Genomic DNA, 52,998 nt, shown 5'->3' on the forward strand with positions numbered 1-52,998 from the left:
GTAAAATGATTTAATCTGTCATCACCCCGAGAATACCGTAGGATCAATGTCACCTCGCTCCCTCTATTCCTATCTCTTTTTGTATTTTCACTCCTTTTCTCCCTCTGTCTGTATCAGCTCTCTCCCTGCAACTCCCAGTATTTTCACTCTCTGTCTGTATCCGCTCTCTCCCTGCTACTACCAGTCCTTGATCAGTTTTTTATGTCTTCATAGCTCAATAACGAGGCTGAAATATATTTCATTTCCAATAGTCAATAGTAAACGCTAGTGCAATAACAGAATAATCTGGTTCATTTCCCACTCCCAGAGTTATTACCAAATGATTCGATTTTTCTTTGCCCAGGGGCCAAAAGCAATTCAGAAAGGAGGCAGTTTTCTCTCTCACTGTAAACAGCCATAGTTCTGTGTGGGTAGATCTATATTGGATTAAAACACTTGGGGTAGAGTAATGTGATAAAACAGAACAATATAATGAAGAAATATAAATGAAAGGGAAATGTGTGGGAGGGGATCTCACGACCAATAAATGAAAGGGCAATGTGTGGAAGGGGATCTCACGACTAATAAATGAAAGGGCAATGTGTGGAAGGGGATCTCACGACTAATAAATGAAAGGGCAATGTGTGGAAGGGGATCTCACGACTAATAAATGAAAGGGCAATTTGTGGGAGGTGATCTCACGACTAATAAATGAAAGGGCAATGTGTGGGTGATCTTACAACTTGCCTTATTAAAACACTCCAAACAGTTGATTTCAAGTCCCCTCAGAGTTGAATTAGGATAGATTTCTTGCATTTGTAACTATTGTTGGCGTTCATTACAGAAATGGCTGAAAATACAGCATGCAGTATATGATGAGGTTATATAGTAGATTAATGATGTCAAAAGATTGTTGGCTTGTCATCAGCACTTCTTTCAGTCCAACAATCAGATACAAAACAGGAATTGTAGATACTGTATGTTGAGTCATGCTATGGTTGCATATAGTTTCCTTGTCATGCTTGAAAGTGCGTAGAGAACCTTTGGGCACCCAAGGGAAACAAAGGCAGTGGTTCTGATACTGAAGGTAACCCTGAACCAAGGAGGGATTTACTCAAAGCAATGGTGCCACCTACTGGTTATTCTGGAGAAGTGTATAGTATGTCTGCTCAAAAATATTGGCTTCATCAGCCACACTTAATAGGCTGACGGTTGTCTGGAACCGGACCCAGAACTTAGTTGGGGGTCTCAAAAAAAGAATGACAAATAATGTATGATAATTTATGCTTTGGCTGCGTAGAGTTTATTTGTCATGCTTAAAAGTACATAGATAACCTTAGGGGTTCCCAAGGGTTACAAACAATGATGAATATAAACCTGCCTCACCACAGCATCTCTGTTCTCCTCTCTCCCCCAGACCTGATACTGAAGGTAACCTTGAACCAAAGATGGATTTACTCATCCAATGTGAGTACATGTTGTTTGAGGTACAGTAGGTCAATACAGAAACAGTACTATAGCAGGTCTTTACATACACCTTAGCCAAATACATTTAGACTCAGTTTCACAATTCCTGACATTTAATCCTAGTAAGAATTCCCTGTCTTAAATCAGTTAGGATAACCACTTTATTTTAAGAATATGAAATGTCAGAATAATAGTAGAGAGAATGATTTATTTCAGCTTTTATTTCTTTCATCACATTCCCAGTGGGTCAGAAGTTTACATACACTCAATTAGTATTTGGTAGCATTGCCTTTAAATTGTTTAACTTGGGTCAAACGTTTCGGGTAGCCTTCTACAAGCTTCCAAATATAAGTTGGGTGAATTTTGGCCCATTCCTCCTGACAGAGCTGTGTAACGGAGTCAGGTTTGTAGGCCTCCTTGCTCGCACACGCTTTTTCAGTTCTGCCTATAAAATTTCTAGAAGATTGAGGTCAGGGCTTTGTGATGGCCACTCCAATACCTTGACTTTGTTGTCCTTAAGCCATTTTGCCACAACTTTGGAAGTATGCTTGGGGTCATTGTTCATTTGGAAGACTCATTTGCGACCAAGCTTTAACTTCCTGACTGATGTTTTGAGATGTTGCTTCAAATTATCCACATCATTTTCCTTTCTCATGATGCCATCTATTTTGTGAAGTGTACCAGTCCCTCCTGCAGCAATGCACCCCCACAACATGATGCTGCCACCCCCGTGCTTCACGTTGGGATGGTGTTCTTCGGCTTGTAAGCCTCCCCCTTTTTCCTCCAAACAAAACGATGGTCATTATGGCCAAACGGTTCTATTTTTGTTTCATCAGACCAGAGGACATTTCTCCAAAAAGTATGATCTTTGACCCCATGTGTAGTTGCAAACTGTAGTCTGGCTTTTTTATGGCGGTTTTGGAGCAGGTCCTTTGCTGTTGTTCTTGGATTGATTTGCACTTTTTGCACAAAGGAAGTTAATCTCTAGGAAACAGAACGCGTTTCCTTCCTGAGCGGTTTGACGGCTGCGTGGTCCCATGGTGTTTATACTTGCGTACTATTGTTTGTACAGATGAACTTGGTACCCTCAGGCATTTGGAAATTGCTCTCAAGGATGAACCAGACTTGTGGAGGTCTACAATTTTCTTTCTGAGGTCGTGGCTGATTTCTTTTGATTTTCCCATGATGTCAAGCAAAGAGGCACTGAGTTTGAAGGTAGGCCTTGAAATACATCCACAGGTACACCTCCAATTGACTCGAATGATGTCAATTAGCCTATCAGAAGTTTCTAAAGCCAAGACATAATTTTCTGGAATTTTCCAAGCTGTTTTCCAAGGCACAGTCAACTTAGTGTATGTAAACTTCTGACCCACTGGAATTGTGATACAGTGAATTATAAGTTAAATAATGTGTCTGTAAACAGTTGTTGGTAAAATGACTTGTGTCATGCACAAAGTAGATGTCCTAACTGACTTGCCAAAACTATAGTTTGTTAACAAGAAATTTGTGGAGTGGTTGAAAAATGAGTTTTAATGACTCCAACTTAAGTGTATGTAAACGTTCGACTTCAACTGTATATGTCAGAGCGGCATTGGACTAAGATATAGTGGCATAGTATAGAGTACAGTATATACATATGAGATGGGTAATGCAATATTTACAAACAATTAAAGTGACTAAGATACCGTAGACTAAGATACTAAGATACCGTAGTACAGTTTACACATACGAGATACGGAGACATTATTAAAATGGCTAATGTTTAATTTCCTTAAAGTGGCCAGTGATTCCTAATCTATGTCTATAGGCAATCGCCTCTGATGTGCTAGTGATGGCTGTTTAGCAGTCTGATGGCCTTGAGATAGAAGCTGTTTTTCAGTCTCTCGGTCCCAGCTTTGATGCACCTGTACTGACCTCGACTTCTAGATGATAACAGGGTGAACAGGCAGTGGCTCGGGTGGTTGATGTCCTTGATGATCTTTTTGGCCTTCCTATGGCAATGGGTGCTGTAGATGTCCAGGAGGGCAGGAAGTTTTCCCTTGGTAATGCGTTGGGCAGATCGCACCACCCTCTGGAGAGCTTTGCGGTTATGGGCGGTCCAGTTGCTGTACCAGGCGGAGATACAACCAGACAGGATGCTCTCAATTGTGCATCTGTAAAAGTTTGTGAGTGTTTTATTTGTCAAGCCAAATTTCTTCAGCCTCCTGAGGTTGAAGAGGCACTGTTGCACCTTCTTCACCACACTGTCTGTGTGGGTGGACCATTTTAGGGAAACGGAGTGATGTGTCAGTGATGTGAACGCTGAGGAACTTGAACCTTTCCACCTTCTCCACTGCGGTCCCATCGATGTGGATAGGGAGTGCTCCCTCTGCTGTTTCCTGAAGTCCACGATCATCTCCTTAGTTTTGTTGACGTTGAGTGAGAGGTTATTTCCCTGGCACCACACTCCCAGAGCCTTCACCTCCTTCCTGTAGGCTGTCTCACCGTTGTTGGTAATCAAGCCTACTACCGGAGAGAACATCTGGCTGCTGCTCTGTTGCCATGGAGAGGAAGGGAGGCCGGCACAACATCTGGCTACAGTCTCCCCAAGAGAGGTCAGGAAGAATTCATGTCTTTGTATCCCAACTCTACCAGATCATGTGGTCATTTAACAGATGTTTTTATCCAATCTGACTTACATAACTGTCAACATTGACAGTTAGTGATACATATGAGCTGATATAGTGCTGGAAAGGACAGGATCAATAATGTATCTGTCTAATTCAGTGGTTTTCCACCTGTGGTAAGAGGGACCACTGGTGGTCTGCGAGGTATTGCAGTTGGTCCACGATTATGAGACATTTTTGGAAAATATTAGGGAACATTTGGGACAATAATTATAAACAACGTTGCGTTACCTTTCACAATGCAAATTGTTTAACAAACATCCATCTGTAATAATAGGCCTTTCATTTGTGGCATTTACTCAGATTGTCTCTAAATTTGAACAGCAAATATATTCTATTTTAAAGGTCCAATGCAGCCATTTTCTAAAATCAATTAAGTACCTTACTGTGATTGTTTTCAATCAAAATGGTTAAAAAAAAATATATATATATATACTGTATATAAAAAATTGCTTCTTAGCAAAGAGCATTTTCTCAAGCAAGAATTTTGCTAGGACGGTCTGGGAGGGGTCTGAGTCGGGATTATTATTATTTTTTTGAGTGGCAAGAGTGTGGCGTCTTGGAGTGTAGTTTCCTCTCAGTTTCTAATGTTCCACGTCATCATCAGTTCCACGTCATCAGGTCGTTGGGTATGGACAAGAGTCTTTTCACGCGCCTTGAGAATCACAGTGAGGCTGTAGTCAAGCTGAACATCCAGTACAGGAAGAACAGGTGGGTTATTCTCCCTAAGAAAATCATGTCAACTATTTCATCAAATTTTTTTTTTTTTTTCAAATATCATATCTCCTTTTCTATGCACTCAAAAGTTGCTGTTTTCATCCATCAATGTTTTTAAACTAATTTCTTGGTGTCCCACCCTGTAAGATCATGTCCCTGAGAAACACTGATGTAAGGAGGCAGGCTTGAGTGTGGCTCATTGCGTAAGGCCGACTGCATGCTAACCTTGCCCTCCCAGGGCTCTATCCAGAGGCAGCTGGGGCTGATCCATCCGGTAGACCTGGCCTGGGTCCAGGCAGCTCTCTCTCTCTTTTCTCTCTCTCTCTCTCTCTCTTTCTCTTAGTAAACAGCATAGTGGGTCAATTTCCGGAACAACTAAGAGCGATTAGTTAGTGTAGTAATACCTCTACATGTATCAGTATTAATCACAAAACGGGGCACCACGGGGCATTTTGAATCAAAACTGTCGTGGAACACAAAGAAATGGATGTTGAACCAGTGACCAGATTACTGCATACTTTCTTCAAGACAGATATGCAGTTCTGATACACAGTACATACAATCTCTATCATTGCTGTGAATCTATGTAAATCAGACAAATTATTTTAAAATGAATTATTTTGTGTATTTCATTTGATTTTCATTGAAGCTCTCACCTTCAGTAGCAGGATGACTAAGCCGTGCATCAGATCAGCTTCCGTTTGGTTGCTGATTCCCACCTTGTCAACTGTCTCCAGGACAGGAACCGGACAGACAGCTGCAGCATGCAGACACAGGTCCAATAACATACTGTACATAGGTCCAACAACACAGTTACACAATACACAGGTCAAACAAGCCACACTTAAAGGTAGAGTCAGCGAATTGCCATTGCCACTAGCAGCACAGCAGATATTCAGATGAACGAGATATGTTACAGTGTGGTAGCCAGGATACCAAAACAGCAGAGAAGTTTAGCCTTATACCCTCCTGTTCTACTAGGCTGGTTGCAGGGCCAGTGACATTGGGGTCTTAGGCCTGCTAACTGCGCAAGCCTTCAGCACTGTGGAGGTCAACGCTGTGGAGAAGTACAACAGTGTCATCACCATTTCCCTCGTCAGTCACCCAGAAGGCAACGTGAGTGGACCTTAAACCAACCATGTCTCTTGAGATCTGAACCTTTACTTGGTCAAAGTGCATAACTTTTGGATGGATAGTTATAACAGACTTTGAGAAAATTTCAACATTAATTATTTGTATCTAAATTGGACATATTGTATGGGTCATGACCTTCGACCTGTGTGTGACCTGGTCTGAGCTGTTGAAAGACTAGAGGAGGCTGAATGTAGCCATCACAAAAGCTCCTCATGGTGGTCTCGGCCACCATCCTGCACTGCTACGCCCCTCTGGAGAAACTCCACAGCCACCTCAACCAGGAGAGCATGATATCTTTTACACTGCCCAGCATGGCCTTATCCGTATGGCCTTAACCTTGGATGAGAGAAATACAGTGACGAATGGATTGTGTAGTTTGCAGATAAGCTGGCTGATATATTGTAGAGGTGCTGTGATATGTCAATGTTGTATGGAGATCAGTATTTTACAGGTTTTAACAGTGCTTAAAGTTGTTGTATGATGATCAGTATTTTACAGGTTTTAACAGTGCTTAAAGTTGTTGTATGGAGATCAGTATTTTACAGGATTTAACAGTGCTTAAAGTTGTTGTATGATGATCAGTATTTTCCAGGTTTTAACAGTGCTTAAAGTTGTTGTATGATGATTGATAATAACTGTTCAATCCACTCAGGATTGTTTTTATTAATTGTCCCACGTTTTCCAGCTCCCCCCAGCAGCCCATGAGGTATGACTCCCCATGCAGCTGTAACAAGACATCTGAGGTATGAATCCCCATGCACCTGTAACAGGACATCTGAGGTATAACTCCCCATGCACCTGTAACAGGACATCTGAGGTATGACTCCCCATGCACCTGTAACAGGACATCTGAGGTATGACTCCCCATGCACCTGTAACAGGACATCTGAGGTATGACTCCCCATGCACCTGTAACAGGACATCTGAGGTATGACTCCCCATGCACCTGTAACAGGACATCTGAGGTATGACTCCCCATGCACCTGTAACAGGACATCTGAGGTATGACTCCCCATGCACCTGTAACAGGACATCTGAGGTATGACTCCCCATGCACCTGTAACAGGACATCTGAGGTATGACTCCCCATGCACCTGTAACAGGACATCTGAGGTATGACTCCCCATGCACCTGTAACAGGACATCTGAGGTATAACTCCCCATGCACCTGTAACAGGACATCTGAGGTATGACTCCCCATGCACCTGTAACAGGACATCTGAGGTATGACTCCCCATGCACCTGTAACAGGTCATCTGAGGTATGACTCCCCATGCACCTGTAACAGGACATCTGAGGTATGACTCCCCATGCACCTGTAACAGGACATCTGAGGTATGACTCCCCATGCACCTGTAACAGGACATCTGAGGTAGAACAGTGCCTTTCCTCTGCTCACCATCTGGAAATCAGCCTTCAGACAGATCAAGCAATGGATCCATCTCTAAATATTGATTACTTTAATTGCTCCTGGCCGCCTTAAAAAGTTGAAAGTATGCTACAGTATTTTTGGAGATGAGTGTTTTACAAAGCCATTGCATCTATGGGTTGGTATGTTTATTGTTTTAACTATGGGTTGGAATGTTTATTGTTTTAACTATGGGTTGGAATGTTTATTGTTTTAACTATGGGTTGGAATGTTTATTGTTTTAACTATGGGTTGGAATGTTTATTGTTTTAACTATGGTTGGAATGTTTATTGTTTTAACTATGGGTTGGAATGTTTATTGTTTTAACTATGGGTTGGTATGTTTATTGTTTTAACTATGGGTTGGAATGTTTATTGTTTTAACTATGGGTTGGAATGTTTATTGTTTTAACTATGGGTTGGAATGTTTATTGTTTTAACTATGGGTTGGAATGTTTATTGTTTTAACTATGGGTTGGAATGTTTATTGTTTTAACTATGGGTTGGTATGTTTATTGTTTTAACTATGGGTTGGAATGTTTTGCTATTGTTTTAAAGATTTCTATTACAACAGAATGTGACCATTCGAAAGCTGAAGTACAGGTACCATTAACACTGAATCTGCACAATCATTAGGGCTATGTAGCAATACTCTGCAGCAAAACAAATTCATGAATTACTCAAACTTTGCTCTGACCTTTCCTCACACAGACCTGTTAGATTAAGATTGGTAATTAGTCATGTTTTTGAGACAGTACTGATTGTCAAGCTTTTACTTTTTATATGTGAATAAATAATTTTTGGTATTATTGTACATGTTTATTTCCCTGTTAGTCAGTAAAAACTGTTGAAATACAGTCGTCACCATATGTATTTGAACAACGAAGCTAAAATTTGAATTCAAGTTTGGGGATACCTAAAGTGCTTTTATTTCTTAAAGGAGAAGTTCACTTTATTATTTGAGGCAAATATGTATTTTGGAATGTAAATGGCATGTTATAGAAGAATCCAGACACCTTGTTTTTTGCAATTTCACTTGGTTTTGAGCAACTTACCCCGACCAGTGATACACTTCCTCAGTCGTCGTTTTGAACAAATGCTCCAGAAACATAACTTTAGAAATGCAGGTGCAGGTCTTTAGATGTTGTACACATGAAACTGTCAATCCAAAATTTAACTGCAAAATTATATTCCACTTTGTACAACTTGAGTCATACTTTCTTTGTGTGTGCATAAGCAGGCTACACATAGATATCACAGCTGGAAAGGGGAAACAAAATGGAATATAACTTATAATATAAATATAATATAAAATTCAGAATGGCACAATTTCATGTGTACAACATCTAAAGACCTGCATCATTATACTGAGAGTGCTTCCGTTTCTTAAAAGATGTATTTGGGGGTGTGTTTTTATGTTGTTGCTTTTGTTCATGTTTTATCTAAACCCCTACCCTGCAGAATGAGCATGAGAAAGTATATTGCTGGCAGGGGAAGTTTCTCAAAACCAAGTGAAATTGCAACAAATAAAAATGTTTGGACCCTTCTATAACCAAAATACAGCTTTTGGTTTAAATAAAGTGAACTTCCTTAATGGTTAAACCGATATGTATGAAAATACCCCCAAATAAAAGGTGACATTCAGTAGTCACCTCATATTCAAAACTTGATCTCATTTCCAAAATGCTGGAGTATAGAGACATTTTAAAATGTTGCATCACTGTCCAAATAGTGAGGATTGTATGCTGAATGTTGACTAACAATTTGAAACAATAGAATAATCTCTCAAAACCCAAATAATCTGTAGACACAGTCAGAGTTTTTTAAAATTTAATTGCTACGCTCCTGTTGTACATTTAGCTAGGTCTGAGTAAACAGTATAGTCTCTACCCAGTGAGAATCCCCTGCAGGACGGTTACCGCCTGGCCAGCGATATTGAGCCTGCCATCATCCTGTAGCTCAAGCTCCAGCTCCCCACCACGGCTAGAGCACTGATAGGCTGTCGCACAGGGGGAAAATATAGTATGTTAGTGGCAGTTCTTCAAATTATTCCATTTACATAATTATTGATTGGATTTTACTGGACTCAAGATGTACCTGTCCACCAGTATCTGTAAATGTATTGTTCTGTGCAATGGAATTTGACCTCCATGTTGCAATACTGTTTAGATTACCCACCCAGCATCTTTTTCTTGCCAAGTTTCTCTGACCAGTAGCCTGCAAGGACAGTATGCGCAGAGCCTAAAAAAAATATTTAAAAATATATATATTTGAATTAAAGGTTCTAAAGGCCTACAGAATAAGACAGGCCAATGTCCTCTGTTCTTACCAGTCACAGGGTCCTCAGGAACCCCGAACCAGGGGAAGAAGTTTCTGGAGTAGAAGTCATAGCCAGACAGACAGCCAGGGTCTCCGATCATGGTGACAAGCAGACCCCTAACCCTCCCGCCAGTGTCTACACGGAGCAGAACTGCTGGGTCTGGCTGCAGGGACGTGAGCACTGACCTATAACCCAAGACTCACTGTTTCAATCCCTTTCAGGTTAAGTTGCCCTTCCATCCTCTCCGTTTTCCAACAGCTCAGGGATAATGAAATGAGTGCTTTTATTATATATTTTAAAGTTACCTGTCACAACTGTCAGGAAGGCGCACCATTAGCATTTTGGTGGTGGCACAGAGGCACACTTCTTGAACTGGCTGGTCTCCCACAGCAGCCTGCACATACACATTAAGACTGTCACATCAAGTCTTATTCTTCACCATCAATTATAGAAACAGTGATAAGAAGGACGATGCACTTACTTTAACTATGTCTTTAAATTCTTTAAGACACTGCGGATATTAAGCTTCAATTAGAACATTTAAAAAGTTACATTGATATGCGAAGGCTTTTATGCAATATTTATACTAGCATGTGCACTGAGTGCACAAAACATTAAGAACACCTGCTCTTTCCATAACAGACTGACCAGGTGAAAGCTATAATCCCTTATTGAGGGCACGTGTTATTTAACCTTTATTTAACTAGGCAAGTCAGTTAAGAACAAATTCTTATTCACAATGACGGCCTACAATATTAGGTAATGTTTGGTATACTCAGTGTATATAACATGCTGAACATGAATGTACCACATTGATTCCATCACCCACCACAGGAGTAGGTTTGTTCAGGGGGAAATCCATCACTATAGATTCCCCTTGTTGTCGCACATACAGCTCTCCACTCAATGTCTCAAATACCACTGTTGAGTTGACATTTTCTGAAGGAAGGGGGTCGTGGGATAGAAACAGTTAATTGAATTGCAGTCTATACAGAAAGTGTGTACTTGTTACAATTCACTCGCTTACATGTGAGATACTGTATTATAAACTGGGTGGTTCGAGCCCTGAATGCCGATTGGCTGAAAGCAGTGGTATATGAGACCATATACCATGGGTATGACAAAACATTTATTTGTACTGTTCTAATTATGTTTGTAACCAGTTTATAATAGCAATAATACACCTCGTGGGTTTGTGGTATATGGCCAATATACCACGGCTAAGGGCTGTATCCAGGCACTCCGTGTTGACATACCACCCCCTGTTGCCTTATTGTTTAATGTCGTCACTGGTATTCTTACTTTTTTTGTAAAACAGTACTGCAGCTGAAGCCAGGGTGGCATGGCCACACAGAGGAACCTCAGTGGTGGGGGTGAACCAACGCAAACGGAAGCGTGCTCCTTCAATACAACACATACAAGTTCCCATGTCAGTAATTTTAGGAAGTTGTGGTGAGTTGATTTACATGTTCTTTCCTCAATCCCCATTTACTCTCATTGGCAGCAGTCACACCCTCTTAGTTAATTGCAATAAAATAGATTACCACCAGATGGCAGATTTGCAAACTTCTGCACAGAAAATTGTAAAAGTGGCATGGCTTTTTATATCAAATACATGTGTAAGTTTCAACTCTATTTCAGAATGTCCAAAAAAAGATACCTGAGCTGAAGTCATCTTTTGAATTCAGCCGTATGATGAAGGCAGTCTCTGACAGGTTCATCTCAGCAGCAATGTTCTGGTACATATCATCCTGCAATTCCTTTGGTTGAGAACAGTCAACAGTATTTTTTTTGCATGATTACATTGGTAATATTTAAGTATACCTGTGGTAAGATAACTTAAAGCAAATACTCATGTTGATTATTCAGCAATACATGAGCATATGCAATGACATGTAATCATGTATTATTTGCCCAAGTAGAAAAAAGTATACTTACATGTAAAAGCAGACAAACTGCTGCAGGATTTCCTTTGAAAGGTAAGTTGGTAAACGCATCAACAGTGAATACTGGAATCTCCATTACTTACTAGAGTAGTCCTGTGCTGATTTTACAGAGAGAAATGAATAAGTTTAACAGCTGCACGCCTCCAAATAAACTTTAACCAGAGGGTGTATCATTCCAAAAGTCTAAAGTCCATTGCTTCCTCTCATTTTCTTCGTCTGCACCGACTTAATAGGGCTGGCTTGGCTAGACAATCTCCCCATAGAATACGCCCACATATTGCGCTTTCAGACCAGTGCGGGTGAAAAAGGTCAGGTAACTCTGGTCTCCTAGCTATCTTTATTTCATTGATTTGATATAAACTGTAGGTAGGCATCTACCCAGGGTAAATGTGTATTTTAAAATCATTGTAAAGATGAGACAAGGAGAGAAACCCACCTAGACTATTTTGATCATATATAGGCAGCAGTCCAAACTAGACAACCCTCGGTCCTAAACCCTCGAATTACGTTTTACATCGTCAAATCCGAGTATACCTTATGTCCCTTGCCCAAGCGAGTGAGAGTGATGATCGGAGAGCCAACATCCTTGGTGGAAATATTGAGCTTAAAAACGTATTAATGTACCTAGCAAGCGAACATAGCTAGCTAAAACTAACGTAACTGTCAGGTAGCTAGCTAGCTAGTTTTATAGTTTGGGCATTTATTCCAATAAATGTCAGAATTCCAAAAAATATGTTTATATATTTTTTTTAATAATATGTTTATAACATATATATATATGTTTTTTTTTAAAGCTAGTTTTGTAATTTTGTCTGACATGCCGAAAACGCAGTCATGTTGATTACATTTGAGACTTCCTGTACACCGGAGTTTGACACGTGACTATAGTTTGCATTGAATTGTGGGTCATATCAACCCCACAAGTGATTACAGTTCTTTACTTGCTCCCTCGAGCTAAATTGGTTGTAAAATCGAGGGCTGGGGTGGATAACGTTTGTGAATTGGACCTCCAATTAAGAGGGCAATCTAACTGCATCCGGTTTCGACGGTGATAACTCGAGGGAAAGTAGCTAGCGCGACGGTTGAGGGGGTAAAAATAACGTCTGCCTTTCAAACTCAAAGTAGACAGCCCGGTTTAAAACAGGGGCGTATTCAGTTCGATTCAACGTTTGTTGCATTGTGACTGTTTGTACTGAACGACACGTCTCCCCAAAACTGCATTGTTCTACAACAGTTTGCTAGGTACGTTGTAGTGTGGCCTGATCAATATGGGTGTAACCATTTGAAATCACATAACTCGTGCAGCACACACCATACATAATCTCCACATGGGCTACCATAATCACATCGTTCTTCAAATAGTCGCTTAGTACAGTATCGTGTCCGTTGAATAAAACGTTGCACAAAGTTTTATCAAACGAAACGCACCCCAGACTGACACTGCCCGCTAAGATGTTATGTTTTCGCGACATTACCTGCATTGAACTGTCTGTCACCCGAGAAAAACTTAAGACCCTGTGCCGATTTAGCATGTAAATCTTGGTGCGGCAAACTCAAAAAGATTTTTTTTTAGATGCATACCAGCAAAGCCTAGTTAAATAAAAAGCCACTACACAACACAAAATAATACATGAATTGCACTATAGCGTGACAAACGGTACACACAAACTGTTAGGGCTTACATAAAGCTGTCCCAACAGCAGAGCTTCTTTTCAGCACCATGTAGTGAATCCTTACCACTGCTACACCTGGCTATCAGCAGAGCCTTGACTGGCAGCGAAACTCAGCCTCATTTACTGCCTTTAAAAAAAAAAATGATATGGCTGACTTGCTTAAAACAAATGTGGTTTCTACTGACAATTGAGATGTACAAACTATGGCATAAGGGGACAACGAGCGTATAAGAGGGAATACGTAACTTAGACTAAGACATTAATGAGCAGGCTAGGACAGACTTGGTCAATATAATTATTTGTTCAGCACTTTTGAAATGTACAGTGAACAGAATTCAGAACATGGGCTGTTCTTACAGTATTCTCCCTGTACACCAAGTCAGAACCGTAGGATAAATAAAGGGGGCATATAAGCACACAAAAGCTCTTACAATATTTGATGATTACATTTCTTTAAAACAGTCTATAGGCTGCATGTGCACCACCAAGTCAGAACAGTAGGCTAGATTATGAGGGGCATAGGGACAAAATGATTAGGGTGAGGCACATGGGCTACTAACAGCTTACTACACAATGTACACTTAGTATTACTTTCTTAGCTACAGTATACATATCTCCCTGGCATATTACATAATTTATGCAGCAGCATACAAGATATTGTTGAACTCCTTTTGTGCTATGCTCACTTGAACAGGAAGGTGGCGTGGTGTTCTTTTGTGGGCAAATTTTGTCATCAAACTTTGACAAAGTCTGGAATTCTCTGGATTTATGGTGCTTTCAAGACAACTGGGAACTCGGAAAAAACAAGGTCGAATCATGATGTCAGTGATCTTCAGGTCGGAGCTCTAGAAAAAGGCCCGAGGTCCCGACTTGGAATTCCGAGTTGGATAACCGTATTTTCCCAGTCGGAGCTCTTCCCCCCCCCCCCCCCAGTGCAATAAAATGCTAATTAATTACTTAAAAATCATACAATGTGATTTTCTGGATTTTTGTTTTCGATTCCGTCTCTCACAGTTGAAGTGTACCTATGATAAAAAATTACAGACCTCTACATGCTTTGTAAGTAGGAAACACTTCCGATTTTGCAGGTTATCAAATACTTCTTCTCCCCACTGTATGTGAATGAGGGGTATGTGGTGAGGATTTGGGGCGTGCCTTGGTCCTGCACCCAGGAAGAGGAGGCAGGCAGGGTTCTTCTCTGGTGAGTAGGGGCTCCACTTCCATGAAACTGAAAGTTGTGGCGTTCAAGAGAGTCACTTTGCATTATCATTTGTTTGCACCTTGTTGGTCAATGAGGAAGGCACCAATTAAGTTAATCCTGTGCATCTCTTGCAGATTGTAACGTCCTGGGGAAAGTGAATGGAGTGTGCTTCACGTTTTCCAAAGGAAGGAAGGTCCAGTGGGGAAGCTTTCGTGGAGTTGAAAACAAAAGAGTATTAAAAAAAAAACCTAGCTCGATTGTCCATTCTATATATACTTGTGTTCCTTATGTACTTTCTGTATTGATTTGTTGTTAATAAAAAATTATAATAATACAATTTTAAAAAGTATTGAGTTTTCGCGCGGAGAGTGAATCGAGGAGAATGGGAGGTTAGGGGTGGGCAATGAAGATGGCAACAGCGAGTAGTAATTCAATCATGAACTGTATAGCGCCAGGCTGTATGAATTAGCTCCAAACAAATCCCTCGGTAAACTACCATCGGCTGCCCAAGGACCTACAACTTTTGAAGAAGTGTCTCCATGTCCTGAAGAGGCAGGATGTGCCAGCTCGAGCTAGCAGGATCTGCAGACAGCATTTTGCGGAGGCAGACTTCGTGATGAAGGGCACTTTCGATGCGGCAACCGGGAGTTTCCGAATGGAAAGGAGTCATAGGCCTACGTTGAAGCCCTCTCTGCTTGCACCTCCATTTGACATTTCGAGGGTTATGGTGTAGCGACCAACCATCATCAACATCGCTCATTAACCGGTCATGCCTGTTGTTAGCGTTAGACACTGTGCAACTTAGTTGCAACTCTAGTTGAACGTAACTAGCTAATTGCGTCTTAAGTGTTTTGTGTAACACCCCCAAGCAAATAACGTTAGCAAGCAACTCAACTGCAACTAAAATTGCAACACAGTTTATCCGTGTACCTGTTATTGGTTAACGTTAGTTACTGTAGCTAGCTTCCACCTCAGATAGTCAAGTACTGTAATACATTGTGTTGACATTTGTTTTTGTAATGTTTTGTTAGCTCCACCTCATTTAGCTAGACTAAAGTTGACATAGCTAACTAATGTTTGCTGAAAAATATATGTCCCTGTATTTGCTGTGTGTGTGTGTGTGTGTGTGTGTGTGTGTGTGTGTGTGTGTGTGTGTGTGTGTGTGTGTGTGTGTGTGTGTGTGTGTTGACAAAGCATACAACAGGTAGCTTGTTAATGCCAACTGATATTTTGGGGTTCCGTTTCTTTTCAGGAGGACATCTTCATCCCTGAAAATGTTTTTATCCTGGAGTAGACTGCATACAAATCCATGTTATTTCTAAGGCTGTTTATTTCAAGTATATGCTGTGATTCTTGAATATAACTATAGCCTAATAGATGCCTTAATTATTTTCTACCAACAGGAAAGAACAGTTAGTACAGCGTGCCAGAGTGTTCATGTGCTGCGGTGGAGAAGAGGTCCACAGGCACTATCACTAAAGAGCTCAGGGCTCAGCTAGATTGCGCTCACGACCATCAGTATACAACCGAGTCCTGCCCCTATACGCCACAGATGGAACTGACGGAGAGTGAGATCAGTGAAGACCATAACTCATTGTGTGAACCTGAGAGCTCAGAATCACAATCATCACAGTGCGAACCAAGATATGCTATCGATCACTTTGGGGGAGTGGGATGGTGTTCTGAAAATGGAGAAGGAGCATGCCAGTCAACAGCAAATTCAAAGATACACCCATCCATAAAAGGAATCGGAGTGAAATTGTTTTGACTGTTTAAAAAAAATAAACGTTTCAATGGATGTGCCACCATGTCCCGGTTCTGCTGTTTCGACTCTCTGTCAGCCTATTAATCCTCAGCTATGAAAAGCCAACTGACATTTGCTCCTGAGGTGTTGAACTTTTGCACCCTCTATAAACACTGTGGTTATTATTTTGATGTAAAATGGGCTTTTGTCAAATATGTTTGCTGTGCTGGATGCTGGATATTCACTAACTGAGTGATGGGACATTTTTATAGTATCTGTAACATATTTTGGTGTGTATTTAATTTGCATCTTAACTTCTTAGTGGCAATCAGCAGCAGAAACAACAACAAAGTGTCTCCCTGCTCCTCTTTTGATAAAAAGCTGACGGATGGGCCTGGAGAAATATAACCACTCTCAAATTCATAGACAGAGCTATAGATGCAAGGACTGACCATCCATGATATCAACATTGTAATCCTGTTTCTATGATCTGTTTCCACTACCATATAACCCAGTTCGCCCTGGATAAAGGCGTCTGCTAAATGGCATATATTATTAAAGTCCACTTTGACGCTGACGAGCTGCCCAGTGTAGTTACCATTCCTTTCCAATAGATGGCAGCCAAAGCTAGTTGAAGTCGATACTCTAGCGACAGGGACACGGGATTAGTACGCACTGAAAGTAGTTTTATCTTCAAAGCAAGTTTATCAGGTTACACTTGAACCTGTTGTTATAGGGAACAAGCTAACTAATACTACTTTCACATAAGGCGCAGGCATTAGGTCTATGTCTTAGACTAGGCTAGATTTATTAAATTAACTGGTTTTATTCAAACGTTTATTCATTGCCTTTGGTTCTAGCTATGCGCTTTATGGAAGAAACAACACACGCAGGGATGAGATGCCGTACACCTTGTCCAACTCTCGTGCCCATAGAGTGATCTGTCGATGAACTGCCAGTCTGTATGCTCTGAAAACAAAATTATAAGAAAAGTTAGTCTGATACCGATACTAAATCACAATGTATTTATAACGAGCACATTCCATTATTGGTTAGAATGAGATTTCATGAATCATGATGCTGTCTGCCATTGGAACTCTGGTCGTCTAATCTAAAGGTAAATGTGTTACAAACAGCGCTGATGATAAACATCGTTATAGGATACTGATTATATATATTGAGCACCGACACGTCCAATAAATACATCGCGATATAGACAGACAGGAACCTCTGACTGGATGTAATAATACAGCCACCATCCGCTGGGATTGTGTGTTGTATCGCCACTATCGCTCTACAACACAAACTCTATTTTTGTCAAGAGTACCACACCTCTATATGTTAACAGCCTTTTAATAATGCATCATGATGAAAGTGCAAAACAAAACCTGCTGTAATATTAGCAGATTATGGGAAAGCTGCGCCATATTTTTACTGCGATTGTTTAAATACATTTTATTATTCCAATATTATTTATTATTATTCTAAATCTATAATTAAGGCATCTGTTTGACCCCAACTATTTGGCTTAGATAAAGTTGCCAATTTGAAATCATGCAGTGTCTTGTCTGCTGATGTTCTCCATATGGCTGTTACCCCATGTTATGTTCTTGTCATAACTCGAACTGGATTTACATCCATTCAGGTACATATAAATCTTTAAGAGCAGCCGGATTGAAATCCAGTCTTACTATGAGCTCCCCAGGAGGATGATGGGGCAGAGACACAGTCCCTGCGACAGACCCATGACAGGCGAGGTGGGTTCTTCCCTGGGCCAGCCTGAGGGGGTGCTCTTTTGGACCATATGCGTGGAGAAGGCTGCTACGCTGGGGGTATGTATTTTCAGTAGTTTTGGTTAGTGAAGTCAATTTAGTGTTTGAGAATGGCTAATGGACTGACAAGCTGATCATTGATTTCCCATTCTCTCTCTGTCTGTTCACATAGGCTATGGCGGATTTGACAACTACAATGGCTTCAGTAAGTTTATTTATTTATTTTTATTTCACCTTTATTTAACCAGGTAGGCAAATTGACACGTTCTCATTTACAATTGCGACCTGGCCAAGATAAAGCAAAGCAGTTCGATACATACAACAACACATAGTTCCACATGGAGTAGAACAAACATACAGTCAATAATACAGTGAAAAATAAGTCTATATACAATGTGAGCAAGTGAGGTGAGATAAGGGAGGTGAAGGCAAACAAAATATATATAAAAATAAATAAAAATATAAAAAGGCCATGGTGGCGAAGTAAATACAATAAAGCAAGTAAAAAAACAACAACACTGGAATGGTTGGTTTGCAGTGGAAGAAAGTGCAAAGTAGAGATAGAAATAATGGGGTGCAAAGGAGCAAAAATAAAGAGGTAAAGCGGTAGTTGTTTGGGCTAAATTATAGATGGGCTATGTACAGGTGCAGTGATCTGTGAGCTGCTCTGACAGCTGGTGCTTAAAGCTAGTGAGGGAGATAAGTGTTTCCAGTTTCAGAGATTTTTGTAGTTCGTTCCAGTCATTGGCAGCAGAGAACTGGAAGGAGAGGCGGCCAAAGGAAGAATTGGTTTTGGGGGTGACCAGAGAGATATACCTGCTGGAGCGCGTGCTACAGGTAGGTGCTGCTATGGTGACCAGTGAGCTGAGATAAGGGGGGACTTTACCTAGCAGGGTCTTGTAGATGACAAGTACTGTTTTCTAATGGAATAACGTTATTTGATGACCGAATTAGGGGCGATAGAGGAAAATGTAAGATATGCTCCTTTCTTTGTAATGTCAGACTGATAGTGTGCCTGCAATTCTTTCTCAGATACATTAACTCCTTTATCGCTGTGATTGCAGCTATAGGTGGCCATGGCAACAATGGTGCAGGTGACACTAGCTCCCACAGCAACCATTTTGTACGTGAGGGGCCTGCCTTTCCGTGCCACTGAGGGAGACATAGCCGATGTAAGAATCACGTTTCTCTAGCACCCATAATCACTCCCATTCCTTTTTCCAATGATGTCAACACCTTAAAAGATCATATTTACAGTACAATTATGTAACTCTAATTTGTACAATCATGATGTTCGTATCAGGCCCTTATTCTTTGGTGTGTGTGCACCTTTTGGTTTAGTTCTTCTCACAATTGATTCCTGTGGGAGTTCATATCGACGTTGGACCCAATGGAAAATCCACAGGCCAGGCCGATGTTGAGTTTGTCTCATGAAGATGCCGTTTCAGCCAGGTCAAAGGACAAGAATCACATGCGTATGTGGATCTCTAAGTCTCTTAACTATTGCCCCGTTATGATAACCCCTTTCAATGAGAACCATTACATAAATAATTTAGAGTTTTTTGGGGTAAATACTTTCATTCATCTCCTCTGATACCATCATCTGCCTGTATTTCAGAAAAACATTGATTCAACCATTGTCATCTGCGTGTTTTAATTTCTGGATTTCTTTATTTTTTTGTTTTAGGCCGTGGTGGTGGTGGTTTCTATGGTAACTCAAGAGGCATGGGCTCAAGAGGGAGTGGACTGAGCGGGATGTTCAAAAACGGAGTTAACTAAACCTTGAAGATTGAATGTTTTTACGTTCATGAAAAGTACCTACTCCTACTCTCTACCTATTCTACCTACTCTCAATGAGTGGTGTAAAAAAAAAAATGATATATACCAGTACCAGTCAATTTTGGACACACCTACTCCTTCCAGGGGTTTTCTTAATTTTTTCTACGATGTAGAATAATAGTGAAGACATCAACACTATGAAATAACACATATGGAATCATGTAGTAACCAAAAAAAGTGTTAAACAAATCAAAATATTTGAGATTCTTCAAAGTAGCCACCCTTTATTTAATAAAATGCATACAGATAATTATCCAACTTGAGAAAATGGGTTATCAGTGAGCTGTTTCTGATTTGATAAGCCAATGAATGTGGTTGTGTTTTGATCAGCTAGCTAGCTAAAACAAAGTTATACCAGTCAGATGAGCGCTAACATTGGCTTGCTAGCTAACCAACAAGCGAGGAAACCTAGCTATATTTTGCTAAGGAAGGTTTTTCATAAGGCTTAAGTCGTCAGTGTAAACTGCTGTTACACAGAAACTTGTGTGTAAGAGCACAAACAAATATGCACAAATAAGTTAGCAAATGTCCTTGGCTGCTATGATAGCCAGTTAACTAAGTTAGCTAGCTATGTAACATTAGCTTATGTTATGTTCGAATCCAGGCTGCATCACATCTGGCCATGATTGGGAGTCCCATAGGGCGGCACACAATTGGTCCAGCATCGTCTGGGTTTGGCCGGGGTAGACCGTCATTGTAAATAAGAATTTGTTCTTAATGTACTTGCCTAGTTAAATAAAATAAATATGTATGGCCAGTTCATGCACTAGATAGTTTCCCAAAGTTTGGTGTTGCTTTGAACCTGTCACAATGCATACAAAGGGCATTGCAAAACTAGCTAGGCTACTCGAGGTAGCCAGATTTGAGATGGGACAAACATTGTTTACACTGCAACTAGCTATGCTAACGTTTCATTCCCTCAACACAAACAATAGCCAAGAAAACAAAAAGCAGTTCGCTAGCTATGTTGAACCGTATACAGTCATTGGTTGAACCCCAAACGCACATGTAAACAGAGCCTCGGGTTGTGCACTACAGTGTGCTAATATGCAGCCAATTTACCAGACTGACAGCATCGCTATTTCAAACATCCCAAATAAATTCTAGCTTCTCTCCTGCCTTCTTGACATTATAATCCAAATTTGCACTGACTGATCAACTGTCAAGTTACTACCTGGAAATATGTAGTAGCCATTAACAAGTAAACTGGGGAGGGGGCGATTCCCCCAGAAATGTTTAGATATTTATTTCCTAATATTCACTCAGTTAAATTATTCAGTACTTTGAGAGTCACTTTCAGGAATTGTGCTTATCCCAAAAATTGGCAACATAGTTTTAGCTTAAAAGCCCCAACGAGAGTCATTTTAACCCAGATTTTTAATGATTGCAAAGAGACACTGTCAAGCAGTAACACTTATTTTATTAACCTTTCGTAAGAAATGGTTTAAATTCCCTAAAATAATCATATTTTAACGTGTAGTTAAATCTTGTTTTTGAACAGATATTTTGATCTTCATCCATAGCCACTTGTTATGAACATGTCTGTTATTCATTCAAAGTGTTTCTTTGGTACTCAGAGGCTGAGAAATTGGCAATTTAGCTAATCTGACATACCGGTACAACCTAAAATGGCCACCGGTAACAGACCTTTAGCTCTACTTTTCAATGCTATAGGCTATCAACTCAGTTCCAACTACATCTGAAGAATGAGACTAGAGACATTGACTGTAAGGTAATATGTATTTGCATTTGTTATTTTTGAGTCTGTGGCTGTCACTCCCCTCGAGTGGCTAAATCTGGGTTGGTGACATATCCATATCTTTCCAGAGTTCATACTTCTCCATCTCTGACAAATTTGTTTACAATTGAGTCCACATTTTCAGCTCCAACACTTCAATTTTTAGAACATAATTTGAAGTGCAAATTAAAACAAAAAAAGACACATTTTGCATGTGGAAATGTTGTATAATTACTTTCGGTATAAAAAAACCATGGAAATTAAACAACATTTTCAGTGAAACACAGGCATGTGTGTGGCCAAAAAAATAAAGGAAAATCACATGAGCACCACAATGTCTACTTCACCAATGCTCTAATAAGGTTATCCAGCACACAGCTTTGACCTACTACAGTAGTTTTGAATCCCAAGTAACCTGTCTATATGTTGTTTGAAGTACAATAGACCAACATAGCTACTGTAGTAGGTCAAAGATGTCTGCTGGAACCCTTTGGTAGAGCATCACTGAAGTTAGGCATTGTGGTGCTCATGTTAATTTACTTTTTTGGCTTCAGACCAATCCCTACTTCTACTTCTACACAACCCAACCTGAACCTTTAGAACCACAGTATTACAACCCAACCTGAGCCTGTCTTTAAGACACAGGCAGGAAGTAGAAAGGGAAATATGCTAACCTACTACCTGCTTTACCAACAAAAAAAAACAAGTAAAGTGTGTTGGACAGTAATCTCTCAGAGAGACTAACATATGTGAGGTTTTCTGTTCTGGGATGCTGAGATTTGTAGGACTGTATCTGACTTAGAAATATCAACATTTTTAAATAGTTTATTGTAGTGAATTTCAGTAAAAATATCGTGCACACGACTGATACAGTGTATTATAGTGAAAACACTAATAGTTGTGCCTTTCAACCTTGGCCGGGATTTAATCTGATCGCGCTTGTAGACAATGCAACTTTTAAAGACAATTTCAACGCATTTGCAGAGATGGCATTAATGGTCAACATTTCATATGTTGGCTGTATTAAAAATTACCTTTAAAATGTCAAGCATGCTATAATGCGGATCTACCACAGATCGGATTGAATCACACCCCTTCTTGGTTACAATTAAATCCCCAAACAATACAAGTCAATTGGTAGATGTACTGTATATTGATGTCATAACTGTAAATACTTCAGTGCAGAGTCTTATAGCTCAATATTTCAGTATAAGTATCTGCTTCATTATAAATCACATGGTCTGTTGAGGGCAGTGTCTTGGTTTGAACTCAATCAGTCACAACCAACTGTCACTTCCTTCAGCCTTCAGTTACAGTATCTGACTAATACTGTGTTTATCATAGCCCATCTCATCTTACGACTGTAAACCCATGGTAGGCAGTGTTCGAGAGCATCAAAACTGTGATGTATCGTGTAAATTGTGACTGATGGATCGACAAATAATATTGTAGTAGTTATTTATGATACGAGGTGATTTGTATATCAGTCAGACTGGACTTGGCTTTAAAGTCGGCTGCTATGTGTTAATAGGCCATCTTATGTCTTACATGACTTCTGTCCTGTGGTATATTTAATGTGTAGAACCACACAGACAGTGATGTGATAGTCTGTCTCTAAGCATGTTGTGGGTGTGATCATTCAGTATCCCCGTCCTCTTCAGTGTACCAACTGTCCTCTTCTTCGTACACTACCTCTATATCATGCAGCTCCACTAACTGGCAACATTTGATGACATCACTCTGTGAACTCTGGGGTCATGTGTAGTCTGAGTAGGTCCTGACCCCTTCTGATCACCATGGTGATGCTGTCGCTGGTCCTCACGGCATTGTAAATCTCCTCTGACGTGTTCACCTTGGTGCCGTTGATCTCCAGCACTATGTCACCTGGCTTCATACCTGCCCTGTGGAGGGTTATAACGACACTGTCAGCTAACGTCATGCCTGCCCTGTGGAGGGTTATAACGACACTCACCTGGCTTCATACCTGCCCTGTGGAGGGTTATAACGACTCACCTGGCTTCATACCTGCCCTGTGGAGGGTTATAACGACACTCACCTGGCTTTATACCTGCCCTGTGGAGGGTTATAACGACACTCACCTGGCTTCATACCTGCCCTGTGGAGGGTTATAACGACACTGTCACCTGGCTTCATACCTGCCCTGTGGAGGGTTATAACGACACTATCACCTGGCTTCATACCTGCCCTGTGGAGGGTTATAACGACACTATCACCTGGCTTCATACCTGCCCTGTGGAGGGTTATAACGACACTGTCACCTGGCTTCATACCTGCCCTGTGGAGGGTTATAACGACACCATCACCTAGCTTCATACCTGCCCTGTGGAGGGTTATAACGACACTGTCACCTGGCTTCATACCTGCCCTGTGGAGGGTTATAACGACACTCACCTGGCTTCATAGCTGCCCTGTGGAGGGTTATAACGACACTATCACCTGGCTTCATACCTGCCCTGTGGAGGGTTATAACGAAACTCACCTAGCTTCATACCTGCCCTGTGGAGGGTTATAACGACACTCACCTGGCTTCATACCTGCCCTGTGGAGGGTTATAACGACACTCACCTGGCTTCATACCTGCCCTGTGGAGGGTTATAACGACACTATCACCTGGCTTCATACCTGCCCTGTGGAGGGTTTTAACGACACTATCACCTGGCTTCATACCTGCCCTGTGGAGGGTTATAACGACACTGTCACCTGGCTTCATACCTGCCCTGTGGAGGGTTATAACAACACTCACCTGGCTTCATACCTGCCCTGTGGAGGGTTATAACGAAACTCACCTAGCTTCATACCTGCCCTGTGGAGGGTTATAACAACACTATCACCTAGCTTCATACCTGCCCTGTGGAGGGTTATAATGACACTCACCTAACGTCATGCCTGCCCTGTGGAGGGTTATAACGACACTGTCACCTGGCTTCATACCTGCCCTGTGGAGGGTTATAACGACACTGTCACCTAGCGTCATACCTGCCCTGTGGAGGGTTATAACGACACTATCACCTGGCTTCATACCTGCCCTGTGGAGTGTTATAACGACACCATCACCTAGCTTCATACCTGCCCTGTGGAGGGTTATAACGACACTGTCACCTGGCTTCATACCTGCCCTGTGGAGGGTTATAACGACACTCACCTAGCTTCATACCTGCCCTGTGGAGGGTTATAACAACACTATCACCTAGCTTCATACCTGCCCTGTGGAGGGTTATAACAACACTATCACCTAGCTTCATACCTGCCCTGTGGAGGGTTATAATGACACTCACCTAACGTCATGCCTGCCCTGTGGAGGGTTATAACGACACTGTCACCTGGCTTCATACCTGCCCTGTGGAGGGTTATAACGACACTGTCACCTAGCGTCATACCTGCCCTGTGGAGGGTTATAACGACACTATCACCTGGCTTCATACCTGCCCTGTGGAGTGTTATAACGACACCATCACCTAGCTTCATACCTGCCCTGTGGAGGGTTATAACGACACTGTCACCTGGCTTCATACCTGCCCTGTGGAGGGTTATAACGACACTCACCTAGCTTCATACCTGCCCTGTGGAGGGTTATAACAACACTATCACCTAGCTTCATACCTGCCCTGTGGAGGGTTATAACGACACTCACCTGGCTTCATACCTGCCCTGTGGAGGGTTATAACGACACTGTCACCTGGCTTCATACCTGCCCTGTGGAGGGTTATAACGACACTCACCTAGCTTCATACCTGCCCTGTGGAGGGTTATAACGACACTCACCTGGCTTCATACCTGCCCTGTGGAGGGTTATAACGACACTGTCACCTGGCTTCATACCTGCCCTGTGGAGGGTTATAACGACACTATCACCTGGCTTCATACCTGCCCTGTGGAGGGTTATAACGACACTATCACCTGGCTTCATACCTGCCCTGTGGAGGGTTATAACGACACTGTCACCTGGCTTCATACCTGCCCTGTGGAGGGTTATAACGACACCATCACCTAGCTTCATACCTGCCCTGTGGAGGGTTATAACGACACTGTCACCTGGCTTCATACCTGCCCTGTGGAGGGTTATAACGACACTCACCTGGCTTCATAGCTGCCCTGTGGAGGGTTATAACGACACCGTCACCTGGCTTCATACCTGCCCTGTGGAGGGTTATAACGAAACTCACCTAGCTTCATACCTGCCCTGTGGAGGGTTATAACAACACTATCACCTAGCTTCATACCTGCCCTGTGGAGGGTTATAATGACACTCACCTAACGTCATGCCTGCCCTGTGGAGGGTTATAACGACACTCACCTGGCTTCATACCTGCCCTGTGGAGGGTTATAACGACACTCACCTGGCTTCATACCTGCCCTGTGGAGGGTTATAACGACACTCACCTGGCTTCATACCTGCCCTGTGGAGGGTTATAACGACACTATCACCTGGCTTCATACCTGCCCTGTGGAGGGTTATAACGACACTGTCACCTGGCTTCATACCTGCCCTGTGGAGGGTTATAACAACACTCACCTGGCTTCATACCTGCCCTGTGGAGGGTTATAACGAAACTCACCTAGCTTCATACCTGCCCTGTGGAGGGTTATAACAACACTATCACCTAGCTTCATACCTGCCCTGTGGAGGGTTATAATGACACTCACCTAACGTCATGCCTGCCCTGTGGAGGGTTATAACGACACTCACCTGGCTTCATACCTGCCCTGTGGAGGGTTATAACGACACTCACCTGGCTTCATACCTGCCCTGTGGAGGGTTATAACGACACTATCACCTGGCTTCATACCTGCCCTGTGGAGGGTTATAACGACACTGTCACCTGGCTTCATACCTGCCCTGTGGAGGGTTATAACAACACTCACCTGGCTTCATACCTGCCCTGTGGAGGGTTATAACGACACTGTCACCTGGCTTCATACCTGCCCTGTGGAGGGTTATAACGACACTATCACCTAGCTTCATACCTGCCCTGTGGAGGGTTATAACGACACTGTCACCTGGCTTCATACCTGCCCTGTGGAGGGTTATAACGACACTGTCACCTAGCGTCATACCTGCCCTGTGGAGGGTTATAACGACACTATCACCTGGCTTCATACCTGCCCTGTGGAGTGTTATAACGACACCATCACCTAGCTTCATACCTGCCCTGTGGAGGGTTATAACGACACTGTCACCTGGCTTCATACCTGCCCTGTGGAGGGTTATAACGACACTCACCTAGCTTCATACCTGCCCTGTGGAGGGTTATAACAACACTATCACCTAGCTTCATACCTGCCCTGTGGAGGGTTATAACGACACTCACCTGGCTTCATACCTGCCCTGTGGAGGGTTATAACGACACTGTCACCTGGCTTCATAGCTGCCCTGTGGAGGGTTATAACGACACTCACCTAGCTTCATACCTGCCCTGTGGAGGGTTATAACGACACTCACCTAGCTTCATGCCTGCCCTGTGGAGGGTTATAACAACACTATCACCTAGCTTCATACCTGCCCTGTGGAGGGTTATAACGACACTGTCACCTAACGTCATGCCTGCCCTGTGGAGGGTTATAACGACACTCACCAAACGTCATGCCTGCCCTGTGGAGGGTTATAACAACACTATCACCTGGCTTCATACCTGTCCTGTGGAGGGTTATAACGACACTCACCTAGCTTCATACCTGCCCTGTGGAGGGTTATAACAACACTATCACCTAGCTTCATACCTGCCCTGTGGAGGGTTATAACGACACTCACCTAACGTCATGCCTGCCCTGTGGAGGGTTATAACAACACTATCACCTAGCTTCATACCTGCCCTGTGGAGGGTTATAACGACACTGTCACCTAACGTCATGCCTGCCCTGTGGAGGGTTATAACGACACTCACCTAACGTCATGCCTGCCCTGTGGAGGGTTATAACAACACTATCACCTGGCTTCATACCTGTCCTGTGGAGGGTTATAACGACACTCACCTAGCTTCATACCTGCCCTGTGGAGGGTTATAACGACACTCACCTAGCTTCATACCTGCCCTGTGGAGGGTTATAACAACACTATCACCTGGCTTCATACCTGCCCTGTGGAGGGTTATAACGACACCATCACCTAGCTTCATACCTGCCCTGGAATTGTGCATTCCACATTCTTTCATTCTTAAGTGTATTTCACTGACGCATAAAGAAAGAATAAACAATGTACACATCAGAGACCTTATACACGGACATTACACGGTGCTCACCTGTTGGCTGGAGAGCCCATGATGACCCGGTGGATCATGATCCCGTAAGTGACATCAGGGAAGGAGGGGTCCCTCAGCTTCAACTCGGCAATGATACTGCAACAGAATAGACATCCAACTATGACTAAATCCTCCACTGTCATTCATCCTACCCCAGGTAGGTGATAGCTTTCCTGTTAACTCAGGTGCAGCGCAATAGCTGTCATATGACCTTTACCTTGGAGTCAGGGTCAGCATCATGACACCGATGTATCTCCGCTTGGTGTCCAACACCCCCAACTGAGACTCTAGGAGAGACAATCACAAAAACCTTACACTTCCAAAAAGTGCAAATAACTTAAAAGGTAGGGGGTCTATGGTCTTATTAAACTGGTTTCAGACCTGTTGGTGGTGTCTGACCTAGTCCTATTGTCACACAATGACCATAAGAGCCAACATAGGGAATTGGATCTTACTAGCTCGGACAAACAGATCTGGGACCAGGCTATGGCCCTTTGTCAGCACGGTAAAGTAACTCACTCTTCTTGTCGGAAGCTTGGTTCAGGAAGTGTTTGACATGATCCGAGGGGATCGCGAAGGAGATCCCTGCCGTCACCTTCATGGTGTTGATGCCGATCACCTCACCGTCCAGATTAATCAGAGGCCCTCCAGAATTCCCAAACTGCAAGACAGAACAATCCAAAAGCATTATTGATCACGTCATACATTTGGAGAACATAAGGCTTTACTCTTACTAGCCCTGGTTTTGCAGAGAGGGGCTTGTGATGTGTGGTTGTTCATACAACTTGTTCCTTACAAGCTGGACGCACCGATTGTGCATTTATCTGGATAAGAGTGTCTACTAAATTACTACTGGCAATTAGTTCACATCCATGACCAGACCAGTGGAGTTACGTCGTCGGCTGTGGACCGCAAAGCTTTACTAGCAGGTTAGGGTCACTGTCAATGCTTTACTAGCAGGTTAGGGTCACTGTCAATGCTTTACTAGCAGGTTAGGGTCACTGTCAATGCTTTACTAGCAGGTTAGGGTCACTGTCAATGCTTTACTAGCAGGTTAGGGTCACTGTCAATGCTTTACTAGCAGGTTAGGGTCACTGTCAATGCTTTACTAGCAGGTTAGGGTCACTGTCAATGCTTTACTAGCAGGTTAGGGTCACTGTCAATGCTTTACTAGCAGGTTAGGGTCACTGTCAATGCTTTACTAGCAGGTTAGGGTCACTGTCAATGCTTTACTAGCAGGTTAGGGTCACTGTCAATGCTTTACTAGCAGGTTAGGGTCACTGTCAATGCTTTACTAGCAGGTTAGGGTCACTGTCAATGCTTTACTAGCAGGTTAGGGTCACTGTCAATGCTTTACTAGCAGGTTAGGGTCACTGTCAATGCTTTACTAGCAGGTTAGGGTCACTGTCAATGCTTTACTAGCAGGTTAGGGTCACTGGCAATGCTTTACAAGCAGGTTAGGGTCACTGGCAATGCTTTACAAGCAGGTTAGGGTCACTGTCAATGCTTTACTAGCAGGTTAGGGTCACTGTCAATGCTTTACTAGCAGGTTAGGGTCACTGTCAATGCTTTACTAGCAGGTTAGGGTCACTGTCAATGCTTTACTAGCAGGTTAGGGTCACTGTCAATGCTTTACTAGCAGGTTAGGGTCACTGTCAATGCTTTACTAGCAGGTTAGGGTCACTGTCAATGCTTTACTAGCAGGTTAGGGTCACTGTCAATGCTTTACTAGCAGGTTAGGGTCACTGTCAATGCTTTACTAGCAGGTTAGGGTCACTGTCAATGCTTTACTAGCAGGTTAGGGTCACTGTCAATGCTTTACTAGCAGGTTAGGGTCACTGTCAATGCTTTACTAGCAGGTTAGGGTCACTGTCAATGCTTTACTAGCAGGTTAGGGTCACTGTCAATGCTTTACTAGCAGGTTAGGGTCACTGTCAATGCTTTACTAGCAGGTTAGGGTCACTGTCAATGCTTTACAAGCAGGTTAGGGTTACTGTCAATGCTTTACTAGCAGGTTAGGGTCACTGGCAATGCTTTACTAGCAGGTTAGGGTCACTGGCAATGCTTTACTAGCAGGTTAGGGTCACTGGCAATGCTTTACAAGCAGGTTAGGGTCACTGTCAATGCTTTACTAGCAGGTTAGGGTCACTGTCAATGCTTTACTAGCAGGTTAGGGTCACTGTCAATGCTTTACTAGCAGGTTAGGGTCACTGTCAATGCTTTACTAGCAGGTTAGGGTCACTGTCAATGCTTTACTAGCAGGTTAGGGTCACTGTCAATGCTTTACTAGCAGGTTAGGGTTACTGGCAATGCTTTACAAGCAGGTTAGGGCCACTGTCAATGCTTTACTAGCAGGTTAGGGTCACTGTCAATGCTTTACTAGCAGGTTAGGGTCACTGTCAATGCTTTACAAGCAGGTTAGGGTCACTGTCAATGCTTTACTAGCAGGTTAGGGTCACTGTCAATGCTTTACTAGCAGGTTAGGGTCACTGTCAATGCTTTACTAGCAGGTTAGGGTCACTGTCAATGCTTTACTAGCAGGTTAGGGTCACTGTCAATGCTTTACTAGCAGGTTAGGGTCACTGTCAATGCTTTACTAGCAGGTTAGGGTCACTGTCAATGCTTTACTAGCAGGTTAGGGTCACTGTCAATGCTTTACTAGCAGGTTAGGGTCACTGGCAATGCTTTACAAGCAGGTTAGGGTCACTGGCAATGCTTTACAAGCAGGTTAGGGTCACTGTCAATGCTTTACTAGCAGGTTAGGGTCACTGTCAATGCTTTACAAGCAGGTTAGGGTCACTGTCAATGCTTTACTAGCAGGTTAGGGTCACTGTCAATGCTTTACTAGCAGGTTAGGGTCACTGGCAATGCTTTACAAGCAGGTTAGGGTCACTGGCAATGCTTTACAAGCAGGTTAGGGTCACTGTCAATGCTTTACTAGCAGGTTAGGGTCACTGTCAATGCTTTACTAGCAGGTTAGGGTCACTGTCAATGCTTTACTAGCAGGTTAGGGTCACTGTCAATGCTTTACTAGCAGGTTAGGGTCACTGTCAATGCTTTACTAGCAGGTTAGGGTCACTGTCAATGCTTTACTAGCAGGTTAGGGTCACTGTCAATGCTTTACTAGCAGGTTAGGGTCACTGTCAATGCTTTACTAGCAGGTTAGGGTCACTGTCAATGCTTTACAAGCAGGTTAGGGTTACTGTCAATGCTTTACTAGCAGGTTAGGGTCACTGTCAATGCTTTACTAGCAGGTTAGGGTCACTGTCAATGCTTTACAAGCAGGTTAGGGTCACTGGCAATGCTTTACTAGCAGGTTAGGGTCACTGGCAATGCTTTACTAGCAGGTTAGGGTCACTGGCAATGCTTTACAAGCAGGTTAGGGTCACTGTCAATGCTTTACTAGCAGGTTAGGGTCACTGTCAATGCTTTACTAGCAGGTTAGGGTCACTGTCAATGCTTTACTAGCAGGTTAGGGTCACTGTCAATGCTTTACTAGCAGGTTAGGGTCACTGTCAATGCTTTACTAGCAGGTTAGGGTTACTGGCAATGCTTTACAAGCAGGTTAGGGCCACTGTCAATGCTTTACTAGCAGGTTAGGGTCACTGTCAATGCTTTACTAGCAGGTTAGGGTCACTGTCAATGCTTTACTAGCAGGTTAGGGTCACTGTCAATGCTTTACAAGCAGGTTAGGGTTACTGTCAATGCTTTACTAGCAGGTTAGGGTCACTCAATGCTTTACAAGCAGGTTAGGGTTACTGTCAATGCTTTACTAGCAGGTTAGGATTACTGTAAACAGACCAGGGTACTCACATCGATGGCAGCGTCTGTCTGGATATAGTCCATGTTGGGTTTGGACAGACCCAGCTCCTTGCTGCCCCGCTGAACTGAAGAGACGATACCTGATGTGATGGTGTTCCTCAGGGCAAACGGGCTGCCCATGGCAACCACAAACTCCCCCTGACGCACATCCGACGACAGCCCCAGAGAGAGGGTAGGGAGAGGGTGCTACAGAGAGGAGAGAGACACAGTTAGAGGGTAGGGAGAGGGGGCTACAGAGAGGACAGACGGAGAGGGTGCTACAGAGAGGAGAGGGTGCTACAGAGGAGATACGGAGAGGATGCTACAGAGAGGAGAGGGTGCTACAGAGAGGAGAGGGTGCTACAGAGAGGAGAGGGTGCTACAGAGAGGAGAGGGTGCTACAGAGGAGATACGGAGAGGATGCTACAGAGAGGAGAGAGAGAGAGAGAGACGGAGAGAGTGCTACAGAGAGGAGAGAGAGAGAGAGACGGAGAGGGTGCTACATAGAGGAGAGAGAGAGAGAGAGAGACGGAGAGGGTGCTACATAGAGGAGAGAGAGAGAGAGAGAGACGGAGAGGGTGCTACATAGAGGAGAGAGAGAGAGAGAGAGACGGAGAGGGTGCTACAGAGAGGAGAGAGAGAGAGAGAGAGACGGAGAGGGTGCTACAGAGAGGAGAGAGAGAGAGAGAGAGACGGAGAGGGTGCTACAGAGAGGAGAGAGAGAGAGAGACGGAGAGGGTGCTACAGAGAGGAGAGAGAGAGAGAGACGGAGAGGGTGCTACAGAGAGGAGAGAGAGAGAGAGACGGAGAGGGTGCTACAGAGAGGAGAGAGAGAGAGAGACGGAGAGGGTGCTACAGAGAGGAGAGAGAGAGACGGAGAGGGTGCTACAGAGAGGAGAGGGTGCTACAGAGAGGAGAGGGTGCTACAGAGAGGAGAGGGTGCTACAGAGAGGAGAGGGTGCTACAGAGAGGAGAGGGTGCTACAGAGAGGAGAGGGTGCTACAGAGAGGAGAGGGTGCTAGAGAGAGGAGAGAGAGACGGAGAGGGTGCTAGAGAGAGGAGAGAGAGACGGAGAGGGTGCTAGAGAGAGGAGAGAGAGAGACGGAGAGGGTGCTACAGAGAGGAGAGGGTGCAACAGAGAAGAGAGAGACGGAGCTACAGAGAAGAGAGAGACGGAGCTACAGAGAAGAGAGAGACGGAGCTACAGAGAAGAGAGAGACGGAGCTACAGAGAAGAGAGAGACGGAGCTACAGAGAAGAGAGAGACGGAGCTACAGAAAAGAGAGAGACGGAGCTACAGAAAAGAGAGAGACGGAGCTACAGAGAGGAGAGAGACGGAGCTACAGAGAGGAGAGAGACGGAGACGGAGCTACAGAGAGGAGAGAGACGGAGACGGAGCTACAGAGAGGAGAGAGACGGAGACGGAGCTACAGAGAGGAGAGAGAGAGACGGAGCTACAGAGAGGAGAGAGAGAGAGACGGAGCTACAGAGAGGAGAGAGAGAGAGACGGAGCTACAGAGAGGAGAGAGAGAGACGGAGCTACAGAGAGGAGAGAGAGAGACGGAGCTACAGAGAGGAGAGAGAGAGACGGAGCTACAGAAAAGAGAGAGACGGAGCTACAGAGAGGAGAGAGACGGAGCTACAGAGAGGAGAGAGACGGAGACGGAGCTACAGAGAGGAGAGAGACGGAGACGGAGCTACAGAGAGGAGAGAGAGAGACGGAGCTACAGAGAGGAGAGAGAGAGAGACGGAGCTACAGAGAGGAGAGAGAGAGAGACGGAGCTACAGAGAGGAGAGAGAGAGACGGAGCTACAGAGAGGAGAGAGAGAGACAGAGCTACAGAGAGGAGAGAGAGAGACGGAGGTACAGAGAGGAGAGAGAGAGACGGAGCTACAGAGAGGAGAGAGAGAGACGGAGCTACAGAGAGGAGAGAGAGAGACGGAGCTACAGAGAGGAGAGAGACGGAGAGGGTGCTACAGAGAGGAGAGAGAGAGACGGAGAGGGTGCTACAGAGAGGAGAGACGGAGAGGATGCTACAGAGGAGAGAGACGGAGAGGAGAGGGTGCTACAGAGGAGAGAGACGGAGAGGAGAGGGTGCTGCAGAGGGTGATACAGAGAGGAGACAGAAAGGGTGCTACAGAGAGTAGAGGGTGCTACAGAGGGTGATACAGATCGGAGAGAGACAGACCGAGTGGGTAGGGTGAGTGTCATGTCTCAATCATAACCTCTTACCTGGGCATTGATTTTTATAGTGGCTATGTCCGCCACCTGATCGACATCTTGCACAGTGGCGTTATACGTCTCCCCATTGGTTAGCTTGACCCGGACTCCTCTCTTATTGGCCACTACATGGGCATTGGTGACTATGAGCCCATCACTGCTGACAATGAACCCAGAACCGTTGGAGATGGGGACTTCCCGCCCGGAGAACGGGTGCCTGTCAGTATCATAGTTGAACATTATATGTTAAGTTATTGTTCATTTGTTATAATGGACATTTAGAACGCCATTTCGCAACACCCCTAGATACACACACACACATTGAAAGTCACAGGGTCAGCTGCAGTGCGGAGTCCCTGGATGGAGAGCAATTGTTGGTCAGGGTTTATCATCAACTTGGTCTCAGATCTGTATGTGCTCTTGCCAACATTGCCAATCCAAACATGACATGATAATCAGTGACAATGAGTTGGTACGATAGCACAAACGGGACTGGCACTATTATATTTTGTTATCAAAACAAACTAGCCTATCAAAGCGGTCATGTGATCTTACCGGCCGACGATTTCAATATACACGACAGCGGGCGTAGCTTTTTCCACCACATCCGCAATAAAGTTGAACTTGAATCGTGGACTGTCGGGTTTAAAAGGAGAGGCACAGTGGGCTGTTGGCAAGACACGTTCTAGGAACGAATCACAAAGTAGACCTCTCCTCTCACAAACGTGGTTTTCCTCGTCCCCTCTGAAATGCAGAACTGCTGCACTACCGAGTCCCAACCCAACAGCAACTGACTTGAGGAGAGTAGTCCGCTCTGAGCCACTGCCCCTGCCGCCTCCTGCGCTCCAAATGATCGGAACATTGTTGACATGACAGTTTTTTGCGTCTCCCGTTGAGTGATGTTTGTAACCGACAGAAGCACCGGAAACTCGTCCTAGTGTTCGCTCGTTCAAAATGTTACATTTTCGGAGATATTCCCCAGTGTACCTCCTGATTATCCAGAAGAGCGGACGATTGACATGTGTTGACATGTTGTTGCATCAGTCAGAATGCAGTAAAATAACTTTTACAACTAATTCAACAATTCACACTCCTTTCTTGACCATATGGATCTACAACTCTTTCTGACGTTAGTAACCTACGGATTTATAAAAACGTAATCATAAAACAATAAAAACTGTGGCTACTAGCTAGACGTACCAGCTCTCAGATCACGACCTAACAGGTCGAAAAAATAACCAGCGTCTCGTCAGTAACACAAAAAAAGTACTTCCGGGTCACAGAATTTCAGAAACGTTCTAATTATAAGCCCCGCACGCAATAGAAGTGTCAACCTGTATTTATTCATAAAATATGAAAAAGGATTATCTAAACATTAACAATGATTCATATTCGTTCATATTTAAGTGACATTGGAATTACATTTGGGTTTTAAAACATGTTCCAAAGTCAAATAAATGCCCCCAATGCAAGATAGTGTATATAAAATACATATAGGCTTATAGAGAGAACTATTCTAGGTGCCGAAGTAAGTGGAGTTGGGATTGCTCACTAGGGTCTGTGGAATCTCTACATAGTGTTATTTCATGGGGGAGTGAGGTCTAAATGCCCAGCAGTACTTTCTACTCCACCCACTCTATTCACTGCAATGCAGGCCTATAGGTGATTAGTTACTTAAACAACACAACGTCAACGGTGAACTGGCAGACCTGTTAACAACCTAGATTAACCTAATGATGATGAGCCAGTTGCACCTGATACATTTAAATCAGTAATTCTCTTTATTTGAGATTTTCCCCCATGTAGTTATAATTTTTTTTACATAATAACATTATGCAAAGGTGCAAAAAATATATTTTGTATGTAACAGTCAAATAACAGCATTCTTACAGTGTTAGTGTGCAAAATCCCAAAACCGGAAGTCTTAATGTTGCTGCTGTGGCGCTAATTTATGTTCAACCTTGATCGAGAAACACTTTTAACGCCACTTCCGGTGACTTACTCTTATCAGGTTAGGAGAATTAGGCGACACCGTCCCAACCAAGATCACCACCATAGAGAATGATAGAAACCTCTAGTGGCCAAAATGCCATTTTAGTATGGGTAGCACCATTGAGGACTATCACTATTTTAATGTAGTCAATTGGGAGAGGGTTTCCTAAGGTTAGGGAAAGAGTTAGGGTTAGCTAAAATTCAAAAAAATAAACTTTTGATGTCAATTTGACCAAAGCTGTATCCCGTCAGGACATTACCCTGTGCGGTGGGCTGTAAAACTTATAAGGGTTGCGTTCCTGCCCGACTACATTGCAGATACCTTGACGGCCCTGAAAGAACGTCACTGGACTCTATGTAAACTGGAAACCATATATCCTGAGGCTGCATTTATTGTAGCTGGGGATTTTAACAAAGCTAATCTGAAAACAAGGCGAACCACTGCTTTTAATCATGGTAAGGTGACCGGACACATGACTAATTACAAACAGTGTAGCTTTTCCCTCCGCAAGGCAATCAAACAAGCCAAGCGTCAGTATAGAGACAGAGTCGCAATTCAACAGCTCAAACACGAGATGTATGTGGCAGGGTCTACAGACAATCACGGATTACAAAAAAAAAAAAACAGCCCCGTCGCAGACACCGACGTCTTGCTCCCAGACAAATTAAACAACTTCTTTGCTCGCTTTGAGGACAATACAGTGCCACTAACATGGCCCGCTACCAAAACCTGTGGGCTCTCCTTCACCGTGACCAACGTGAGTAAAACATTTAAACATGTTAACCCTCGCAAGGCTGCTGGCCCAGACGGTATCCCTAACCGCGTCCTCAGAGCATCCGCAGACCAGCTGGCTGGTGTGTTTACGGACATATTCAATCAATCCCCATCTTAGTCTGCTGTGCCCACATGCTTCAAGAGGGCCACCATTGATCCTGTTCCCAAGAAAGCTAAGGTAACTGAGCTAAACGACTATCGCCCCGTAGCACTCACTTCTGTCATCATGAAGTGCTTTGAGAGACTAGTCAAGGATCATATCACCTCCACCCTACCTGATACCCTAGACCCACTCCAATTTGCCTACCGCCCCAATAGGTCCAAAGACAACGCAATCACACTGCACACTAACCTAACCCATCTGAGCAAGACGCATACCTATGTAAGAATACTGTTAATTGACTGCAGCTCAGCATTTAACACCATAGTACCCTCCAAACTCGTCATTAAGCTCAAGACCCTGGGTCCTGGACTTTGACGGGCCGCCCTCAGGTGGGGAGGATAGGAAACAACATCTCCACCTCACTGATCTTCAATACTGGGGCCCCACAAGGGTGCGTTCTCAGCCCTCTCCTGTACTCCCTGTTCACCCATGACTGCGTGGCCATGCACGCCTCCAACTCAATCATCAAGTTTGCAGACGACACTACAGTGGTAGGCTTGATTACCAACAACGATGAGACGGCCTACAGGGAGGAGGTGAGGGCCCTCGGAGTGTGGTGTCAGGAAAATAACCTCACACTCAACGTCAACAAAACAAAGGAGATGATCGTGGACTTCAGGAAACAGCAGAGGGAGCACCCCCCTATCCACATCAACGGGACAGTAGTGGAGAAGGTGGAAAGTTTTAAGTTCCTCAGCGTACACATCACAAACAAACTTAAATGGTCCAACCACACAGACAGCGTGGTGAAGAAGGTGCAACAGTGCCTCTTCAACCTCAGGAGGCTGAAGAAATTTGGCTTGTCACCGAAAACACTCAAACTTCTACAGATGCACAATCGAGAGCATCCTGTCGGGCTGTATCACCGCCTGGTACGACAACTGCTCCGCCAACAACCATAAGGCTCTCCAGAGGGTAGTGAGGTCTGCACAACGCATCACTGGGGGCAAACTACTTGCCCTCCAGGACACCTACACCACCCGATGTCACAGGAAGGCCATAAAGATCATCAAGGACAACAACCACCCGAGCCACTGCCTGTTCACCCCGCTATCATCCAGAAGGCGAGGTCAGTACAGGTGCATCAAAGCAGGGACGAAGAGACTGAAAAACAGCTTATATCTCAAGGCCATCAGACTGTTAAACAGCCACCACTAACATCAAGTGACTGCTGCCAACATACTGACTCAACTCCAGCTCACTTTAATAATGGAAATTTATCAAAAATGTATCACTAGCCACTTTAAACAATGCCACTTAATATAATGTATATGTATATATTGTACTCTATCATCTACTGCATCTTGCCATCTTTATGTAATACATATATCACTAGCCACTTTAAACTATGCACTTTTATGTTTACATACCCTACATTACTCATCTCATATGTATTTACTGTACTCGATGCCATCTACTGCATCTTGCCTATGCCGTTCTGTACCATCACACATTCATATATCTTTATGTACATATTCTTTATCCCTTTACACTTGTATGTATAAGGTAGTAGTTGTGGAATTGTTAGGTTAGATTACTCGTTGGTTATTACTGCATTGTCGGAACTAGAAGCACAAGCATTTCGCTACACTCGCATTAACATCTGCTAACCGTGTGTATGTGACAAATAAAATTTGATTTGATAGGTGCGGTGCGGTAAAGTCATCGGAGACTGAGGTATGCACAGAGGATCAGGTTGAAGAAGAGTCTGTGACAGTAGGAGTGAAGTTTATGGAAAAAGTGGACTCTTGCCTTTTGGCTGGTCCATTTGTGTTTTTTGGGGGGGGTGAAAAAAAAGAGTTGGGTCATGTGGAATCGGTGAGGGTAACTAGAAGTTGTCTAGTGATAATTGTTTGTGTTTCTGTTGGGCAGAGGAAGAATGAGCTCGAAGTAAAATAAATGGGGGCAAGAAAAGTGAATTGTTTCGTTCTCAAGAAAAGGGCACCAATGAAAGGAGTGATAACTGGGGTAACAGTAGATATAAACGTTGACCAGCTGAGGGCAAAGATTCCCGGTGTATGTATAACAGTATTGCTTCCGTCCCTCTCCTTGCCCCTACCTGGTCTCGAACCAGGGACCCTCTGCACACATCGACAACAGTCACCCTTGAAGCACCGTTATCCATCGCTCCACAAAAGTCGTGGCCCTTGCAGAGCAAGGAGAACAACTACTTCAAGTCTCAGAGCGAGTGACGTCACCAATTGAAACGTTATTAGTGCGCACCCCGCTAACTAGCTAGCCATTTCACACCGGTTACATATGTGATGCTCATCGTTTGATGCGACGCGACGCAGACAGGGTGGCGAGAGTGGGGAAACATAAGAGTCATTGTCTGTTATTTTGAGTTTTAAAGTTGAGTCTTTGCCTGACAAAGATATATAAGTTATCCTGTACGAGCGTATGTGCCGAATATATTAAGATGTTACAGGTGTCAAGTTTATGGGCATGTGGCAGCAGTGTGTAGGAGGGAGGGTCCAATGTGTGAGAAATGTGCAGAAGGGCATGAGACAAAGGAATGTGTAGCCTTGGGGAAAGAAGTGGTATGTGGTGCCCATGGTGCTGGGGATCAGAAATGTCCCGTGTGAGAGAGGCAGGTTGAGGTTTCCAGGGTTAGAGTAGAGCAGAAGTTGTCAAATGCTGAGGCAGTGAAGAAAGTAGAGTTTGATGGGTTAAGGGGGAGGAGTGGTGAGAGTAGTAGAGATATCAGTATAGAGGGATAGGCCAAAAAGTGAAATAAGTTTCAGTAAGATCGGATTTTTTGCATTTTTAGCAATGGTTATCAATCGTACTGCAGGAATGGATCAGAAGTCTCAGGAAATGGAGGTTGTGGTGGCAGCTGCAGAGGTATTTGGGTGTGCGAGACTTGACAGCAGAAGCGTTACAGAATGTGTTAAGTGATGATGTTCCATCTTTTCAGGGTGATGGCATGAGGTAGGAATAAATACATTTAATTAGTGGAGTAGGGGGGGGTGTTAATTTCATTTCATATCATTTTGAAATGAGTGAGTGTAGTGTTAGATGGTAGGGTATTTATTTAGTAAATTTTTATTTTCCAAGTAAAGTATAAGGGAGTTGTACTCCAGTCTAGTAGGTGGCGGTAATGCAACAAATTGGATGCCAACCGCCGTTTAACCTCATAGAAGAAGAAGCCATCCCTCTACAAACATGGCCATGTGGTGAAGATGACTGTGCTGCAGTGTCTACCTCACTGCAGTCTCCCTCGCTGCAGCACAGTCCTCTTCACCACGTGGCCATCTGTGTCGATTGCAAAGTTCTAGTTCTTAGGGTTGTCCAGGGATTCCATAATACGCTAGTCATGGTTCTCCTGGGTGACGAAGCTCTTGGCTTCCTCCTGGAACATCAAATCAAAGTTTATTTTGTCTGTTGCACAGGATATAACAGGTGTAAATTCTAAAACAATCAAGCGAAATGCTTACTTAAAAGCTCTTCCTCAACAATGCACTGTTCAATATCAAAGGTAAGAAAATAAAACATCCAGAATAGGATCTTAAAGTGCACAGATCAGAATATCTAAAAATAAAAACTAATTTAAAACAAATCTAAGAAGAAAAACACATAGGTAGTAAGCCATCCTGCTCAAATTCTACTCAAATGTACATCGGCAGTTGTCAAAGTGCTTTACAGTTACAGTAGTTACATAGCCTAAACCCCACAGAGCAAGAAATGCAGAGGCAGAAGCAAAGTAGTGAGGAAAAACTCCCTAAATGGCAGGAACCTAGAAAGAAACCTAGAGAGGAACCAGGCTCCGATTCGTGGCCAGGTAGAGATTTAAGAGTACATGCGGCCATGTAGCAAGCACAGGATAATGTACATACTCTCCCAATATCACCTGCAGTTAGAACGCATCAGTTTGTGCATCCATAAAACCAGGGTCCAGTCCACTCACTACAGTCCCTATAATACAAAACCGGTCAGTTTAAACAAAAAATGTCATTTCTGGAAGAGAACTTTGTAAATGAATAGGGTTAAGGGTTTGGTAAAGGCTTTTGTTAAAGTATGGGTAAGTATTCGATTAGCTAATCTGTCTGTCTGGATGCTGGTCATAAAAGCCCCCATAGTCTCTCCTGTGGAGAGGACAATCCTGGTGTTATGGGATAAGTGAGAAACAGAGGTAATGACGTTTCCATTGTGTCTTTAGACTCCTGGCTCAAGTGGTGCTTCCATATAATTAAATGATAACAATTGAACAGAAACGTATGTAATGTAATAAGTATTCAAGTATATAGTATCGCCGTGGGTGCTACACACCTTACTATAACTCGGGTTGGGATCAATTCCACTTAAATTCAGTCACTTCGAGGCATTCCATACCAACTGACTTTCCAAAAGCAATTTCAATTTCCTGAAATATGTCAAGTGCAATGAAAATACACTGCTCAAAAAAATAAAGGGAACACTTAAACAACACAATGTAACTCCAAGTCAATCACACTTCTGTGAAATCAAACTGTCAACTTAGGAAGCAACACTGATTGACAATAAATTTCACATGCTGTTGTGCAAATGGAATAGACAAAAGGTGGAAATTATAGGCAATTAGCAAGACACCCCCCAAAACAGGAGTGATTCTGCAGGTGGTGACCACAGACCACTTCTCAGTTCCTATGCTTCCTGGCTGATGTTTTGGTCACTTTTGAATGCTGGCGGTGCTCTCACTCTAGTGGTAGCATGAGACGGAGTCTACAACCCACACAAGTGGCTCAGGTAGTGCAGTTCATCCAGGATGGCACATCAATGCGAACTGTGGCAAAAAGGTTTGCTGTGTCTGTCAGCGTAGTGTCCAGAGCATGGAGGCCCTACCAGGAGACAGGCCAGTACATCAGGAGACGTGGAGGAGGCCGTAGGAGGGCAACAACCCAGCAGCAGGACCGCTACCTCCGCCTTAGTGCAAGGAGGTGTACTGCCAGAGCCCTGCAAAATGACCTCCAGCAGGCCACAAATGTGCATGTGTCAGCATATGGTCTCACAAGGGGTCTGAGGATCTCATCTCGGTACCTAATGACAGTCAGGCTACCTCTGGCGAGCACATGGAGGGCTGTGCGGCCCCACAAAGAAATGCCACCCCACACCATGACTGACCCATCGCCAAACCGGTCATGCTGGAGGATGTTACAGGCAGCAGAACGTTCTCCACGGCGTCTCCAGACTCTGTCACGTCTGTCACATGTGCTCAGTGTGAACCTGCTTTCATCAGTGAAGAGCACACGGCGCCAGTGGCGAATTTGCCAATCTTGGTGTTCTCTGGCAAATGCCAAACGTCCTGCACGGTGTTGGGCTGTAAGCACAACCCCCAACTGTGGACGTCGGGCCCTCATACCACCCTCATGGAGTCTGTTTCTGACCGTTTGAGCAGACACATGCACACTTGTGGCCTGCTGGATGTCATTTTGCAGGGCTCTGGCAGTGCACCTCCTTGCACTAAGGCGGAGGTACCGGTCCTGCTGCTGGGTTGTTGCCCTCCTACGTTCTCCTCCACGTCTCCTGATGTACTGGCCTGTCTCCTGGTAGCGCCTGCATGCTCTGGACACTACGCTGACAGACACAGCAAACCTTTTTGCCACAGTTCGCATTGATGTGCCATCCTGGATGAACTGCACTACCTGAGCCACTTGTGTGGGTTGTAGACTCCGTCTCATGCTACCACTAGAGTGAGAGCACCGCCAGCATTCAAAAGTGACCAAAACATCAGCCAGGAAGCATAGGAACTGAGAAGTGGTCTGTGGTCACCACCTGCAGAATCACTCCTGTTTTGGGGGGTGTCTTGCTAATTGCCTATAATTTCCACCTTTTGTCTATTCCATTTGCACAACAGCATGTGAAATTTATTGTCAATTAGTGTTGCTTCCTAAGTGGACAGTTTGATTTCACAGAAGTGTGATTGACTTGGAGTTACATTGTGTTATTTAAGTGTTCCCTTTATTTTTTTGAGCAGTGTATGTTAAAATGTAATTTTCAATTGTCAGAACATCCAGTATTTGGAACAACCGATAGCATACTGCAGACTTTCTTTGTTGTTGCCTTCAGCTCCTTTTCACACAAACATGCGAGTACTCAATCATTTTCATAAGAGAACTCCAAGAAAAGACTTTCTTTCAAATGCCCATCCCTAGAATTGACCACACCACTGCCTCAACTGCAATTAGGCTACCCAGACTTTTTTCGGTCATGAAAAGTGCCATAGAAGTTAAAATAATAATAATAAGTATATATTATGTGGGCTACAACGCTACCTGACAAAGAACAATGGATAAACATCCTTTCTCTGGGCTCTACCCAATTCTTTTTTCAAAAAGTAACCATGTACAAAATAAAGTAAAACATTTGTGCTTAGCTCATGATTGACGCCTTAATAGGCGACTATATCAACGGAATTTACCATTGAACAGATTCCCAGATTTCAGACAGTACCTTTAACCACGAGCAGTGAACTGAGGGGTATGTCCTCTTAATATTGTATCTTTCAACTAACACATTTTACACAAAGGATTTTTACTTGTTCTCAGTCATTATGAATATTCTTTCTGTGAGTTCGCAGATGTCTTTTCAGACTTGATGCTAACTTCAAGTGAGTTCCACACAAATGACATTGTACTCCCTCACCTCTATGAGTCCTCATATGAACTGTCAGGTTTCCCTTCAGACCGAAGCATCTGCCACATTCATTACAGTGATGAGGTTTCTCCTCGGTGTGAGTCATCATATGCTTTGACAGGCTTCCATTCTCACCAAAGCATTTGCCACATTCTTTGCACCAAAAGGGTTTCTCCCCAGTGTGAATCCTCATATGCTTTTTCAGGTTTGACCTGCAGAAAAAGGCTTTGCTACATTCTTTACACCGATGCGATTTCTGTTCCGTGTGCTTTTTCTGATGAAATTTCAGACCACCTTTAGTCGTCAAGCATCTTCCACACACGTCACATTTAAAAGCCCCCCCTCTATGAACACCCATATGATTTTCCAGGTTCTCTTTGTGAAAGAAACATTTGCCACATTCGGTGCAGCAATATTGTCTCTCCTCCGTGTGACGCTTCATGTGCCGGGTCAGGTAGCCGTTCAGGGTGAAACATTGTCCACATGTGTCGCACATGTATGGTCTCTCATCACTGTGCCGATTCCGCCGATGCCTCATCAGACTACGTGCTGCCGTAAAGCATTTTCCACACACGTCACATTTTAGATCAGGCAATCCACTGTTTTCTTTTCTTGGTCTCTCTTCACTGTGATGATTGTGTTGATGTCTTTTCAGATTCGCTGCTGTTGCCGAGAATGTCCCGCACACGCCAAATTTCAGATCAGGCGACTCACCGGTGTGTTTCCTTGGCCGTCCTCTTCCCCTCTTTGACCTTGACGGTGGTATTTTGCTCACCACTCCATCCACTTTTCCATTGTCACTGTCTGGGTTTACATCAGAGTGGGGCTGATAGTCACTGGTTGATTGGGACTCTCTGTTGCTCTCGTCTTCTGATTCTGTTTGGTTCTCTACCGTTATGTTGATAGAGTCCCATATAGACTCTACGGCATCAGATTCCACCAGCCCCAGATTGGAGCTCCATTCCTGCTCACAGTGCTGCTGGCCACAGTTAACCTCCTCTTCAGAAAGAGTGAGTTGCTGGAGGTCTGGAGGGAAGAAAGGATGAAAGAGCAAAATTAAAACACTGAAAAGTGACAAGAAATGGGGCTACTACCTACCTTTGACTGATTATTGGACTGAACACACGATGCATCCCAGTAAAATATAATAGGCTTACTCTTTCAGAAACGGATTGGATACAATTTAATACAAAATGGCCTAAAATATAGATTATGAATAACAGTTTTTGCTGTGAAATTGGTAGCCTCTAGCACACTCAGAAGAGAGTGCTCTGAAATGGGAGTAGATAGCCAGAGTGAATTTATGAACGCACCCGGAATCATCTTCTACATGTGGCCGTGTCACTTAGAAATGAATACCTCCTGCAAAGAAGTTGGGAAATGCGAGACGTCCGGCATCTAAGTTGGCGAGAGAACTCCTCACACAAAAAGTGGTTTAAATATTGTTATGAATATTCTCTGGTTATCGGAGTTCCACCTGCAACTCGAAACAGGTGTGTATAAGACACCCAGTGCCTTCCGAATCCAAAATGTAGAAAGTATTGCCAAGTAGAGGGTTGGTTGAAAATAAGTTAACCAGCTTAGCTTTGCCGCTGGAGGTTCGATATAGATTCCGAATGCACTGTAAGTATAGGCAAAGTATTCAGACCCCTTGACTTTTTCTACATTTTGTTACGTTACAGCCTTATTCTAAAATTGATTAAATATTAGTTTTTCTCATAAATCTACACACAATACCCCATAATGACAAAGCGAAAACAAGCTTTTATAAATGTTTACAAACTTAAACATAAACAGAAATACCTTATTTACATAAGTATTCAGACCCTTTGCTATGAGACTTTGAAATTGAGCTCAGGTGCATCCTGTTTCCATTGATCATCCTTGAGCTGTTTCTACAACTTGATTGGAGTTCACCTGTGGTAATTTCAATTGAACGGACATGATATGGAAAGACACGCACCTGTCTATACAATAAAGTCCCAAGTTGACAATGCATGTCAGAGCAAAAACTAAGCCATGAGGTCAAAGGAATTGGTCCAGTGGAAACAAATGGGCTTGTATGAAATGAGACTCTCTTTGTCCACTAACAAAGACTAGCAAAGCTTTGTCTATCAGGCAAATTACGTTTACAGAAGAGGAATTCCAAAATATAAGGGAGATTCTCAGTTGGTTGCTTGACTCCTCGCGTCTCGTCCTCCATCCTCTCCTTGCCTCTTTTTCAAAAAGGTAAAAGGTAGTCAAGGAGAGGAGGCGAGAAGTGGAAACAAATGTGCTTGTATGAAATGAGATTCTCCTTCTCCACTCACAGGTCATCGGGCACATGACGTTTACAGAGGAGGAATCCCAAACTGTACAGTATCAGTCAAAAGTTTGCCACACCTTTATTTTATTTTATTTATTTTTACTATTTTCTACATTGTAGAATAATAGTGAAGACATCAAAACTATGAATTAACTATGGAATCATGTAGGAACCAAAAACAAAGTGTTAAACAAATCAAAATATATTTGAGATTCTTCAAAGTAGCCACCCTTGATGACAGCTTTGCATACTCTTGGCATTCTCTCAACCAGCTTCACCTGGAATAACACACTCACTTTCTGTCTCACACAGATCTTATTACACTGTTACCATCTGTTCTTGTACTCATGTTTCTTAACTTTGTATTATATGACATTTCAGATGTAGATATGACAATATTTTTATGACGTAGGTTATGATGTAGTGAACTACTTTTTCAAAGTAACTTAAACAGTAACAAAATACAGTGTATTCCTCTTAAGGAGTGCTTTACTGTAGTTTTAACATCTTCCAGTGTGATGTAATTGGTAGCTTGTTAAACTATATTTCAGAGTACCTCCCCCAACATTGTATACAAAGCATTCGGAAAGTATTCAGACCCCTTGACTTTTTCCAAACTTTGTCATGTTACAGCCTTATTTTAAAATGTAGTAAAACTATTTTTTTTACCTCAATCTACACACAATACTCCATAATGACAAAGGAAGAGAACAGGTTTTTAGAAACGTTTGCAAATTTATTACAAACCAAGAACATTTTGCATAAGCATTTACTCACTACTTTGTTGAAGCACCTTTGGCAGCGATAACAGCCTCGAGTCTTCTTGGGTATGACGCCACCACCATGCTTCAACGTAGGGATGTTGCCAGGTTTCCTCCAGACGTAACGCTTGGCATTCAGGCCAAAGAGTTCAATCTTGGTTTCATCAGACCAGAGAATCTTGTTACTCAAGGTCTGAGAGTCTAATGTCTATGAAAATTCCAAGTAGGCTGTCATGTGCCTTTTACTGAGGAGTGGCTTCCGTCTGGCCACTCTACCATAAAGGCCTGATTTGGTGGAGTGGTGCAGAGATGGTTGTCCTTCTTGAAGGTTCAGAGGAACTCTGGAGCTCTGTCAAGAGTGACCATCGGGTTCTCTTGGTCACCTCCCCCGATTGGCCCTTCTCCCCCGATTGCTCAGTTTGGCCAGGCGGCCAGCTCTAGGAAGAGTCTTGTTAGTTCCAAACTTATTCCATTTAAGAATAATGGAGGCCACTGTGTTCTTCGGGACCTTCAATGCTGCAGACATTTTTTTGTACCCTTCTCCAGATCTATGCCTCGACACAATCCTGTCTTTGAGACCGACGAGCAAGTCCTTCGACCTCATGGCTTGGTTTTTCCTCTGACATGTACGGTCAACTGTGGGACCTTATAAAGAGAGGTGTGTGCCTTTCCAAATCATGTCCAATCAATTGAATTTACTACAGGTGGACTCCAATCAAGTTGTAGAAATATCTCAAGGATGATCAATGGAAACAGGATGCACCGGAGCTCAATTTCAAAGTCTCATAGCAAAGGGTCTGAATACTTTGTAAATAAGGTATTTCAGTTTTTTTTATTTGAATACATTTGCAAACATCTCTAAACACTCGTTTTCTCTTTGTCGTTATTGGGTGTTGTGTGTAGATTGCTGAGGAAAAACATTTATTTAATCAATTTTAGAATAAGGCTGTAATGTAACAAAATATAGAAAAATTCAAGGGGTCTGAATACTTTCCGTAGGCAATGTGTGTGTGTGTACATATATTTTTTTAACTAAACAGGTGGGACTCAAAACTGGTGTGGTTCTGCCCCACCTGCCCTGAATGACGAGTCACCACTGAACAAAACAGCCTAATGCATGGCTGGCTACTACTGCCTGATTTTATTCCAGACACCGATTTAGATGAAGGTAGTTTAATTCTAACCGCATTTATCCAGACACACATTTAGATGAAGATAATTACATTTGTAATTTTATGTTCTAATGATCTGTTGTTTAGTAAACATGTCTGGGTGAGAATAAATAATAATAGCAAGCATGGGCTTGGATCACGACATTATGACAGACTTCGTCAGCAATGGAATAATTATATGGACAGACAAAGTAGGCCACTTTCTGAATTTAGACAAACTTAGAGCGCATGGAATCTTGATTTTCAAAATTACTTTTAAAAGAGCTAAAACAAGAGCCACAATTTTAGTTGATGTAGTTACCTTTGACCTTTTTCAAAAAGAGGGTACAACCACTGCAGAGAAGTGTTGCCATATCCTTCGTTTTCCGCAAATTGGGTTACTTTAAAAAGGATGTCATGAAAATGTATTGGTCGCGGGTTGCTGGTTTTTGGGCTATTTCTAAGTTGCACCGCGGCTGCCATGGCATTTCTCTTTAAAAAAAATATATATATTTCACTGTGACCTGCAGCTTACTGTCAGGTGTGAGTGAGTGAGTGATGGGGAGGGCCAGAGGGGTGTGTGTCTGTTGAGAGGGAACTACAGCTATTGGCTGAGTCACGTGAGCATGAGGAGAATGCGTGCACCTCATGACAACTTTTTACCAGTTGTAAATAGACTATTTAGATTGTCATTACGGAAACACCTATTTTAAACCCTTTTTCCGTAAATCATATTAATACGCTAGAACTGATGCACATCAAGAAATAGTGCAGACAAAGCACTGGAAAACGACTTTGGGCGCACTAGAGCGCATTATATACATTCGCTTGGAGGTGGTTTAAACTGCAGTCGAATGTTGACATTACTAGAAAAGGGTATCAAATTTTATTAGTCACATGCGCCGAATACAACAGGTACCATACAGTGAAATGCTTGCTTACAAGGCCCTAACCAACAATGCCGTTAAAAATACAAATAATAAGAAATAAAAAAGAACAAGTAATTAAAGAGCTAAATGTTGTATGCATGCTTAGTTCTTGGAGGCTGCACGAGTGGAAATCTGAAATGAAAGTTATGAAACTCCCTCGTGTGGTTCTTTTTATTTGTTAAGTCCTCAATGAAACTGACATTAAAATGTGCCTTTGGGGCCATCAAGTAAACAATTAATGTATATGCCATTGTAGGCTACCATTTGATACAATAAATATGTTGAAATGACGATATCAATGGCTTCATTGGAAATCAATGTGCCACTTGTGTAGCCTATAGGAGCTGGCATACCAATTGAATAAATAGCCTATAACTTCAGTTTATTGTTGTTGTAGCCTTGTGTTATTATGCAAATTTTAATGGACGTTTAATTAATTAAATTGGAAGTTATCAAAGTTCTATCGCAACTGCCGAGCAGTTGCTAGAACGCATTAGATTGATGGTAACAGTAGTCAGATTAGGCTACAGGGAGAAAAATAAATAAAAGTATATTCACTTCATATTTACTTAACCAGGCAAGTCAGTTAAGAACAAATTCTTATTTACAATGACGGCCTACCAAAAGGCAAATGGCCTCCTGCGGGGACGGGATATATATATATTGTAATGACCTGACTAGATCATAAAAGAACAACTGTCCAGACAGAGGATTGAGTTTACGAATGGACGGTTTATTAAACCAACTTTACACAGGCTACTGTTTGGCCGTAGCCCACGCCAAATAAATGAAAGATAACCCACAAGCCAATCGTGACCTTCTCTTGTGAAGCCCAGACGTGAGAGAGAGAACAAAGGCAAAACCTGGTCTTAACTTCCAATGCTCCATCCCCCTGCCCAACCCCCCTCCACGCCACTCCGCCAACCACCAGGATGCCCGGCATCAGAACATTCCAGGCATTCCCGTGATTGGCAGATAGCAGGTTGACTGACATGTCGGACCCCGCGAACACAACCACCTACTAGCCTAACACATAACACACAGCTGTCTGTGCGGGTCGCTACACAGCCCCCCCACCACAAAGTCCCTCGTCCCCGAGGGAACAAACAAAGTCTCTGAAGCGACCCGGAGGTCTCCTTTGCCTGCGTGGCCGTGATGGTCGCAGAGTGCCCCTCTGGGAACCAGGGGATGAAGGCAGGGATATGGGGGACAAGGAAGCGGGAACGGGTAATACAGTCCGTGGCTCTGGGGAACCACGCGGTGACACAGGGGGGGAGACAGGGGGAGTGGGCTGTCTGGAGCCTTGTCTGCGGCACCTGGGGGTGGGTGCCTGGAGAATGGCATTGCCAGAGAGGGGAATTGTGGGGGTTCCTGGGGTTTGGGGAGAAGAGGCCCCTCTGTATGGGGCTAACCTGTCCCGGTGCAGTGCCACCTTTCTCCCCCTGGGAGGAAGCTGCACCCGGTAAACAACCTCCCCTACCCTCTCCAGGACACTGCAGGGTCCCACCCAGTGACTGTCCAACTTGGGGCATCTGCCTTTTTTCCTTAGCGGGCTGTAGACCCAGACCAGCTCCCCAGCCACAAAGTGCCTTCCCCGGGTGTGCACGTCATAGTTCCTCTTCTGCCTCACACCTGCATTCACCAGCTGCTCTCTGGCGAAGGTGTGGGCTGTCTCCAGGCGGTCCTGGAGTCTCCGGGCATACTCCGGCCCCGGGGGAACATGAGGGCTATCCAGGGGCCGACCAAACGCCATCTCCGCAGGTGTGCGGATCTCTCTCCCCAGCATGAGGAGGGCAGGCGTGCAGGAGGTGGAGTCTTGGACAGCGGAGCGGCATGCCATGAGGACCATAGGCAGGTGCTTGTCCCAGTCACGCTGGTGTTTGGAAGAGACGATGGCCAGCTGCTGTCCAAGCGTTTTATTGAAGCGCTCTACAAGGCCATCACTTTGAGGATGGAGAGGAGTAGTGCGGGTCTTGTGCATACCCAGCCTCTCACACATGGTGGCGAACACACGGGACTCAAAGTTTCTGCCCTGGTCGCTGTGGATGGACTCTGCAGCTCCAAACCTGCTGAACATCCCCGCTGTCAGGGCGTCGACGATGGTCTCTGCCTCCTGGTCAGGCAGAGCATAGGCCTCGGGCCATTTTGTGAAATAGTCCATGGCCGTGAGCACCCAGCGGTTTCCACTGTCTGTGGTGGGGAACGGCCCAACTACATCCACTCCCACCCTCTCCATGGGAGCCCCCACTGGGAACTGTTGGAGCTGAGCATGAGAGCGGCCCGGGGGGCCCTTTCTCGCTGTGCAGTTGTCACAGCGGCGACAAAAGTCCTCCACATCCCTCTTGTGCTGCCCCCAGTAGAAGCCCTGACGGAGACGGCGCAGTGTTTTTGTGACCCCAAAGTGTCCAGTCCCCACCCCGCCATGAGTACTCTGGAGCACAGCCTCCCGCAATGCTTTTGGGACCACCACCTGCCACCTCTCCTCTCCCGTAGCTGACTCCTTCCATGCCCGCTGTAGCACGCCATCAGCCAGCCGCAGTCTCTCAAACTTTGACCACAACCCTTTGGTCGCGAGTGAGAGCGCTGTCACCTCTTCCCATGGTGGCCTCACCTGCGCCTCTACCCACTGTAGCACTGGCTGTAGGTCTGTGTCCCGTCCCTGCTGCTGCCGCCATTCAGCCACGTCGACAGTCTGCAGCTCACAGCAGACAGGCCCGCTCGCCCGACACACTGTGGCACAGACCCCCTCTGCACACAGCTCTCTCTCCCGTCCCTCTCTCCGTTCGCAGTGGCGGCAGCCGTCTGCAGTACAGGGCCGACGGGACATGGCGTCGGCGTTGGAGTGGCGTGCCCCTGCCCTGTGCACCACTGTGAAGTCATACGGCTGAAGCTCCTCCAACCAGCGTGCCACCTGCCCCTCTGGCTCTCTGAAAGACATGAGCCACTGGAGAGCAGAGTGGTCAGTCCTTACAGTAAAGGGCAGACCACCCAGGTAGTACTTGAAGTGTTTGACGGAAGCCACAACAGCCAAGAGCTCCCGCCGGGTGACACAGTAGCGGCGCTCATGTTTGTCAAATGTTTTGCTGAAGTACGCCACCACTCTCTCCCCCGCTGGCCCCACCTGGGCCAGCACCCCACCCATGCCCACATTGCTCGCGTCTGTGTCCAGGATAAAGGGCAAGGTGAGGTCAGGGGGGGCGAGCACGGGGGCCTCGATCAGTGCACGTTTGAGGGTGTTGAACGCCTCCTCACACTCCACTGTCCAAGTGAAAGCTTTGTCCTTCGGCAGCAGGCGGTTCAGTGGAGCAGCAACGCTTGAGAAGCCCCGTACAAACCTCCTGTAGTACGAGGCCAGGCCCAGGAAGCTCTTCAGCTGACGCTGGTCGGTGGGGGTGGGCCAGTCTCTGACAGCCCCTACCTTGTCCTCCATGGTGCTGATCCCCTCCTTCCCCACTCGGTGGCCCAAGAAGGACACCTCTCTCCTCATGAAGTGGCACTTCTCGGGGTGGAGCTTCAGACCTGCGGCAGCCACCCTCTCCAGCACACGCCGTAGCGCCCCCAGGGCTGACTGGAAGGAGCTGCCATGGGCCAGGATGTCATCGAGGTATACCAGACACTGCTGTCTGGGGATGCCATCCAGCACCCTGTCCATCAAACGCTCAAAAGTAGCTGGAGCGTTGCACAGGCCAAAGCACAGGACCTTGAACTGCCAGTGTCCTCTGTTAGTGGAGAATGCAGTTTTGGCTCTGGCCTCTGGGGAGAGGGGCACCTGCCAGTAGCCACTGCGGAGGTCTAGTGAGGAGAACCAGGAGGACCCCCTAACCAGGTCCAGCGACTCATCGATACGTGGTATGGGGTATGAGTCCTTCCTGGTTACCTCATTCAGCCGCCTGTAGTCCGCACAGAACCTCAGCTTGCCCCCCTTCTTCGGAACCATGACGACTGGCGCCGCCCAGGGGCTGTCTGAGGGCTCAATGAAGTCTGCCCGCTGCATCTCCAACACAGCCTTGTCTGCCGCCTCCTGGCGTGCCAGCGGGATACGGCGGGGACGCATCTTGATGGGTCGAGCATCACCTGTGTCGATCTCATGCTGCACCAGATGAGTCTGACCCACCTCTTTCTCACTCAGCGCAAAGCTGTTTCTGAATTCAAACAGCAACTGCCACAACCGTTCCTGCTGCTCGGGGTCAAGACCAACACAGTTCCTCCCCCATATCTCCCTCACTGCAGACAGTGTCCTCTCCTCTCCCATCTGGGGTAGCTGGGCGCGGCCTGGGCTCACAGAGGGCTGTGTCATGGAGGTAGCTGGGGGAATGTAACACACCGCAGTAGGTGACAGGGGGGCTGGGGAAAAGTCTCACACAGCTGTGGGGGAGGGGGGGCAGCCATGAGTCTCTGCTGCTTTAACTGTTGGAGTAAAGGGTTTGTT

The 52,998-nt window shown here is 44.3% G+C and overlaps 2 protein-coding genes and 1 pseudogene across 13 annotated transcripts; 1 reads left to right on the plus strand and 2 right to left on the minus strand.

The window, feature by feature from the left end:
- Window positions 1-9,184: 9,184 nt before the first annotated feature.
- LOC129828671 (phenazine biosynthesis-like domain-containing protein) lies at window positions 9,185-13,428 on the minus strand. 5 transcript variants are annotated; one of them, XM_055889794.1, is made up of 10 exons: window positions 13,320-13,428; window positions 11,630-11,735; window positions 11,352-11,451; window positions 10,994-11,092; window positions 10,521-10,630; window positions 10,173-10,202; window positions 9,997-10,085; window positions 9,701-9,876; window positions 9,550-9,612; window positions 9,185-9,370 (listed from the first exon to the last, which is right to left on the minus strand). In XM_055889794.1, the coding sequence occupies exons 2-10, from the start codon at window positions 11,711-11,713 to the stop codon at window positions 9,258-9,260; spliced, it is 864 nt and encodes a 287-aa protein (XP_055745769.1). In that variant the 5' UTR covers window positions 11,714-11,735; window positions 13,320-13,428; the 3' UTR covers window positions 9,185-9,257. The 5 variants fall into 5 exon arrangements, with proteins under 5 accessions (XP_055745769.1, XP_055745768.1, XP_055745767.1 ...); XM_055889793.1 differs by lacking the exon at window positions 13,320-13,428 and adding an exon at window positions 12,074-13,216; XM_055889792.1 differs by lacking the exon at window positions 13,320-13,428 and adding an exon at window positions 12,172-13,215.
- A 4,485-nt stretch (window positions 13,429-17,913) lies between these two features.
- LOC129828451 (heterogeneous nuclear ribonucleoprotein H3-like) lies at window positions 17,914-19,806 on the plus strand (annotated as a pseudogene).
- A 1,781-nt stretch (window positions 19,807-21,587) lies between these two features.
- LOC129828669 (serine protease HTRA2, mitochondrial-like) lies at window positions 21,588-41,559 on the minus strand. 8 transcript variants are annotated; one of them, XR_008755272.1, is made up of 8 exons: window positions 34,437-41,559; window positions 33,894-34,098; window positions 31,675-31,869; window positions 28,381-28,522; window positions 28,079-28,148; window positions 27,862-27,957; window positions 26,063-26,820; window positions 23,512-25,888 (listed from the first exon to the last, which is right to left on the minus strand). XR_008755272.1 is itself a non-coding variant. In XM_055889788.1 (7 exons), exons 1-7 carry the CDS (start codon window positions 34,910-34,912, stop codon window positions 23,340-23,342), a joined length of 1,350 nt encoding a protein of 449 aa, XP_055745763.1. In that variant the 5' UTR covers window positions 34,913-35,160; the 3' UTR covers window positions 21,588-23,339. The 8 variants fall into 8 exon arrangements, 3 of the variants coding, with proteins under 3 accessions (XP_055745763.1, XP_055745762.1, XP_055745764.1); XR_008755270.1 differs by having other exon boundaries at window positions 23,512-25,962; window positions 26,051-26,820; XR_008755271.1 differs by having other exon boundaries at window positions 23,512-24,912; window positions 25,226-26,820.
- Between the last annotated feature and the right edge of the window lie 11,439 nt (window positions 41,560-52,998).

This window comes from Salvelinus fontinalis, chromosome 30, assembly GCF_029448725.1.
Source record: "Salvelinus fontinalis isolate EN_2023a chromosome 30, ASM2944872v1, whole genome shotgun sequence".
In the NCBI taxonomy this organism is placed as follows: Eukaryota; Metazoa; Chordata; class Actinopteri; order Salmoniformes; family Salmonidae; genus Salvelinus; species Salvelinus fontinalis.

What these genes read in the sequence shown, in the direction of transcription:
- LOC129828671 (XM_055889794.1), bottom strand. Translation starts at nt 11,713, where the DNA reads ATGGAGATTCCAGTATTCACTGTTGATGCGTTTACCAACTTACCTTTC. An exon ending in AATTTAAAGACATAGTTAAA is followed by an intron (nt 10,086 to 10,172) that starts GTAAGTGCATCG and finishes GTGTATGTGCAG; the next exon opens with GCTGCTGTGGGAGACCAGCC. An exon ending in TCCTGAGGACCCTGTGACTG is followed by an intron (nt 9,613 to 9,700) that starts GTAAGAACAGAG and finishes TATTTTTTTTAG; the next exon opens with GCTCTGCGCATACTGTCCTT.
- LOC129828669 (XM_055889787.1), bottom strand. Translation starts at nt 34,912, where the DNA reads ATGTCAACACATGTCAATCGTCCGCTCTTCTGGATAATCAGGAGGTAC. An exon ending in TATATTGAAATCGTCGGCCG is followed by an intron (nt 34,099 to 34,436) that starts GTAAGATCACAT and finishes TGATACTGACAG; the next exon opens with GCACCCGTTCTCCGGGCGGG. An exon ending in AGACAGACGCTGCCATCGAT is followed by an intron (nt 28,523 to 31,674) that starts GTGAGTACCCTG and finishes TCTGTCTTGCAG; the next exon opens with TTTGGGAATTCTGGAGGGCC.